This window comes from Chenopodium album, chromosome 26 (genome assembly GCF_948465745.1).
Source record: "Chenopodium album chromosome 26, dcCheAlbu1.1, whole genome shotgun sequence".
NCBI lineage: Eukaryota > Viridiplantae > Streptophyta > Magnoliopsida > Caryophyllales > Amaranthaceae > Chenopodium > Chenopodium album.
The window spans coordinates 30493404-30565492 of NC_137859.1; the positions used below are offsets into that span (position 1 = coordinate 30493404).

The 72089-nt window shown below is 36.3% G+C and overlaps 2 protein-coding genes across 7 annotated transcripts; both read left to right on the forward strand.

Annotated features, from left to right (window-relative positions):
- The first annotated feature begins 19544 nt into the window (after nucleotides 1–19544).
- Nucleotides 19545–27369, forward strand: LOC145617448 (disease resistance protein RGA2-like). 5 transcript variants are annotated; one of them, XR_014107731.1, is made up of 6 exons: nucleotides 19545–19889; nucleotides 21897–25020; nucleotides 25594–25664; nucleotides 25903–25988; nucleotides 26301–26370; nucleotides 26843–27369. XR_014107731.1 is itself a non-coding variant. In XM_081672154.1 (2 exons), exon 2 carries the CDS (start codon nucleotides 22104–22106, stop codon nucleotides 24981–24983), a length of 2880 nt encoding a protein of 959 aa, XP_081528280.1. In that variant the 5' UTR covers nucleotides 19545–19889; nucleotides 21897–22103; the 3' UTR covers nucleotides 24984–25333. The 5 variants fall into 5 exon arrangements, 1 of the variants encoding a protein (XP_081528280.1); XR_014107732.1 differs by having other exon boundaries at nucleotides 21918–25020; XR_014107733.1 differs by having other exon boundaries at nucleotides 21897–22169; nucleotides 26843–27366.
- Nucleotides 27370–28188: 819 nt separating this feature from the next.
- Nucleotides 28189–35007, forward strand: LOC145617863 (putative disease resistance protein RGA1). Of its 2 annotated transcripts, none has more exons than XM_081672616.1 (5): nucleotides 28189–28478; nucleotides 29991–33130; nucleotides 33735–33820; nucleotides 34050–34123; nucleotides 34610–35007. In XM_081672616.1, the coding sequence occupies exon 2, from the start codon at nucleotides 30198–30200 to the stop codon at nucleotides 33090–33092; it is 2895 nt and encodes a 964-aa protein (XP_081528742.1). In that variant the 5' UTR covers nucleotides 28189–28478; nucleotides 29991–30197; the 3' UTR covers nucleotides 33093–33130; nucleotides 33735–33820; nucleotides 34050–34123; nucleotides 34610–35007. The 2 variants fall into 2 exon arrangements, with proteins under 2 accessions (XP_081528742.1, XP_081528743.1); XM_081672617.1 differs by having other exon boundaries at nucleotides 30004–33130.
- The last annotated feature ends 37082 nt before the right edge of the window (nucleotides 35008–72089 follow it).

Sequence of the window (72089 nt, forward strand, 5' to 3'; positions counted from 1 at the left end):
ATTAATATATTTCTGCATATATGACAGTAGTCTTATTAGAGGCAATGAATTAAATTTACTTTTGAAGATGAATGGATAATTCAAGTGCAAAATGGTCATTTAATCGCCCAAAAATTTAAGTATGACACATAGATCATATGAAATAGATCAAGTCTTGAATCCTTATGAACAGCCTTATCGCATCTATTGTATATCCTCGTGAATTTAAGAGCCCTACAACACAAAAAGATCACTCAAATCACTAGATCACAATTGAATTCAAACCAAACAAATTCAATAATCAAACAATTAAATCAAACTTTGAGCGGATAAGGCTGGTTTTACGATTGACTTTGCTGGGTTTTACGGCATTCGAGTTGCTGTCGATACTCTCGTCTTCCTCCAAATCTTCGATCATCATCTTCTCTATTGTTCAATCTCTGTTGCCGCCATCATTTTTCGAAGAAGGGAAATTGGGGGATCTGGAGGTCGTATTGAAATAACCCACTCCAATTTTAACCTTCACCACAACATCTGATCCCCTGCTCCAACATACACCCTCTTCTGTCCATCGTTCATGTTTAGCGCTTTAAATTTCCTCTTTCTTACCACACATCCACCTAAACCAGAATTAAAAAGCCGTTTCTATGAACAAGATGAGCCAATCTTGACATGCCAGTTGTCATTCAAATAAAATCCAAACTTTCTACACAAATTGGGGGTTAATGTAAAAGAAAGCAGCGGAACTAATTCAATTGAAAAAAAAAATCAACAAACCCAGAACAAATCTTGCAACTTTAACAAAACCAAAATCCCAAAATTAACAAGTTGGACCGAAAAGAAACCCAAATTGATGAAAAGAAAACAAATGCATCTAGCACATTCGAATTGAAGAAAGAGAAAAGATCTTAGTACTTTCGACAAGCTCTAGAATTACAAGAAAATCTTACCTCAAAAATTGTTTCAATGGAAGATAGAAAGCCCGAAACCGCGATTAAAAGGAATAGAGTATGAGATTTTAGGGTAAGAGGATAATGAAAAATAAAAGCCGCTTAAATGGAGAATCGTGGCCATCAAAGACTATTAAGCCCCACGGAGAATCATACTGAGCAATTTCGTGCTTCATCAAGAGGAGAGAGAATTAGGTAAGCATGGAAGAAGACAGAATTGAAGTAGGAGGAGAGAGAGGAACACGTGTCGCTGCAAGGGAAAAGAGGACCACCCATTTGCACATGCAAATAAAATGAAGGGCAATATAGGAAGATCACTGTAGATAAGGAAACCAAAGGCAAAATACAGGGGTAAAATCGGCAGGACACTGTTCATAAGGATTCTAAGATTTCAGCAGTGTTTCTTATTTGTGATCCCCGGCTTTTATAGGGTAGGGATTTAAATATACAGTTGATCATCAACTAGATTTGAATAAGTATAAGATTAGTTTTGCCTCAGAATTAAACTAGCAGAACTAAAAAAACATAACTCGAGCCACACGTGTTGCATAAGTATATCATTTCCATTGCTCTAATTTGCTGCATCTATCAAACAAATTGTTTCCAAATAGCAATGGTTTTGACGCTAAAATTAGTAATTTTTATTATTTTTCAACCTTTGCAGGAACATTCTATGGCAATGGCTTTTTGATGCAATAGAGATTTCATGTGTAATGTAAAGTGACGCCTTTACGATGGGAGAAAAAATGACACTTAATTTGCTGCATGCTAAGAAGCTAAGTTGTTCCTGTGTTTGAACTTTTTTTTTCAAACAAGTTCTTCCTCCAGCTACTGCCTACTTGCAAGTTTATCATGTTGCAAACTTGAGACTTTACCGACAGCAATTCGATCTAGCAACGCATTCTTGACTTTGGACATGCTATATAGGCTCACTAGTTTCCATGTCAAGTGGATCATGGTTACTTATTGATTATATATAGCGCGATGCTACTGCACTTGGCGAAGAGATTACTTATTGATGCATAGTTACCTGAACATTCAATGATTACATTTAAGTGTTTTGTATCCTTGAGTACTCTAGTGTCTAATTGATCTTCTATGTATTTCTTCTAAACTCTAAACTAAAACACTTTCTTTAACTATTAAGGGGGCGTTTGGTTAGTGTATTTTGTGGATTGGAAACGGATTCGATTAAATCGATACCATTACCGTGTGTTTGGTTTGAATACATGGTAACAATTACCATTACTTAAGGGTAATGGTTACCCCTCATTTGTTACCTCTCAAAAACTTGGGCTAACAAATACCCTTGCCCTCCTCTTAATTAATACTCTTTCCATGGTTAAACCAAACAAATGAAAAGGTGATAGCTATATGATTATTTCCCCCTCTTATTTGTTTCCTTTCCACTTCATTTCCATTGCCGAACCAAACACCCCCTAAGCGTGATTTAAGAAATTACAGTGTACATGAATCAAGTACTAATTGATTAAAAATTTTAAACTCCATTTGTTGTTAATGATACAATTATGAGAAAGCTAAATTATATTGATGAGCATACAAAGTACATTACAAGAGTATTGAACATCACTAAACTATGACCAAGTACAATCATATCATATCATATAACTAATATATAAAGCTAAATTTTTAGCTGGGCCACGAGCCAGCGACACTTGGCGTCCCAACTTTTCACCAAGTGTCGCGCCATGTAGGCGACAATTAATAATTAATATGCCACATGGGATTTATTTGAATATATTTTTTGTAGAATATGATAGAAAAATATGCTAGAGTTTTATTTTCAATAAAATTTGAATAGGATAAAAAAGTTATTTTAGAGTTTTACTTTCGATATAACTTTGATTTAGAATTTTATTATTAATAAAATACCAATATTTTTATACAAAATGGCGGATCCAGAGAAGTACAAAAGGAAAAAAATTAAAAAATCAAAGAGACCTATTACTATATATAATCGTTCTATGAAGTCTTAACATACAACCAGCTTTTCCCTAGATGTTTAGAGAAATTGAAAAAAGATATATCATAGCTTTAGACATCCGCTCTTTTTAGTTGTACAATGTTACTTTTAATTATTTTAGATTGTCAAGTATGAGTCAATTGATTATTAATCCATGAGTAGATAATTCTAATAGTATATATAATTTTAATTGTATATATATTTTAGATAATCTAATATATATATATATATATATATATATATATATATATATATATATATATATATATATATATATATATATGTGGCTCTTTAAAAACTCGGGAAATATATATATATATATGTATATATATATATATATATATATATATATATATATATATATATATGTATATACATATGTATACATATATATACATATATAAACATATGTATACATATGTATACATATATAAACATATGTATACATATACATATACATATACATATATATATATATATATATATATTTCCCGAGTTTTTAAAGAGCCACCTAGGATTTAATTATCTTAGCGCACCATGTAGGATTATAAATTTTAGTTGTACCCAATCAAATAAATATTATCTTTTGATATTAGGAATTTTATTTAAATATGTAACAAATTTTAACATATAAATTAAAAAAAATGTTTTAAAAAATTCAAACAAACCGTGTGATGCACGGGCGTCATCTAATAAGTTTTATTTTCAAATTCAATAAACAACTCGGACATCGCACGAGACACAAAACTAGAAACTAATATATAAAGCTAAACTTTTAGCCGGACCAAGAGACAGTGAAACTTGGCGCTCCAACTTTTTATCAAGTGTCACGCCACGTTGGATAGATTTAGATAGATTTTATTGGATTAAAAAAATAGTTTAGAATTTTATTTTCAATCAAATTTGGATAGAATTTAGGATAAAATTGTTATTTTAGAGTTTTATTTTGGATAAAATACCAATATTTTAGATGTACAAATTGAATTATAATTTTATTAAAAAAAATTAGATTATAATTTTCAAAAGATACATAATTTTTTTTGAGAGAAAGAATTGGTTCAAATGCAAAACATCTATTTATAATATATATATTGATCTGTTAAAATAATATACTTCAGAATCTAATATAATTTTATTACCAAGTATACCTATCAATCAGGGTCGGGTCATGAGTTATCTCGGATTGGGTCACTTCAGTTTACAGGCAAAGATATTTAACTCTTGCCCAAAGTTTTGGGTTCGGGTCAACCCAACGGACTTTGAACTTTTTTTTTTATTTAATTTAATTTTTGCTGATTTTTAAATTTTTTATCTATTTAATCGAACATTTTCACCAATATTATTATTAGTCATTATATGTCTACTAGATAGCAAATCGTCACAAAATCACATCAATTGCTAACTAATTTTGTATCAATGATATATTTTAAAATTTGACATATAGTGATTTGGGTATTTTTACCCTGCCAAGTGGCCCAACCAGAGCCTGACACGTGTCAAGCTCTGGTTGGGCCACTTGGTAAGGTAAAAAAAACCCAAATCATTTGCCCCTCACAGGTGGTCACGCGCTTGCCACGTGCCGCCTATGACTGGTGTCGGCCTCTAACAGGCCGAATTTTCACTTTTACTATTGAGGGGAATCTAGGGTGTTACCCCCTGTCTTTCACCCCTTCTATAAATAGAAAGGCTAACCCTCCCCCCCTAGATTCACACCGTTGCGCAAATCTTTGGGAGAAACTTAGAAATTCTGACTTTCAAAGACTTTGACTTTCAAGCATCCGACACTCGGCCTTCCGTCCGCCTGTTCCAGTGAACCTGAGACCAAGCGCCTCCTAGTACCTTTTTCTAAGGTAACCGCCTGATCCTTTCTTTAATTTATTTTGCATTCTTTCTTTTTTCAAAAATGGTTTTCCAAACGTACAAGGCACGACATAGGATAGTGATCAGCCGGTCACCGGGGACAGCTGAATCTAGAACTAGCGGTGCCGATTGCTTGGCCAAGGATTCTGCTTTGCAAACTTCCCCAAATCCGACAGTTTCCGTGTCTGTGCAGGACACTATGGCCAGAAAAAAGAGAACATCAAGAAAGTATAATTCGGATGGTTCCTTCTACCATTCTGAGAGGTCGATTGTTTATTTAGACGGCTCCATTATGGCGCCTGCTGATGAGGTGTTTGATAACCCTCCAAGCCCTTCTTCTGACCCTCCTCCAACTCCAACCTATAACCTTTCCCCAACCTCTAGCGGCACTCCCAGTGATTCAATAATGTGGGAGGCTGAAAACCAGTCAGGACCCGGGCCTTCTGGACAGGCGTCGGAGGAGGGACTGAGGGAGGGCCCCACTAGCACCAACCGGCGTCCCTCAGCTCTAGCGAGAGATCTGATGAAGATTCTGCCTCGTCATCTTCTGAAGGTGCCTCCGTTGATTCGGAGGAGGCACGAGCTAAGATAAACACAACAAGGGAGTCCTTGTCAGTGGAAAAGGGTGAGGGCTGGGCCGAGCCACATGCTATTCACCGCCAGGAACGTGCTCCCTATTATCATCATGTTCCCAAGGGTAAGCGTGACTTAATGAAGGCTGAGCTCGCCAAGTTTCAACTTAAGCATGTCATGGGACATGGCTATACTCTCTCCGTGCCGGATAAAGACGAAGCCTTTGGTTGCTACGAGGCGACCATTCAGGCGGGTCTGCGCTTCCCTCTCCATCCGGCAGTGGAGAGAATTTTGGATGGATACCAACTTGGTATCTAGCAACTATTCCCAAACTCATGGATCAATATAATCGGGTACGTTGCCGCATGTGAAATGCTGCGGGTGGATCCCAGCTTTGAGGCATTCGCCACATGCACTACTTCAGCCGAGCGCCGAAAACAGGTGGCGAAGGCTGGTACACCTTGTCCACTTGCAAGGGGTACATGATGGCAGTCGGCAAAGAGAGCTTGTGGAAGGACTGGAGAATGAAGTTCTACATAGTTCATTCTTCTGAGAGCCGGCTGAACCAAAAATATAATCAATGGAATAAGGATCCACCCCTCCTGGCTGGAAAGAGTGCTTTACCGCCTCTCCCTAGGCGAGCCCAAGAGGAGATCTTTGATAAGGGCTTGTTCAAAGTGTCCGTTCGGACAAACGAGCACGAGGAGAAGGAAGTCACCCCCCCAAAGTTACACCCCAATATAAGTGGCTTTCAAATAGGGTGTACTTGGCCGCCTGTGGCCTGAGTACTGAAATGTCGAGAGGTAGTCGGTCGTCTGATATTGTTGATGTTTTTGTTGTTTTACCAATGTTTGTTTGTAGATCTCTAACTCTTTTTTCTTTGTGCAGACAAAGCTATAGAAAAGCTCTCGGCCTCAAAGAAGCCGGTTGCAGCTTCTGCAGCCATGTACCGCTCGAACGTCCTCAAACGAACGAATGACGAGTAGAAAACTGGCGGAACCCCCAAGGTAAATGCTAATCATACTTAGTCTTTTTGAGCAAGTTCTTTCCTCAGGCCGCATGTTTTCTGATGCCTCTTTGTCAATGAAGGGTGATTCCACCAAAACTTCTCCCTCCAAACCATCCGACCCTAAACTACAGAAGTTCAGGGCAGGGGATGTTAGTGCTTCTGGAAAGTCTAGAAAACGCATCGCTCACAAGCCAAAAAAGAAGTGTGACGAATCCCGTCTTGAAGCAGATAGGGAGATCAGCAAGTCGGATGCCTCAAAGGCGTCGAAGGGTGGATTAAAGCCACCCACCACTGCTGCCAGTTCAGCAGGAGGCAGGAAAAGGCACGTCAAGGAGGATGAGGGGCAGCCGGATAGTAAGGCTACTTCTCCTTCAATATTTTTACATAGATAGGGACCATTTGGCCTTTTCTTAATCCATGTTATCTTCATTTGTGCAGCTCCTGTTCAGAGGCTGACTCCTGTGCAGATGGCCAAGGAGATGCTACGGGCGCTTGACCTAGAAGACAAGGCGTCTGTTCAAGGGGTTGGCACCTTGAGCTTGGATGGTACTTAGGGAACCTTTGTGAGGTAAAAAGTTAGCATGAATTCTTATAATTCGAATGCCTATCCGCCTGATGCTATCCATTCGTCCCTTTGACCGAATGCAGGCTATGTTGCGCGATCATAGGCTTAGAAAGCCCATCCAGCAGAAATCCAAAGAGGTAATAGCTGCTAATGAACGGGCGGCCTCCGCTTTAGGCCGAGCCTAATTTGATATTGCTCAAAATGAGCTACTGACACTTGATATGATGTATTCCCATGCGGATGCCAACCTGCAGGTGAAGTAGGACCTAGAGTCGGCTCAAAACAAGATCACTGAACTTAAGGCTGAATTTAAGGGCCTTAAGGAGAAACTTGAGCCTTTGGACGTGGCCAAGTAGGAAGCCGAGAAAGCCAAGCAACAGGTTGGCCGCCTGGAGCAGCGCCTGGCCAATCAAGAGAAACTGCTAAAGGCTTAGTTCACGGCCCGAGCTGAGGAGAAGGAGGCCCTCGTCAAAAAAATGATGGAGGACAACGAAGCCATCATGCGGATGGCATGGGAGGCGGCTCAGCCGGGCGTTGATTATGTTACTTGGAAAGACAAATTTGATCAAGCCAACAATGACTTCAACGCCCATTTCCTTCAACGCCCATATCCTTCAGCAGGTTCAGGAGGAGGCGGCCAAGGCTGCTGCTAAGGAATCCGGCTCCTAAAGGGAGTCCTCCAAGGACGTGCAGGAGGAGGAAGATGAAGAGGAAGGAGAGCAGCCGGCAGATGACAAGGGTGCGGCTGCCACAAATGAAAACCTCTCTCCTGTACTTAAGCTTTTTATATGTTTCTTCTGCGGCCGAATGGCCAAGTATTTGATCTTTCGGCCTGTGTGCCGAGTATTTGTGTATTTTTACCGACCGAGGGGTCGGGTAATTTGACAATCACTGCCTATGCCAGCTAACATTCCCCAATCGTCTATTTTGGCGATTGGTTTTTAATCTAATGAAGCATCCAGCCGTTTGGCCGAGTCTGTTCATATTGGTGTTATGCTTTAAAACTTTTAAAGCTTTCAAATTTTTCTGCATATATTCATTTTGGCTAAGTATTTATTTTTAACCTGTATATCTGATCATGCGAATTTCCTTGCCCCTGGACGGATGTCGGTTGGTTTCAGTCGAGTAGATTGATTGACTTAGAAATTATTGATACTTAAGAGTATGTATGATTTCTAAGTCAATCAATCACTATAGTGATTGCCCCAAACCAAGCGACAGACGGCCATGAAGAGCAGATGGTCTTTTGAATGCATCCGGCCATAGGCCTCGTTTAATATAGATAAGCTGCTAAGTTTTTGACTTAGCTTATTTGTTAAAAAGAATATTCCGCCTGCCTTCCCCCAGAGCATGAACAGGCGCATCCAGCCAAAGGCCTCATTTAATAAAAATAAGCTGCTAAGTTTTTTTACTTAGCTTTTTGCTGAAAAGGAATTGTCCGCCTATCTTGCCCAGAGAAAGAACAGACGGTACGGTAAGGTAGCCTCTAATATGAAACAGTAGCCGTTTTCCGCCTGTGCTAGAACAAACGACTGCGAGCGCTGCCTTAGCGCATTCGGTAGGACTGCTTGTTGTATTCGTAGAGCAATGTGCCATTCAAATAGGAGATGCTTTTCCTCGACGAATTCGCCCGAATGGACGTCGCCGGTTATCTGACTCATGTTAGAGCAAACGGTCGTACTCATGTTAGAGCAGACTGTGGCCGTTGGCCTCTATTGATTGATAATATCCGGTCATAGGCCTCTTTTTAAATTATGGATAGTCGTTAAGTGTTCATAACTTAACTTAAAAATTTAATAAGTAGGGTCGACTGCTTTGGTGCAGTCGGCACCTTTAGATGGGGTAACGGTGTCTGCTGTTGGGGCAGACGCTCATTTAACAATAAAGTCGTCTACACTTTGCACAGGCAGTGTTTAGAGCTTGACCCGCCCGTTCATTGGACAGGCGGAGCCTTTACAATATATAAAAGGACAAAGTATGGAAATGAAGGCATATTCTCATTAACAAAATTGAAATGTTTAAAAAAATTCTTAGAAGTAGTACTTTTTTAAGTTGTCTACATTCCAAGTTCTAGGCATCTGCCTCCCGTCTGGTTCTTCCAGGTAGTAGGTGCTGTCTCTTACTTCCTCATAGATTAGGTAGGGGCCTTCCCAATTTGGGGTTAGCTTTCCTTGTTCATTTGCCCTACCGACTGCCTCCATTTTTCGTAACACAAAGTCCCCCACTTTTAGAGGGCGCTTGTGTACTCTTTTGTTGTAAGCCCGAGTCATTTTCATACGGTAGATCTCATGGCGCAAGGCGGCATTGCCCCTGCGCTCTGGGAGTGAGTCCAATGCCAGCCGCATGGCTTCCCAGTTTGCCTCTTCGTCATACAACATGATCCGAAGAGTCGGCTCATAGTGCTCAATGGGTAAGACAGCTTCTGCCCCATACACCATGAGGAATGGGGTTTCTCCAGTTTCCCCTTTGGCTGTTGTTCTGATGGCCCACGGGACATGTGATAATTTATCCGCCCATAGGCCACCAGCTCTTTCCACTTTCTTTTTAATCCCGTCTGAGATTAACTTGTTGAAGGCTTCGAGCTGGCCGTTTGCTTGGTGTCAGCCGACTGATGCGAAGTAGCTTGAGACCCCTTGGTGTACCAACCAAGTCTTAAGTTGAGGCGTCTGAAACTGAGGACCATTGTCAAAAACCATAGAAACTGAGCACCCCAAAATAGGTGATGATATTCTTCTAGATGAAGGAGATAAGATCCTTTGTCTTGATGTTTTTGACCGCCTCCGCCTCTACCCATTTAGTAAAGTAGTCCACAACCACTAAAATGTAGCGCTTGCCGCCTGGAGCAGCTGTGTAAGGCCCCAGGATATCCATGCCCCATTTAGCAAAGGGTATTGGGTTGTGAATGGCCGTCAGGTCTGTGGCTGGACGATGGATTAGCTTACCAAAATTTTTGGCACTTGTCGCATCTTTTAACCATTTCCATAGCATCCGACTCAAGAGTTGTCTAGAAGTAGAGCCGCCTAGCCTTGGCAGCTAAGGACTTGCCGCCTATATGAGAGCGCAGTACCCCGCATGCAATTCTTCGAGGACCTCTTTACCCTTTTCTGAGGTAACACACTTCAATATGGGCTTCAGAAAGCCAGTCTTGAAGAGTTCTCCTTATCTTATCTCGAAGCTTGCTGCTTGCTTTTTGAACACAGCCGCAACCTGAGATGAATCAGGGAGCGTGCCATTTGTAAGATATCTCCGGATGCTGTCCATCCAGGTTGAGCTTCGGTCTAGTACTCCAATGAGGTCTTCATCAGATATACTTCTTTTTTCCATGACTTCCCAGAAGACTGACTGAGGCGTTTCACAAGAGGCGGATGATGCCAGTTTGGACAGAGCATCCGCCTGATTGTTTGAAGACCTGAGCACCTGACTTAGATGAAATTCTTCAAGTGTCCCAGCTTCACTCTTGACCGCCTAAAAATACTTTATCATGGCCGGATGAGTGGCCTCGTTAGTTGGTCAATTTTCCATTTCCCGGCAATAGGTAGTAAGTTGCAACGTTTTTTTAAAAAATGGTGGCCTTTTGCAACATTTTTTTTATAAGGTGGTTAATTGCAAAATATTTAGGATTAAAAAGGTGGTTAAATGCAAAATTTCATAAGACTAAATAAAGAATACAGAGTACTCTTATACTCATATAGTCATACAAATAGTCACACACAACACTTGTTGCTATATTTGGCATTATTGTGGTTTTCTGTTTTTTGGGTTTTTGTGTTTTAAAACCAAATGATACATGGGGTAAATACAAGTTAATCTATGAGATACACAAAATTTGTTTATCACATGACATTTATGTAAATAAATTAACAAATTTTTCAATAAAAGCGGGTCCCGTAGTGATGATGACTGGATAAAGTTGTTGATTTATTTACCAAAATGTCATGTGATAAACAAATTTTGTTTATCCTAGAGATTAACTGGGGCTTCCTCATGATATATGTCATACAATGTATCAAAAATTAGTCAATCTTATTAAAATAATGATAATTTTGAAAACTGACAATAGAAAAAGGGAAACACCTTTTTCTTGTTTCCTATTTTTGGTTTTTTGTTTTTTAAAAAATTAGAAAATTTAAAACTAAAAACGATGTCAAACAAGCCTTAGTTATCTTGTGCAGACCTCATTATTAGGTAAGGTAACCCAATGATAGTAGTGTCAAAGTTAAGCTTAAAGGACCTTTAATGGACAATCATGAATATGGACATGACTCCGTGACTGCAAAGCAGCTCGTGAGGTTTGGAGACAAGTACGAGAGCCAGCTTTATCACCTCAATTTGTGACTGCCAATTTGCAGCAATGGATATCGAGGAACATTAAGGTGCAAACTCGATCTTGCCTTTCAACAGAAATATGGCCAACATACTTCGCTCTAACATTATGGTGGATATGGCGTTGGAGGAACAATGTGGTTTTTAATAAGGCACACGAAAATCCAATTGATATAAGGCAATTTCTCCTTGCTCGCTTTGAGGAAGTTTGAAGAGTGCTAGGGGAGGATCGAAGTGTTCAACAGCAGCATACTTCAGAAGGTTTACATCAAGTGGTTGGCACCAACTATGGGATGGGTGGCTCTAAATACTGATGGAGCACCCAGAGGGGCGCTTGTCCTAACTGGGGAGGAGGTTTGATTAGAGATAACACGGGCAGAATGCTATATGCATTCTCTTTGAAAATAGGAGTTTGTAACGCATATATGGCAGAACTTAAATTAGAGCTATTGAGTATGGTCTAGAGCTGGCGCAAAGGATGAGGGTAGCTAATTTAAGTTACAAGTCCAAATTGATAGCCAATTTGTGATTGCTGCTCTTAATGATCCAGTTACTCATAGGGGTCAAGGATACCATATTATCCAGAGGTTTAAGCAGCTAATTGAAGACGAGGCGTCGCAAGTGCAAATCCATCATGTGTATCGTGAAGCAAATAGGGCAGCAGACTGGCTAGCTAATCAAGGTGTCGTCCAGAACAACAATATTGAGTTGATTCAATTCCCCCCTATTGAGTTAGGACGAATCTTGCATGAGGATATCGTAGGTGTGTCTTTGCCACGTTTAATTTATGTTTAGTTTTTTATTTTCTGAGGCTTGGCCTCTCGTTTGCAGAAAAAAAAAAAACATAGAAAGTAGATACTAAAAAAAATTACGTAGATATTTTTGTATTCATATATACTTAATTATGAGCTTGTCTAATAGTTTGTTGGCACATCCATATCAACCTGCTATTGAACCATGACCCACGTTAGCCCGATTGGCTATCGACACTGTAGAATGTGATCCTTTTTAACCAGAGCTGCAATTAACTCGTATTAACCTTGACCCGACCCGCCCAATAACCAGGTTTATGCCAGACATGACTTCTTGAGTTGTAACATATAAATCGGGGAGAGTATCTTAGATGTCAAGAAAATTCATTGTTCAGAAACTAGAAAATTCATTTCAAGATGCAGTTTGGAGATTCATAAGACGACTGGGATTTTGCTAATTGCTATTGTATCGGACCCTATTCCCCCACACGTGAGGGTGTGTGTTGAGATGTTACATCAAACGATTTACTGATTTAGGCAACGTACGCTCTTTTGTTTGTTACTAAGTCTTGATCCCATTGACCTTCAACTCTTCAAGGACTTCAACTACACTACTACGCTTAACTTATTACAAATGTTAAATTTGCATGATTTGATTTGAATTTCTTTTTTATGTGATCTACCAAAATTTTTAAGTAAACAAGTATCAAAGTCAAAAATATTGTGAGATAATTATACAATTATTTTAATTATTATGAGATGCAAAATATTTAGTGGATGTGCAAATGCAAAAAAAAAAAAAAAAAAAAAAAAAAAAAATACCATTGATCATATTTGATCCAACTTAGTATGATAAGCATTTATTTCCTATTTGCTTAAATGTGTTGGAGATAAATTATTTACTCGACATGTCATATGGCATTAATTTGATTAATGAACAATGGTGATATGAAATTTATCTTAACAATCATATCATATTATATAACTAATATATAAAGCTAAACTTTTAGCCAGGCCACGAGACCGCGACACTTGGCATTCCAACTTTTTGCCAAGTGTCGTGCAATGTTTGATATATCTATATAGAATTCATAGGATAAAAAAATTAGTTTAAAGTTCTATTTTCAATCAAATTTGGATAAAACTTGAGGATAAAATTGTTAGTTTAGAGTTTTATTTTTGATAAAATACCATTATTTTATATGTGTACAAATTGAATTATAATTTTATTATAAAAAAATATTATATTATAACTCTCAATAAATAGTTTATTTTAATATTTTATATATCACAATATTGTTTGGAATGAAGGAAGTAGTTAATCTAATCTATTAAAATAATATACTTCACAATATAATACTTTGTATGATTTTATGATTGTATGTAGACCAATATTATTTCATGCTTACTTTGCTTTTATTTTTTTTAATTTTTTTTTTAATGTATTAATCAAAAATTGTTCACCAATATTATTAGTCATTTACATGCCTACTAGAAAGATTAAATCGTCTCAAAAGCACATCAATTTCTAGCTAAGTTTGCATCAATGATATATTTTAAAATTTAACTTATAGATTAAAAATTTATCTTTAAATTTAATAAATAACAAACCCGGGCATCGCACGGGCACAAAACTAGTATTATCTACTTGTTACTAATTTAAAACTAGGAAAATTTGCCAATTTCTACCGCGAAATAATGTCATTTTGAAAATTACTACCACGAATTAATTTTCTTGTGAATTACTATCGTAAAAAAAATTTAAAATTTTATTTTACTACCACACCCCATTTTAGACCCTGTATGACGTCATTTTAGAGCTTTAACTCACGTTTAACCTTGGTTTAAGCTTTAAAATGACAAAAAAAAAAGTTAAAAGGAAAAAAATTCCCCTAACCCATGGTTACTCACTCTATGTAACTTAACTAAACCCAACCCATGCATTTATGTCTCCCTCATCGATCTCCCTCTTCACCATTTGTGAAAAATCTTCAAGCTTGCTCCGCCTAATTCACACTAATTCTTCTTATGTATCCTCCAATTGCTCAATATAAATCTTTAATTTGTTTTTGGTTATAAGTGTTTTTTGAATTTTAGGGATTTCACATTTAGGGTTTATGGGTTACGATTTTACATCATTGAACTACCCTCTTGGCATTATAGAATCATTACATAATGCAATTAATCAATAAAAAAAATTAGGTTTACCAATCTAGATCCAATAATGCGTGGAATTGTAAATTCTTTCTTGTTCAGTCTTCCTCCATCGGTGGTCCCTCTCTTCTCCTTCTACATTGCTTGAGTTTTTGTTAAATTTAGCGAAAATGAATCGTTGCAGAATAATCATCATTGTGCAGAATCTTCAATTCAATGGAGTATGAAAATTGGAGTGTTGAAGAGAGAGAGATATGGGTTGGATTAGAGGAGGGTAATGTAACCATGGGTTAGGGGAATTTTTTTTTTTTTTGGTCGTTTAAAAGCTTAACCTAGAGTTAACGTGTATTAAAATTCTAAATATGACGTCATTAAGGATCTAAAATGGGGGTGTGGTAGTGTAGGCGTCGTTTGAAGCGCGCCTACGTTAAGCATGTTGTGAATATGCTTGGCACTCATAGAAAGTGGGAACTGACATATACGATTAGGGACAACGATTAGGAACAAAGCAAAGTAGGGAGCCGCCAACAAGTTTTTAAGGAACTTGTAAACCGTTCACGGATCATTATAAGGCAACCACGAAAAGGGACAACGAAGGCAACAACGATTGACCCGTGAAGGTTACACCCCATTCATAATCCATGAGATTACTAACTTCATATGGTTCGGAACCACGAAAGGAGGATCGGGGATGATAGTACGAAGTGAGTCATGGAGTCACGTTCGCCCGTATTGGCCTCTACTCGATTCTTATTGTGAAAAGTATTCCTGTGATCTCAAAGGCATGCAAACAAAGATTCAATTTGCTCCAAACTATTATTATGCTAAATTGGTTTAATATTAATGCAACATATAATTCTAAAATATTTGTGACCACTTAATTAAATAACAAGATTAAAGGAACCTAAACCGGTTGTCCAAATCATCTTATTAAACGTTATATTCAATTACATATTCCCTTTAACATGCAATATGGTGATCAATAAATAATAATAGAATAAACATTAATATTGGAAGCAATTCAACAATAATTACGTTAGTCAAATCAAAATATAACCCTAATCATGATAATAGAAACAAGAATAAAAATAAGAGTAATTAAGTGATTAATTACTCACTTTCCGCGTTTCCTTGAATTGCTACATCATGAATAAATTGTTAGTAACTTCAATAAAAATATAAAATCAAATTGAAATTAAATTGAATAAATTTAGAAATAATTTGGTCCAAACCCTCAGTTTATTATACCTTTCACGCCTTGGTTTAAGGACGGAACCTCGGGTCAAGTATGGACTCCTTGGAGTGCTTAGGGGAAGTATTATGATGTAAATAGAAATATAGGTTTAAGGCTTAGAATATAAGAGAAAGAGAAGTGAATGATTTTTGGTGGAAAAGAGAGGAAGAGAGAAGGATTTGATGATCAAGCTTGTTGATGATTGAAAAAGGGGAGACATGACCTCTATTTATAAGGAAAAAAGAGGGGTTGAATCAAGAAAAGATAAGAATTCGAATCGGATAAAACTCTTGCGATAGACATCAGTTTTTGCGGTTTTTGTTTTTATCATATCTTTTGATCCAGAAATCGGAATAAGATGAATAAGATATTGTTGGAAATATCTTGAAGTATACTTTCTAACCCAATTAAAATTAGATTAAAATATTTTGTAGAATAAAAGATATGGCCGAAATAGTGGGACGGTGTAAGTTTTGGATAGAGTTTCATATTTCGCTTATATCTTTTTCGTTATAACTCGGAATTAATATTATGCAGAAATCGGAATAAGATGAATAAGATATTTTTGGAAAACTCTTGAAGTCTACTTTCTAACCCAATTAAAATTAGATTAAAATATTTCGTAGAATAAAAGATATGGCCGAAATAGTGGGACGGTGTCAGTTTTAGATAGAGTTTCGTATTTCGCTCATATCTTTTTCGTTATAACTCGGAATTAATATTATAATATATAATTAGAAAGATAATTTCAAGGTCTATTTAACCATTTAAGAATTAGATAAAAACAGTGAGGCACGAAAATAATTTCTGACTATCTTTGAACGTCTTTCAATTTGAATAGAATTAGGACTTTCAAAAAGAAAAGTTTTATTCAATTTCAAATGCTTTAATCTTATCTTTTCAAAAAGGATAATTAAGATATTTTAGAAACTCATAGAAGCTTCTAATTAATCCTAATTGGATTAGGAATGAGATTAAATCCTTTGGACCCTCCACATGATCTTTGGGTCGTTGATAAGGTAGGCTTAGGTTCGATTTAGATTCAGTTTAGTAGTTTGGCCATAACTTATTCGTTATAACTCAGATTTGGGCTTATAATATATTGTTGGAAAGCTCTTTTAAAGACCCATCCAAGTATTTAATCATTGGACCCAGATTATGGACCACAATAAACTGGTCTAAATGTTTTTATAAAAAGGACACGAAATGAATAATTTTAAAGGACACGAAATGAATTATTTTAGGTTTAAAGGCACGAAAAGAGGAAAATAAGTTACGGTTTGGTGAAATGGGTGAGGAATTGGGTTGGTTTATGAAATGTATTGGGAATGAACATGGATTTAAGCATTCTAAAAATTACATACTCAGCCCGACCAATAATGGCGGTGAAAAGTTGTTCATCATCGGGTTTGGTTTTGGGGAGACATTTTTAGGTGTCTACAGGTAGTAAAATAAAAAATTTTAATTTTTTTACGATAGTAAATCACAAGAAATATAATTCGCGGTAGTAAGTTTCAAAAGGGTCCAAATCCTCTATCCAACTATTGTGTTTCATTCCATGTCCCATTCAATTTGATTGGTCCACATCATTTTAAATATCAGTATTCTTTATTTAATTTTCAATATCAAATTAAATAAAATAAATTTTACATAATTTATATTATTGTGTTTATCTAATTTTTTACCTCCTTTATACAATTACGTTTATTTTTTTTTCTTTATACTACCTCCATAACTGTACTCATCTTCTTCAAAGTTATTTTTAGAGTTATTGACCACATCGTCATTATCATTCAATTGCTCATGCTCGTCAAAAGAGTTTGCGACTAGTTTGTAATGACCCATTTTCTTTATCAAGATAATAATTCTGTACCACCAAAAAATCATATATAAAAATCAATAAAAATACGCTTTCAAAAAAAAAAAAAAAACAAAATCAATAAAAATACATGTATCCAAAACTTAAGCAACTATGTAGGATCATTTTGACAATTTTATAGATTATAATAAAAGTAATTATCAATATATACACTAATACCTTCCCTAATGACCAGAAACAAAACATATGCACATAATTTTTTTATTTTTTTTTTTTTGAATGATAGCACATATACTCATATAGTATAGTATTTCATAGATAGGTTCTGTGATTCAATAAGAATTAAACTCAACCCCAATAAAATTCATACCTCGTATGGTTTATTGTTGAAATTGCTCGTCAATACTTCTCGTGGAGTATCCATTAAAGTGAATTGAGGTAACTTACAAAACTTAAGGCTTATGGATGTAATTGGAGAAAGAATAAATTGAGGTAACTCAAAAAATTAGGGTTTTTCATACAGTTATAAAGGTAGTATAAAGAAAAAAAAATGAGATTGAATTAAACGAAATTGTATAAAAGAGAAAAAAAATTAGATAAGGGCTAGAATATAAATTATGAAAATTTTATTTTATTTAATTTGCTATGATTAAATAAAGAATATTGATATCTAAAATGATGCATGTGGATCAATCAAATTAAATGGGACATAAAATGGGACACAATAAAATGACATTAATACGCGATAAGTAATTGGCAAATTTTCCTTAAAACTAAATGACTTAAAGACATGTGTTTTGGATCTTGCTAAAAACAAAGAATTAAAAAATTAGTCGCACTATTTACAATTGTTGATAGTATTTGAGTCCGGGCGATGCCCCGATTCATTAAATTTTTTCTTGTAAATAATATGTTATATATATATATATATATATATATATATATATATATATATATATATATATATATATATATATATATATATATATATATATATATATATATATATATATATATATATATATATATATATATATATATATATATATGTAAGAATTCATACTTATATGAGAACTGATTTAAAATTTAGAACATATGAGTAAAATTTTAGAACATGTGAGTAAAAATTTAGAACATGCGAGTTAAAATTTAGAACATGTGACTCAAATTAAAATTCTGAACATATGAGTAATAAATTAGAACATTTGTGTGATTAATATGTTTTGAACATCTGATTTTAGAATTAGAACAAGTGATTAAAAATTTAAAAAATTTGCTTTATGAAATTTTAAACATATGAGTAAAATTTAGAACATCTGATTTAAAATTATGAACATGTGAATAAAAATTTAGAACAAACTGATATAGAATATAGAAAGTGTGAGTAAAGAATTTAGAACATACGTGTAAAAAAAAATAGAACATACGCTTTAAAATCTGGAACATATAATTAAAAATCTTAAAACACACGTTTTAAAATTTAGAACATATAAGTTAAAATTTTGGAACAAGTTATTTAAAATTTATGACATCAAACTTAACTAATTTATGGTTTAGAACATGTGAGTACTAAATTAGAACATTTGATTTAATTTAGAACACCTAAGGAAAAGTTTAGAACATCAGATTTAAATTTTAGAACATACGAGTAAAAATTTATAACATAAAGAGTGTTCTCACATATGAAAATTTTTTACAAGAGCCTTCCCCTATATATATATATATATATATATATATATATATATTTGTCTAAAAAGGTCACATGAAATATTCTATGGTTTGGTGGTAAGATGTTCAACTTTAGAATTAGAGATTGCATGTTCAAATCATGTGGAGAACATTTTTTTTTTTAATATAATTGCATGACATGCAATAAAAAAAATATGGAAGGTAGAGCCACGTGGCGTTGAGTGGATGACATGGCGTAATAAGAAGTTGAGTAGGGAGGTGTTCCAAACGGAGGGTTGTGATACAAATAAATTATGTCTCACAAGGGCAATATAGGCATTTCAGACGTCATTTTAGAGATGTCTCATTGAGCTCTTAAATCATACCACTGGAACTTCAGTGGTACAAAATACACTCCCAGTGGTATAAAATATAGTCTTAGTGGTACTAAAAAAGATTCAACTAGAGTTTCAGTTGAACAAAATATAGACTCAGTGGTAGTGGTCCTATCAAATTTTTATCCGTTTTGCACGTGAAGTGGAGCCCACACTACCTTTTTCGCTCTTCTTATCTCTCTCCACATTTCTCTCTCTTCATTGTACCTTTTTAATTTTTTAATAGTTGTGAGACATTTTGTTTTGTCTCACAACACTCCCTTTTTACTTCCTCGTTGAGTAGACGTTGAGTGGATGACATGGCGTAATAAGAAGTTGAGTAAATGATGTGGCGTAATAAAGGGGACTACGTGGCACATAGACTTTGTTAAAAAAGCCTTTTAATAGATTAGTGTAGATGTTCTTTGTAAATCGAAGAAAATGTTCATTTGCTCTTGTAAAAAAAAAAAAAAAAAAACCGTAAATCGAAGAAAATGGAAAAAACTAAGTCGAACGCCGACTCTAAATCGGTCACTTCAACGACGGCGCAGCACAGCTTGCCGCCAATTTGTCGCAGCCAAACTTCCGGCCACCGTACCAACTACCATACGCATTTCCTTGACCTGCAATTTCGTTTGAATTAAGGTATTATACCCTAATTTCTTTTTTTTTTTTTCTAAATTGATGTATGCTGAAAATAATTAACTTATACAAGTATTTGCTTAAATTAAGAAGATTATTTTAATTATATAAATGAGAAGATGAATTAAACTATGGAAATCATTTCAATTTGTTGGGTTATACTACAATTTTATTTTTAATTTTTTTAACGGAAAGCTGCTATTTACTCCGAATTTATTTTAATTTGTTTTTTAAAATTGAATAATTGTATGGTCCCTGAACTCTCATTCAGTTCACTCAACCAAATACAAGTACAAGTATTAATAAGTGAGTAAATTGCACATCTTTACAGATAAAAACTAGCATAATGCTCAAATTATTAAAGGGCTTGCCTTAAAAAAAAAAAAAGGAAAAAGTAATAAAGTGCTTATTTACTAATGATAGATACAAAACTAAGGAATGTAATTTAAATAGTACTGCAAGTTATTAGTATTTTTTATAATTTCAATTTATTAATTGAAAAATAAATGAATATTGCTCCACATAATTACATTTTTTTTTTGAGGAAACTCCACATAATTACATAAGAGAAGTAAATTCCTTCATTTCTATCTCTAGTAGAAAAAAAAATAAAAATTTTCTTATCATACCTTCTGCTTCAGAAGCTACAATCTTATACGAAGTATATATTTTACCCACGTATTCACCAAAATCTTTAATTATTATTATTCTTATATATTTAACATAATTTTTTTTTTTTTTTTTTTTTTAACTTTTATATGTATATATTTTTAATCTTTGTATGTTAAACATTTGGAAACTCTATATTTGTTTATAATTACATTAGATAATAGTCTAAAATTACATAGCTAGATTGGAAAATATTAATTACAGAAATGGAAAGTATATAAATCAAAATAATCACAATTATATGATATGATATGGTGAATATTTTGTGTATAACTTACTACCTCCGTTTCTTATTAGTTGCAATTTTGGGTATTATTTGTGAGATATAAAATATTCCAAAGTTGCAACTAATACAAAACGGAGGTAGTATAATAGGTAATTAATGACATTAGCTAAAAAAAAAAGGGAAAAAAATAAGAAAAAAAGGGGAACGGGATTTTGGAGGGAAAAAACAGCACCAAGAAATGACATGTATCATTCCTAGTGTCTGTTTTATTATTATGTTATTGATTGATTTGGATACTTATGTTGAACATGGGCGATTGATTTTCTTTTGATACGGGTACCATGTAATGAGTCTATACCTAACATTTTAATAATATTACTTGATCCATATGTAAATAAAAGCGGAGGGATTATTAAATTGAATATAGATTACTAAGTAAATGATGTATGTAAGTATATTTGGATGCTAAGATTGGGAAAAGCTTGACAATATTTTTGCTTATGCCAATTTTTTTATATTGAATCAACCTTAGCCACTACCTGTAAATAAAAACAACCAAGTTATATTAAGACTAAAAATTAAACAGAAAAAAAAAAAAAAAATCGAGCCAGCTAGTGTTAATCCCGTCCATATTTCAGTCATTTTACCCACCTTAATTTTTTTTTTTTTGTTTTTTACAAAGACTGGCCCATGTTTGTTGATACCCATCCAAATGCATGTGAGGTTTTCTAGAATTTGTTGATCTACCCGTTGCGTTGGAATATTATTTTACAGTGTGATACAATTGAAAATTACCAATTGCTGTATAGTCAAACATGTAGTATTGATTCTTTATATACACTTCTGCTGTCAGTATTTTTTATAATAGAACTAATCATATTTTAAGGTTCTTTCCATTTATTTTAGAGAAGATTGTTAAGCATCCTTTGTAGTGCCAACAGCTAAGGTTCATTGGTTATATAATCACAGTTGTAGAGCTCACATACATTTGCCAACTGCCAAAAACAAATTAAAGCACACGATTATTCTTAGCTTCATCTTTTAATTTCTCTGCTCTTTCTTCTTCAAAACTCTACTGTAAAATGGACATTGCTAATGCACTTGCTGTTGCTCAGACGTTGTTTGCGACATTACAGTGTGCAGAAGTGCGAAACCTATGCTCCACCTGTAAGTATGAATCTGAGCTTCAGAAATTGCTCGAAACTGTCAAAACCATCAAGAAATTCCTCCTGGATGCCGACTCTAATCGCCAGGAGCTCACAAATGAAGGCCAGAACTGGGTCGAGAACCTCAAGGACGCCGTCTATGATGCTGATGATCTGATGGATGAATTCAATACCATTGCTCAACGCCTGAAAAGAATGCCTGGTGGCAAGATTTCCAAGAAGGTACGCCGTTTCTTCTCCTCTGATAACCAACTGATATTTACTGCTAAGATATCAAGTGAGATTAAGAGACTTAGAGTAAAGTTGGATAGTGCGGCTAAAAACCATAATGATTTTGGGTTTAGTAAGTTGTATAAGCCTGTCAAGAATAGAGAGAAAACATGTTCTTATGTGTTTGAACAAGATATTATTGGGAGAGATACTGATAAGGAGATCATTGTGGATTTGTTGTTAAAAGATGACTTGGAGAGAAAAATTTCATTTGTGACTATTGTGGGGATTGGGGGTCTGGGAAAAACTTCTCTTGCACAACTCGTGTATAATGATTGTAGGATCAAAGAGGCATTTCAAGGAAATATGTACTGGATTTGTGTTTCTGAGAATTTTAGCATGAAAGATATCCTAGGTAAGATGATTAGTAGGGAGGGGCATGAATTCGAGGATCTGTATTTGGAAATTCGAAATATGATAGAAGAGAAAAGGTACTTGCTTGTTTTAGATGACGTATGGTCTGAGAACAGTAGAAAGTGGGCTGAGTTGAAGAACTTCTTGATCTTAGGGGGAAGGGGAAGTAGGATCTTGGTAACTAGCCGCTCCAAAAAGGTAGCAGGATGTATTGGAAATTATCCGATTCATGCGTTACAAGGTCTTGCAAAAGAGGACTCTTGGAAATTGTTTAAGAAAATATCACTTGGAGAAAGGGAAGACAAAGCAGTCACTAGTCTAGTCGAGATAGGCAATGAAATAGTGGAAAAATGTGCCAATGTGCCACTCTCCATAAGGGTGATAGCAAGTTTGTTGTATAATCAAGATGTAGCAACTTGGTGGTCATTCAAAAATATCAATTTGGCTAAATTACGTGATGATGATGATGACATAATGCCGACATTGATGTTTAGCTATTATCATCTTGATCCCGAGTTAAAAAATTGCTTTAGCTTTTGCTCACTCTTCCCTCAGGACTATGTCATTATGAAACATGAGTTAATTCAGCTATGGATGGCACAAGGATATCTTGTTCCTAGTACTAAAAATGAGAGCATGGAAGATGTCGGTGAAAAGTATGTATCAATTCTATTGCATAGATGTTTTTTCCAAGACTTTAGTAGTGTGGAAAATGAAGTTAATTCATTTAAAATGCATGATCTCATACATGACCTTGCTAGAAAGGTAACAAAAGAGTCTGCAGAATTCACAGATTGTAGAGATGATTTAGAAGGGAAAGTTCGCCATCTATCTATTGATAGTAGTAAAGGTTTGTCTACCTGGTTTGGCTCAAGTAATTATCCAGGTAAAAGTTTGCGTACCAGTTTGAGTTATTATGATTTGACAAATAGTGAAGTGGATGCTATTATTTCTAACTGTAATCACTTAAGGGTATTTGGCTTCAGTAGTTCTATCACTCAAACACTACCAGATAAATTTGGTATCTTATTACACTTGAGGTACCTTGATATCTCGTTTAATGTTAATTTGGAGATTCTCCCAAAATCGATCACTAAGCTTCACAATCTACAAACTTTAAAATTGGTTGATTGTTGGAGATTGAAGCAGTTGCCTAAGGACACGAGCGAACTAGTAAATCTTAGAGTGTTGGATATAAATGGATGTGTTAGCTTGACTCATATGCCAGCCGGGATGGATAAATTAAGACATCTTCACACACTAACGAGATTTATATTGTATAAGGATGATGAACTCAAGCAACATAAAAAGGGCAAGATCACAGACTTGATAGCTCTTTTTAATACCCTCAGAGGTTCTGTCAACGTTGAAGATTTTGCATCCAGATTTGGTCTGTTACACTATATGCGGCTCGAACTAGTCTCTTTAAAATATAAGTGTTATTGTAGAGGAGGTCAAGTGTCATTGCTGGAGAGCCTGTTATTTAATCACCAATTTCACAAGATAAGGGTGAGCTATTACGATGGTACCAAATTGCCAAGTTGGGCGCCAGGGCTTGTGAGCATCGATTTGAAACGATGTGATAAGTTGCTTTACCTCCCATCATCATTGAGTCAACTTCGTCATCTCAAATATCTTAGACTCGAGTGTTTGAAGAATGTAGAGTACATAGAGAGTGATGCACCATTTTCATCAGCTATATTCTTCCCCTCTCTTGAAGAGTTAGAGCTACATGAGATGCAAAAATTACAGGGATTGTGGATGGAGGAAGCTGTTTTCATTCCGTCTTTTTCTCAACTCCGCGTTTTGGTCATTTCCGATTGCAAGGAATTGACATACTTTCCTCCATTTCTACACTTAAAAGAACTAAAACTTAACAATGTCAGTGAAGCACTGACATTTTGTATGGGAAGACGCGGTGTTCAAAACATTCCTATTCCAATCTCTTTGAAGATGTTGAAAACAAACAACTCATGCGTTTTCAATTCCTTGTTTAGGGAGTTTGTGGGAAGTGTTGATCACATCGAATTGAGTCATATAGACAATTTGGGAACAATTAGAGAGGGATTTCAAAGTTGCGGCTCATCTGTTCGAGACCTCATGATCTGGAATTGCAGGGGATTGGAGAATCTGGGAATAGCATGGAAATCTCTTAACTCTCTTACTTCCTTGAATATTTATGATTGCAAAGAGGTAAGTCTACCAAAGGAAATTCAGTACTTGACCTCACTTCAATCCCTCTATTTTCGTAGCTGTGTATTCGAATCGCTTCCAGAGGAAATGCGCCACCTCACCTCCCTCTCTTCCCTTAAAATGAGATATCCCACCCCTGAGCTCAGGGAAAGATGCCAGAAACCAGATGGGAAAGACTGGCCTAAAATAAGCCACATCCTGAATCTGGATATACCTTGACGTCTACCATCATCAATATATTACTTAAAGGAGTCAGGTAACTTGACGTATTTTATTTTGTTAATTTATTTGATACTGTCTTTCCGGAATAACCATCTTTAATACTTCGTAACTAGGTTATTGATGTAATTTCATTTATAAAAGAATGACCTTTTTTTATTGTTTATTTAGTTTGTATAATTATAATTAAAATGAAAATTTTCCCATTACTCATTCCATAATTGAACAAAATTAGTCACCTTTGGAAACAGCTAAGTGACTATCCAAAGTACACTTTTTTAAAGAACTGTTTTGTATTTCTTTAATGACAGTATTTCACAAATGATTTTCTCAGTGTGATGTTTGGTTATCGTTGTTTTTTTTTTTTTTTTTTTTTTTTTTTTTTTTTTCATATTGGTAACTTGGTTAGTGTAGTGATTCCGATTCAATAGCATTCATATTTTTTTTTTTTTTTTCCATTCTTAAATAATTTAGTGTGATGCTCATTGTTGACAGCCATGACAGGGTCATGCAATGTATTACTCCTGAATCTGAAACTGAGCTTCTTTATGGACATCATAACATCTAGTCAAATTGTTGTCAATCATAACACCTAAATTTCTCTGTATAGTTTTCAACAAAGGAATCAACTCTGTAAGCTTTTACTGTTTCGTGATTGGGGCTTGTAACAGCTGACATGAGGTAAAGTCAGTCAGTCCTAATATAGTAAACATTCTAGATTGTAGTCTGATTAATGTACAATAGTTCAATAGCTTACTATCTCAATTCTTAAGCAGTGTTTTCTCTTTAATGCCCTTATGATTTTTACAAGTAAAACTAAATGTATACATAAACAGAATGTTAAGTTGTTAGTCTTTCTTGGATAAATTATATGTTATTGATATTGAATATTGCACTACTATTTTTTTCCATGAGTTAGGTGAGGGGTGCTCTCCATATCCGACTGACTGTCTGGTAGTAATGGCTGCATTTCATGCTCAAAAAGAGATCTTCCGATGTTTAGAGGTATTTTAATATACAGTTCATCATCCGCTAAATTTGAATGAGTATAAGATTAGTTTTTGCCTCAGAATTAAACTAACAGAACTAAAAAAATAACACGAGCCACATGTTTTGAATAAGTATAACATTTCCATGTGCTCTAATTTGGTGCATTTTTCAAACTAATTGTTTCCAATTAGCAATGGTTTTGGCATTAAAATTTGAGCAGCGAAGAGATGAAAAACTCTTGCCTTTTCTTACATGCATGTAAGCTTCTGCATTAAATTTATCACAGCAACTGAAGATTTTAATACATGCATTTCCTTTTTCTTGCAGCTCTCACAAAGGAGATGTACTTAGATGATTGCAGATTTTATTACTTGAAGAAAAACCTGGGCTTATCTTGGTATGTAACCAGAGTTACTAGAACTATGGAGTGCTTCCATACTAGTGCTTGGTAATTTGTTGCCTTGTAATCGGGGGCTGGCTGGTTTATTGAGTTGAAAATCTGTCCTCTTTTCAGTCTTTTATATAAAAAAAATGATAACTCTTTGCTTGTAATTTTTCAGAGAGAATCCCTAGCCTAGGTGGTGTTGAATGTTACACACAAAGGTCACAAAACACATAAACTGAACGAGTTTATAAAGTTGATAAAATTGTATACATAATTTTATCAACAATCAAAAGACCTATAAATCTGGAAAGATTCCTCTCTGTCAGAATAACATAAAGACGCATAGACTGAATGAGTTTAAAGATTTCTTATCTTACTAGATAACAAAAACACACATAAATTAAACGCGTCTTAAAAAAGTTCTTTTTGTTCTCTGTTATGCATCAGACTATAAGTACTAGTTTTTTTGTTTTTTTTTTTTCAGTCTTTGCAGGAACATTCTATGGCAATGGCTTTTTGATGCAATAGAGATTTCATGTGTAATGTGAAGTGAGGCCTTTACGATGGGAGAAAAAATGGAACTTAATTTGCTACAATACATGCTAAGCTGTTCAAGTTGATTGTGTTGCAAACTTGAGACTTTACCAACAGCAATTCGATCTAGCAACGCATTCTTGACTTTGGTCATGCTGTATAGGCTCACTCGTTTGCATGTCAAGTGGCGGATCATGGTTGAGTTGTTGCTGTGCGATGCTACTGTACTTGGCTAAAAGATTACTTGCTGATGCATAGTTACCTGAACATTCAGTGGTTACATGCAAATTTAAGTGTTTATGTATTCTTGAGTAATCTAGTGTCTAATTGATCTTCTATGTATTTCTTCTAAACTCTAAATTAAAACGCTTTGTTTGTACTATGTATTTCTTCTATTGTCAAAAAAAAAAAAAAAAAAAAAGCGTTATTAAAGAAAGTACACAGTGTAAATGAATCGAGTACTAACTGAACAAAAAAATTTATACTCCGGTTGTTAATGATAGAGTTACGAGAAAGCTTAATTATATTGACGAGTATACAAGAGTATTGAATATCATCAAACTATGACCAAATACAATATATGATTAGGTACATTAACTAATAATAAGGGATATCTTTAATTTGACTATCGCTCTAAAGAGCTTGTCCTAATGGAGATTCGTTATGCATAGAGAAATGCAGACAAGGGGCAAGGGTGTAACTACACATAAATGCATATTTTAAATTTAACTAGTACCATTGGGTGGTTAATGCTACCATTGGATGATCAAAGAGTACCATTGAACATTCAGTGGTACAATATATGTTTGAAGTGGTACTATATATGCATTAAGTGTACTAACTATAGGTAGAAATAATATCACTAAATAGACAATGATATTATATAAGTTTTCAGTGGTACAAATAAAAATGGTCTCACTTACCTATTTATCTCCTCTTTCTCTCTCTTCCATGTACATTTTAATATTTTTATACTAGTATTTGTTATGCATTTGCAAATGCATAACAAAATTACATTAGTACTTCCTTCGCTCCAAATGAGTAAATCATTCAAAATGTAAACTAATGACTCAAAGACGTGTTTTGGAACCTTGCTAAAAAAAAAATTCAAAAGTTAGTCGCACTAATTACAATTGTTTGCCGAACGCCGAAGGAAAAAACTAAGTCACGTGATGTTGTTCGAAAACATTACCGAGTCGAACATGATGTTGTTCAAGCTTTGTTCATTTATTTGACGAGCTTAAAATTTTTATTCAAACTTGTTTATTAGCTTAACATATGAGTTTTGACCAAGCTTGGACCGCGCTTGTTCTCGAGTAGTTCACAAATACCGGCTCATTTACAACCTTAGTTTTGGGATCTTGCTAAAAACAAAGAATTCAAAAATTAGTCGCACTATTTACAATTGTTAATGTTCTTTGTAAATCGAAGAAAATGGAAAAAACTAAATCGAACGCCGACTCTAAATCGGTCACTTCAACGCCGGCGCAGCACTGCTTGCCGCCAATTTGTCGCAGCCAAACTTCCGGCCACCGTACCAACTACCATACATGCCTTCCTTGACCTGCAATTTCGTTTGAATTAAGGTATTGTACCCTAATTTTTTATTTTATTTTATTTTATTGGTAAATTATAAAAATGTATGCTGAAAATAATTAACTTATACAAGTATTTGCTAGAGAGAAAATTATTTTAGTTATATAAATGAGAAGATGAATTAAACTATGGAAATCATTTCAATTTGTTGGGTTATACTACAATTTTATTTTTAATTTTTTTAAGGGAATGATGCTATTTTCTCTGAATTTATTTTAATTTATTTTTTAAAATTGAATAATTGTATCCACTCCTACGATGTTTTGTAATTATGTTTCATTCCAACGAAAACTGCGAATAAGTTTTAATTTAACATTAGTTTTGTAAATCGCTCTTCATATGGTCCCTGAACTCTCATTCAGTTCACTCAACCAAATACAAGTATTAAAAACTGAGTAAATTGTGTGTGGTGCATACTTTTTAGAACGGAGGGATAATAATTTAGTGAATTACATTATGATATGATTGAATATTGCCAGAGTTGACATATTAAGGATTGATTAGCAGTTTAGTAGTAGGTTATAGATACACGGAGTATCATATATTACTTGGTCCATATGTAAATAAAAACGGAGGGATTATTAAATTGAATAGGCATGGTGCGTACTCTTTATCTTCATTTTTCAATGCCATAATTGAGTAAGAGCCTGTTCACTTCAGCTTAATTTCGGTTCAGTTCAGCTTCAATCAGTTCAGTTCAGTTTGGCTCCTAATTTCGTTCTATGATAAAATATTCATTTCAGCTTTATTCAATTCAGTTCAGTTTAGCTCCAATCAATTCATTTCAATAAATGTGGACAAACCCTTAAGTATGTGAGGAAATTTGGATGCTATGATTGGAAAAAAAAAAAGTTTGACTATCTTTTTGCTTATGCGAATGTTAATATTGAAACAACCTTATGTGGTGCATACTTTTAACTTTTTAAGTACGGAAGGAAAATAATTAAGTGAATTATAGCACGATATTTGGTGCAATATCACACTTATGCTAAGACAATATCATTATATAAAGGAAATTTTGTGTTTTACAACCTATAAATAACACACATTTTAATATTACCACCCAAAAAAAAATTAATTTGATATACCCGTTGTGATTTGCAATATCACTCTTCTATGAAACTATCATTATAATAATTACTATGTGATATAATAATTGATAATACCAAATAATTTATAGATACAAATTTGGACACTTGAGTCAAACATGGAGTATTGCTTTTTTTGATACGCGTCTGCTTTCGGTCTTTTTTAAATTAGAAATATCATATTTTAAGGTTGTTCCCATTTTTTTTTAAAAAAGAAGATCGTTAAGCATCCTATGCAGTCCAAAAAGCTAAAGTTCATTGGTTATTTAAACACAGTCGCAGAGCAAATGCACTCACTGTTAAAAAAATTAAAGAATACCATATTTCATAGCTTCATCTTTTAATTTCTCTGCTCTTTCTTCTTCAAAACTCTGCTGTAAAATGGATGTTGCTACTGCACTCACTGTTGCTCAGACGTTGTTTGCAGCTTTACAGTGTGCAGAAGTGCGAAACCTATGCTCCTCCTGTAAGTATGAATCTGAGCTTCAAAAGTTGCTCGGAACTGTCAAAACCATCAAGAAAGTCCTCTTGGATGTCGACTCTCAGTGTCGGGAGCTCACAAATGAAGGCCAAAACTGGGTCGAAAACCTCAAAGATGCCGTCTATGATGCTGATGATCTGATGGATGAATTCAATACCATTGCTCAACGCTTGAAAAGAATGCCTGGTGGTAAGATTTCAAAGAAGGTACGCCGTTTCTTCTCCTCTGAAAACCAACTGATATTTACTGCTAAAATATCAAGTGAGATTAAGGAACTTAGAGAAAAGTTGGATAGTGTGACTAAAAACCATAAAGATTTTGGGTTTAGTGAGTTGTATAAGCCTATCAAGAGTAGAGAGAAAACATGTTCTTATGTGTTTGAACATGATATTATTGGGAGAGATGCTGACAAGGAGATCATTGTGGATTTGTTGTTAAAAGATGACGTGGAGAAACATGTTTCTTATGTGACTATTGTGGGGATTGGAGGGCTGGGAAAAACTGCTCTTGCACAACTGGTGTATAATGATCATAGGATCAAAGAGGCATTTAAAGGAAATATGTACTGGGTTTGTGTTTCTGAGAATTTTAGCATGGAAGATATCCTAGGTAAGATGATTAGTAGGGAGGGGCTTGAATTTGAGGATCTATATTTGGAATTTCGAAATAAGATAGAAGGGAAAAGGTACTTGCTTGTTTTAGATGACGTATGGTCTGAGAACTGTATGAAGTGGGCTGAGTTGAAAAAATTCTTGATCGTAGGGGGAAAGGGAAGTAGGATCTTGGTGACTAGCCGCTCCAAGAAGGTAGCAGGATGTATTGGAAACTATCCAATTCATGTGTTGCCTGGTCTTTCGGAAGAGGACTCTTGGAAATTGTTCAAAAAAATATCGCTTGGAGAAAGGGAAGACGAAGCAGTCACTGGTCTAGTTGAGATAGGTAAAGAAATAGTGAGAAAATGTGTCAATGTGCCGCTCTCAATAAAGGTGGTAGCAAGTTTGTTGTGTGATCAAGATGTAGCAGCTTGGCGGTCATTCAAAAGTATTGATTTGGCTAAATTATGTAATGATGATGATGATATAATGCCAACATTGATGTTTAGCTACTATAATCTTGCTCCTGAGTTAAAAAGCTGCTTTAGCTTTTGCTCAATCTTCCCTGAGGACTACGTCATTAAAAAGACGGAGTTAATTTGTCTCTGGATGGCACAAGGATATCTTGTTCCAAGTTCTAAGGATGAGAGCATGGAAGAAGTCGGTGAAAAATATGTATATATTCTATTGCATAGATGTTTTTTCCAAGACATTAGTGGGAATGGATTTGATGACGTTTATTCATTTAAAATGCATGATCTCATACATGAACTTGCTAGAAAAGTTGCAAAAGAGTCTGCAAAATTTACAGATTGTACAAATGATTTAGAAGGGAAAGTTCGCCATCTAATAATTGATAGTAATGAAGGTCTGGCTACCTGGTTTCGCTCAAGTAATTATCCAGGTAAAAGTTTGCGTACTAGTTTGAGTTATTGCGATTTGACAAATAGCGATGTGGATGCTATTATTTCAAATTGTAATCACTTAAGGGCATTTGACTTGAGTTTTTCTATCACTCAAACATTACCAGATAAATTTGATAAATTATTACATTTGAGGTACCTTGATCTGTCAAATAATGATGAATTGAAGATGCTCCCTAAATCGATCACCAAGCTTCACAATCTACAAACTTTAAAACTATTTAAATGCAGACAACTAAAGGAGTTGCCTCATGACACAAACAAACTAGTAAATCTTAGAGTGTTGGATATAGATGAGTGTGATAGCTTGCTTCATATGCCAGCAGGGATGGATAAATTAATATATCTTCACACACTAACGTCGTTTTTAGAGTATGATTTTGATGAACTAAGGCATATTAAAAAAGGCAAGCTCGTAGACTTGATGACTCTTTTTAATAGCCTCAGAGGTTTTATCAAAGTTCATCATAATTCAGGCAACCTCGATTTTTCAAAATCAGATTGTATGTGTGCTACACTAGAGTCTTTAAAATTAACATGTTTATTAGCTTCTGGTCACAAAGAAGGTCACGAGTCAGTGCTGGAGAGCCTGTTATTTAGTAACCAATTCCACAAGATGAGGGTGGAGAATTATGGTGGTACTACGTTGCCAAGTTTGGCGCCAGGGCTTGTGAGCATCGAATTGGAAGAATGTGATGAATTGCAATACCTCCCATCATCACTGAGTCAACTTTGTCATCTCAAATATCTTAAACTTAAGATGTTGAAGAATGTAGAGTACATAAAGTGTGACGCACCATCTTCATCAGCTATATTCTTCCCCTCTCTTGTGAAGTTAGAGATACGTGAGATGCAAAAATTAAAGGGATTGTGGATGGAGGACGCTGTTTTTGTTCCATTATTTTCTCAACTCCGCGTTTTGCACATTACATATTGCAAGGGATTGACATACTTTCCTCCATGTCCACACGTAAAAGAACTAATACTACTAAATGTCAGTGAAGCACTGACATTTTGTATGGGAGGAGGCGGTGTTCAAGGCATTCCAATCTCATTGAAGAGGTTGAGAATAAATAACTCTTGCGTTTTCAATTCCTTATTTAGGGAGTTTGTGGGAAGCGTTGATCTCATCGAGTTGAGTGAAGTACAAAATTTGGGAACAATTAGAGAGGGATTTCAAAGATGTGGATCTTCAGTTCGAAACCTCGTAGTTGGGTATTGCAGGGGATTGGAGAATCTGGGAATAGCATGGAAATCTCTTCACTCTCTTACTTCCTTGGACTTAAGATATTGCGAAGAGGTGCTCCTACCAAAGGAGATTAAGTACTTGACCTCACTTCAATCCCTCATCCTTGATCGCTGTGAATTCAAATCGCTGCCAGAGGAAATGTGCCACCTTACCTCCCTCACGACCCTCACAGTTATAGGTTCCAGGCCTGAGCTCAAGGATAGATGCCAGAGACCACACGGGGAAGACTGGCCCAACATACGCCACATCCCGAATCTGCATATATATTGACGTCTACCATCATCAACATACAACTTTAAGGAGTCGAGGTAGAATAACTTATTGTATCTTTTTAATTTATTTAATACTGTCTTTCTGGAATAGTTTAATTTATAAATTAAAATTTTCCCATAACTAATTTGATAATTGAACAAAATTTGTCATCAAAGGAAACAGCTAAATTAAAATACAAAGTACACTTTTTTAATGAAGATTTTTTTTCCTTTAATAAAAATATTACACAAATGATTTTCTATAATAATTCAATGTAATTGATAACTTGGTTAGTGTAGTATTTCCTATTCAATAGCATTCAGATTTTTTTTCCTTATGTAAATCACAACACCTATATCTGCTCTGTATAGTCTTAAACAAAGCAATCAGCTCTGTAAGCTTTTACAGTTTCGTGATCGGGGCTTGTAACAGCTGACATGAGGTCAGTCAGTCCTAATATAGTGAACATTCTGGATTGTAGTCTGATTAATGTACAATAGGTCAATAGCTTACTATCTCAATTCTTAAGCAGTATTTTCTATATAATGCCCTTAGGATCTTTTTAAACAGAATGTTGTGCTGTTAGCTTTGCTTGTCTTTCTCGCTTAAGCTCTATGTTGTTGATATTGAATATTGCTCTATTGTTTTTGCATGAGTTAGGCGAGGGGTGCTCTCTATTCCTGACTGATTTGCTGGGGGTATTGGTTGCATTTCATGCTTAAAAAGAGATCTTCTGATGTTTAGAGGTAATTAAATATACAGTTGGTCTACATTTTTATTTAAATATACATGTTTTGCTTAAGTATGACATTTATGCATCTGTTAAACTAATTGTACCAACTAGCAATGGTTTTGGCATTAAAAATTTGAGAAGCAAAGAGCTGAGAAGATCTTGATTTCTTACATGTAAGCTGCTTCATTAAATTTGTTTCCGCAACTGAAGATTATAATACATCCATTTCCTTTTTCTTGTAGCTCTCAAAAAGAAGATGTGCTTAGATGATCACAGATTTTATTACTTGAAGAAAAACCTTCTTGGGCCTATCTCGGTATGTAACCAGAGTTTCTAGAATTATGTAGCTTCCATACTAGTGCTTGGTAATTTGTTGCCTTGTAATCATCAAGAAAGGAAAGAAAAAAACAAGCCGGGGCTGGCCGGTGTATTGAGTTGAAAAATATGTTCTCTTGTCTTTCATAAAAAGGAACTTATAAAAAAATGGATAACTCTTTGCTTGTAATTTTTAAGAGAGAATCCCTAGCCTAGGTGGTGTTGAATGTTACACACCAACATGCATAAACTGAACGAGTTAATAATTGTTGACAAAAATGTATGCATAATTTTATCAACAATCAAGAGACCTATAAAACTGAAAAGATATCTATCTGTCAGAATAACATAGAGACACATTAACTGAATGAGTTTAAAGATTTCTAATCTTACTAAATAACACACACATAAACAAAATGAGTCTAAAGAGAGTTCTGTTTGATCTCTGTTATGCATCAGACTATTAGTAATTTTTATTAATTTTCAGCCTTTGCAGGAACATTCTATGGCAATGGCTTTTGGATGTAATAGAGAGTTCATGTGTTATGTGAAGTGAAGCTTTTACGATCGGAGAAAAAGTTACACTTAATTTGCTGCATGCTAAGCTGTTCATGTGTTTAAAATTTCTTTAAACAAGCTCTTTCTCCAGTTACTTGCAAGTTGACCCTGTTTCCAACTTGAGACTTACCAACAGCAATTCGATCTAGTAACGCATTCTTGACTTTGGTCATGCCATATAGGCTCACTCGTTTCCATGTCAAGTGGATCATGGTTGAGTTGTAGCTGCGCAATGCTACAGTACTTGGGCGAAGAGATGACTTACTGATGCATAGTTACCTGAACATTCATTGTACATGCAAATTTAAGTGTTTTGTATCTTTGAGTACTCTAGTGTCTAATTGATCTTCTATGTATTTCTTCTAAACTCTAAACTTAAACACTTTGTTTGTACTATATTAAGTGTGATTTAAGAAATTACAATGTACATGAATCAAGTACTAATTGAACAAAAAAAATATTATACTCTTTTTTTTTTTTAAATGCAAATGAGGTACAACCAAGAAGAAAAGAAAACAGCAAAAACATATAAATAAACGACCAAATAAACTCTCAAGGAGGCATTAGGCGAGGGAAAGCCACACCTTGAGTGTCCACATTGAGGATCCTACGAAGCTCCAAAGGAGCACTACCGAGAATAAGAAGTCTATCCTGTTGAGCCACACCATGATTAGCAAGCCAGTCAGCAGCACGATTTCCTTCACGAAAAACAAGAGCCACCTTAACCTCCCAATCATCCTTATTTAACAACTCGTGGCAATAGTTGATCAAGTGAGCACACTCACCACTTCCATGGGCATTCGAAATAAGAGCTTGAACACACGCTAGATTATCAAGTTGGATTTGAAGTTTGTTTATGTGTAAATTTCGAGCAAGTTCCAGACCTCTTGCCGTTACTTCAGCTCTATAAGCATTACAGTGGCCATAGTTAGCAGAGAAGGCTGATATGAACTGACCATCATGGTTTCTGATAATTGCACCCCCACCTGCAGGGCTAGGGGAACCCTTTGCTGCACCGTCTTTGTTCAGAGCAAACCACCCCTGGTCAGGTCTGGTCCAAGCCACATGTTGCTCAATTTTGCCTCTACTAGCACTGCTGCTAGCACTCTCGCCATCTGCATTGATGCTGCGCCAGGTTTCTTCAAATCGTACCTTGAGAAAGGCTCCTACATCAACTGGGTTATCGTTACTTCGCCCAAAGATGTTGTTCCTGCATCTCCAAAGCCACCAAAGAGTAATAGCAAAAAACGTGGGCCACTCATCTGCTTACCCCTTTTCATCATAATCCAAATTCAAAGCTAGCCAACTCTTCAAATCACCTTGAAAGAAGTCAGGAGAGTTGCTACGACCTCCAATTCTTCTCTATACAATTTTTGCAGCAGAGCAATTTCGTAAAATATGGAGTGTAGATTCATCTGCTCCACCACATACAAAACAGGTCGGGCTTGCACAAAGATTGCGCTTGAACCTATTTAAATTCCCCAAAAGACGATCATGACAAGCAAGCCATAAAAACGCCCTTATACGCTGTTGTACAGGGGTATGCCAACTAACATACTCTGTTTGTTGTTAATGATACAGTTATGAGAAAGTTTAATTATATTGATAGAGTATACGAGAGTATGTATGGTGAACATCACCAAACTGGAGGAGAGCATTATTTTTATACTCCATCTGTCCCATTATACTTGGGACGTTGGGGTGGACACGAAGTTAAGAAAAGTACAAGTGGGTCCATCTAAAACATTTATTTATTATACTAAGTATAAAAGATTTTTTTTTTATTGAAATAAAACAATAAGTTGGGGTGGGGTGGGGGTAGTGAGGAGAGTGAAAATGTGACAAAAATATTATATCATTAGTAGTTCCATTCCATATTTAGTATCATGTCAAATATTGTGGAATGGACGAAAATGGAAATTGTGTCAAGTATTATTAGACAGAGGGAGTACTAGATTATAAAAAACAAAAGTAGTTGAGAGAATTGGAGGAGAAAGAATATGAAATTAATAAAGTATGATTTATGTTAGGTCCCCTAATTGAGAGAAATGAATTAAATATTATAAACTTTCCAAATAAGGAAATGAAGCAAGTATTTAAAAATGGTCGGAAAAATGGATAATGAAGCAAGTATTTTAAAAACGGGGGGGTATATAACTAGGTACATTAACTAAGGCCTTGTTTAGTTTGATTTATTTTTAAGAAAAATTAAGTTCATATCAAATTAGAAAAAATAAGTTCAAATCAAACCATCATTTTATGTGCATTTTTTATTGCTAAATATCTTTATTTTCGTAATGAACAAAATTTGAAAATTACATATTAATAAAATACACATTATGAATGTAACCAGATGTCACTTGATACATTTTTTCCTTATACTACCTCCGTTTCATAAAATGTGCAACAAACTTGTAGCACGTTTCCCAAAACAAAATTTGATAATGCTTGATTAACAAAGTGAAGGGTATGTGATTAAGGGTTGAGAGAGAAAGAAGAAATAATTAATTAATCAAGGCCACCACTACTCCACCACCAATTGCCATCTTCTCCTCAAACCACCCACCAGCAGCACCACTAATGCCGCACCAGCCAACCCGCATCACCCACCAGTAGCACCACTTACACCATCCCAGCCAACTCGCACCACCACTAAATCCCGAAACCCCGCCATGAACAAAATCCCAAAACACCACCACCCTCTCACTACCAAGATCCGAAACCCCTACGCACCATAACCTCCAAAAACCCCAACCCCACCTAACTTGCAGCCACCAAAACTTACCCACAAGGAGGAGCTACGACCGACTTTGACACAGGAAGATAGGAGATGCTGGCTTTGACAAGGGGAGGAGAAAGCGTTGGCGACAAAGTGGGGAGTAAGAGGAAGGGCGCAGCAAACTCAACGGCGACTGGATCAGAGTGGTGGTGGTGGAGTGGTGGTGGTGAGAGGAGAGAGAAGAGAAATAAAAGCGTTGTTGTTGGTGGTTGAGAGGGAGGAGAAAGAAAAGTTGGTGGTGATGGTGGTTGACAAGCTAAAGTCGTATCACCTAATCAAAAATAATTACCTAAGTCCACTAGCTTATGCAGATAGGGAAGTAGGGTCGAATCCACAGGGAAACTAGTCTTTCTACTCCTAATTAATTAATATAGTCTAAATTATTAAAGTAACCAATATTTGTTGTGATTATAAATTATACTACGAAGATTATGAGTAAAGAGAATAATTAAGGAAGAAATCAATAATAATAAAGCCTAGGGCATAGGTTCACTAATAAACAATATTCCAGGGTAAAACACAATAATCAATCATCAATGCATTAATTAATCAGATCATAAAGGGCTTTCGCTACGTATTACAATCACAGAATTAATTTACCGGTATTAAATCTCATCTCTCGAATCTCGACCTAACCATTTATAAATTAATCTGCTTATTGAAACTAAGCCTAAACATCAATTCTCATCTCTCGAATCTCGAATCAATGTTGCTAAACTCATACAATTAAACCTGGCCAAATCTAATTGCATAGCATTAAAACAATCAATAGGAAATCAATTAAGCATTAATAATCAACAATCATAGAATTACCCCCTTCATATTATTTATTAGATCCCCATAAACCCTAGAAGGAAGACTACTCAGACATAATTAAAACTAAGCAAAACGTAATAATTAAACAAGACATGAAAGAAAATAGAATGAATAAAATACTGAGATTAATTAAGAGAGAAATCGTACCAAGACGGCGGAATTACAATAGAGTTGAGGAACAAGAAAGAAAATAAAAGTCTAGAGAGAGAAAGTTGAGTAGAGAGAAGGAAGAGAATAAAAACTAGAGTAAGAGAATTATGAAGAAGTCCTAATCTTGCCTAATAAAATTACATTAATACTAAGCAAGAATTATTCGCTAAAACAAAACTGAACGGAAAACACTAAACACCTAAAACTACACGCGCCCGGTCGGGCAAGGGGCCGCCCGACCGGGCCCGCCTTTTTTTCTTCCTCAAATGCCTTCTCGCGCCCGGTCGGGCAGTGGCTCGCCCGACCGGGCCCGCCTCCTTTGCCTCAGATGTCTTCTCGCGCCCGGTCGGGCGCGTGCTCCGGGCGCGGGACCCTTCAAGATGTTGCTCCGCCCCGCCCGGCCGGGCGCGCCTTTGGGAGGAGAACCTGGTCCGGGCCGCTTCTCTTGGGCCACCAAAACCTCGATTGGGCCTCTTTTCCTCGGCCCAATCCGAGTTTCCTCCTTGGATCTTCATACTCGAGCCCTTAATCACCGATTTGATCCCTCCAATCGGTCTTGGGCTATCGAACTGGGTCGCGGTCTTCCAATACTTGTAGATGCTCCTCGGAAAACCCGGGAAAATGCTCCAAGTACGCAAATTCCTACAAAACTCAAGCAAGACTACCAAAGCACTAGAAAACACAAATTAGTAATAAAAGTGGCTCGTAGGAGCCAAAAACACTACTAATTACGACCAAGGGACGGGGATAAATATATATATAAAATGAACACATCAAACTCCCCCAAGCCAAACCTTTGCTTGTCCCTAAGCAAAGAGCTCCTCAATGAACGATAAAAACATGCCTCACCCCAATATAAAAATCAAGCACAAACGATTCAAGGCAAATCAAGTGAACATGCTTCAAAATCAACCAATCCTATCCATCTAATCACCTTTCCTCCCCCACAATTGTCAAGTAGAGCAAACCACAAGAGCATATAGAATTCAAGACTAGTGCTCACACACTCAACTCTCATTCATGTGGCGAGTAAAAGATGTACTCGATCGCTCTCCATCCCAACCCCTTTAATGTGAACAATGCCCTCCCAAACTCACAACACTCGTGTGTTTAAAAAGACATACACTCAACCTATTAGTCGACTCGGAATATGTCAAGTCATAACTTGCATTGATAAACAACACTTTCACATTTACACAACTCTATGCACAAGGTCGGAAGGTCTTTAAAGCTTGTAATGTAAGGCTAGGGTAAAGGGTAAGATAAATTTGGGAATATGTGAGAGAAAAGCCTTGCTAAAAGGGAGCCATATCCTAATAAACCCATGATCAAATATAATGATCATAAACATCTCCAACAAAACTAACTCCAACACAAATCCACCAAATATACTCCAATCAATATAAACAATCCCAACACTTACAAAATTACTCATAAAAATATGATAATATGGAACAAGAGTGAATAACAAGCTTTGAACTCATAACTTGAAATATTTACGTTGAAACTCAACTTTTTTTCTTTCTTTTCTTTTGATAAACCTTCACTTAGATATTTTGAACATGAAACATTTTTTTTCTTTTTGCTCTTTTTTTTTTCATTTTTTTTTAGAAGTTCACTTTCTTTTTTTTTATTTTCTCACTTTTTTTTTTCTTGAACTTCTTTTTTTTTTTCTTTTTTTTCCTATCACACTTTTATTTTTTCAAATATATACACAATAAAACTCATTAAAACAAAAATATGATCAAGAACAAATAACTTCTCAAACCCACCCAAATTGTGCAAATAAAGTGCACACTACAAACTCCCTCACCTCACTCACTAATAGCTCCCCCAAGCCAAGCTTGGGACTAGTAACCAATGGGGCAAATATGGCTTGTAATGTGGCTAAAAACAATAAAAGGGCACAAGCAACAACATGGGTAGCAAGAAGGGAACAAATGTATCTAAATAAATCTGAAGGCTACCTAAAAGAACAAATGCCTTCGTCCTCCACATGTGCATAATAGTGAGTCATGAAACACTACTCATAGTTGCAAATCAATACTCAAATTCATTGACATACCAGGAACTAATCACACATTCCTAACCAAATCAACTAGTCAAGCACTATATTCACAAGTAGTTGGACAAAATTGACGCATGTTTAGGAATCCAAGTAACTAAACTTCAAATCATGATCAACTAATCCACAATGCTCAAAATCAATTACCAAGAATCAAAACAATTTTTCTCAAGTATGGGGCACAGGGAAGCATGATTTACAATTCATTGGTTCGTATTTTTTGTATTTTTTGTTTTTTCAATTTTTTTTGTACTTTTCATATAAGGAAAGCAATAAACTAATCTAAAAAGCAATAAATCTAAACTAACAAAACACACCAAAAATAAACAAAAATAAAGAAAAAGGAAGAAGAAAAATATATACCAAATCCAAAAATCTCCCCCAAGCCAAGATCGGACAATGTCCTCATTGGCTCGAAAGTAGCCCAGCTGGCTACTCTTCCTCATCCTGGTCCATCCGAGAGGACCCACCTGCTCCACCACTGGAACCTGCACCATCTGCACCAAAGGAGCTACCACCAAAATAGTTAGCATGAAAAGTCCCCCCCGGCGGTCCCCCAAAAGGAATGTCCTGACCGTACCCATGGAACGAAGAATAGTCTGTGTAAATACCATGGGCAGTGGGATCCCTATCGTATCCCTGAGGTGGGGGCTGGAACCAGTCTGGGTAAACAGCATCGTCGGGAATGTTGCCCCGACGAGCGTAATCATCATAAATAGGGTAGAGCCCCCTACCCTGGTTCCTCTCTAGGTAGCCTAGCCTATGGTCGACAGAGCCAATCATCTTTCTGAACTCGGTCTGGGTCTGCTCTATGCGACCTATAGCCTGGCCAATACTCTGCAAGTCCCAAACTGGGTCAGAGTCACCGTAAGGGACGGAATAGGACTGTCGGGGTGGTGATGGTGGCTGTGGAATGGGTTGAACTACAAGCTGTGGTTGGGCCTGGGCCTGCTATGGATCCTCACCCCTAGCATGGGCAACTAACAGGGCATAAGTGTAGGACTCTTGCCCTGGGGGAAAGGCGGTCAGGTCTGGGTTGGGCAAAGGAAAAATGGGCAAGGGTTGTTCAGTCCCTGTCCTAATGCACCAATGGGTGACCTGGTTCTCGTCTACCCGCAACCACCCAAGCTCCTCAAGGTACCTAGAGGTCATGTAGGTGTCGGGTCCCATGTTAGTCATCCGGTGGGGTCCACTCTCTACAAAACCGGCCTTCTTGATGGCTATCCTAGTGATAAGGCCACCAAGACGGATGGGGGTAGTGTGGTGGTTGCTGGCCGTAGCATGCCTACCTAGGTGGTGGATGATATACCGGGCTATGTTCAATTTCTCATACCCAAACATGTAATGGCCAATTACAGCTAGTTCATTGGTCTGACAGTTATGGGGTTCATTCCTACCTAGGAAACATACACCGGCAAATCTTTGCCACATTTTAGGGACGGGGTGGTGGATAGGCCTAGCACTAGCATGTTGTGCAGAAACATGAGGAATACCAGTCAAAGCTAAATACACATCCTCCATTTTAAACTCGGCATTCCATTGTCTATTTAATTCCGGTTCCAGTTCAAACAATTTACAAAATTCCACAAAAGAGAGAGTGATGTTTTTATTATTAAGCCTAAAAATTAGTTTTGGACCACTTTTATGGTTTTGAATAACAAGAGAAGATAAGAATTCACAAGTTAATTCACGGTAAGTCGAATAATGCATATCTACAAATTTACGCATACCAATATCGTTCAAAAATCTCTTAACAAAGCCATAAATACCTAAAGCTTCTAAAGTGGGACGGTGTAACCACCGTGAGGGGATTACCTCGCGTCCGTAGAGCACCTCGAGCTTTTCCCGTTGCTCCGACGTCGCGATCTTGATCGTCGGCCACTGAGCAAGTTGAAGAGCCGAGTCATATTGTTGGGATGACCCGCTTGAACTCCCCCCGAGAAAGTTTCTGGCCCTCTTTGCCGCCATTGGAAGTGGTGGTCGAAAATTTATTTTTGTGGAAAATGTAAAATTTTGATATAGGAATGTAGAGGATGAAGAGAGGAGTAAGAATATGTAAAAAGTTTTGGATTTGGGTGAAAAATGAAGGAGAAATCTTAGAGAGAAGTTAGAGGAAATTTGAGTTTTAGAGAGATAAAATGAAGGAGAGTGAAAAAGGAATGAAGAAAGAAAGAAAGAAAGAAGGAAAGGAGAAGAAGAAAGAAGACGGGTGAGGGGGGGAGTGATGTCGCGCCCGGCCGGGCGGAATGGGGCCCGGTCGGGCGACCTTGACTTTCTGATGCGTCGTTTGCTCGTGCCCGGTCGGGCGCCATTTCGCCCGATCGGGCGATCTCCACAAAAAATCTACCCCTTTCTCGCGCCTGGTCGGGCCAATTTCTTCAAGTTTTGATCTCCTTCTCGCGCCCGGTCGGGCACCATTCCGCCCGGTCGGGCCAATTTAAAGTCCGTATACGTCAACTCTCGCGCCCGGCTGGGCGTTCTCTTGCCTGGTCGGGCCAATTTCAAGCTTTTCCAACCCTTACTCTCGCGCCCGGTTGGGCGACGCTCCGCCCTACCGGGCCCGAGAGCAAAGTTAGTCGACCTAACTTTCTTCGAATTTTCACTAACCCTTTTCCTGTAATCTGTACCAAAAACTCATAAAACTCATTAAATTCCCTCCTCTCTCCTCTCATAAGAAAAAGAAGAAAAACAAAAATGAAAACAAGTAAAATACGGGTTGCCTCCCGCAAAGCGCTGGTTTATCTAGGTCCCGCACGACCTTCTTACCATAGTATTCTCAAGGCGAGCTGGAGCTAGTCAGGTGTAGTAGTTCAACTGCACCAATCGTAGCCCCGTCATGATAAATCTTAAGCCTCTGACCATTTACCTTGAACTCATTACCATGCTCATCAAACAGCTCTACAGAACCGAACTTGTTGGCCCTTTTTACAGTGAAAGGACCCGACCACCTTGACTTCAACTTTCCTGGGAACAGTTTAAGCCTAGAGTTAAATAACAACACCTTATCACCCTCTTTGAATTCTCTCGGAAGGATCATTTTGTCGTGCCATCTCCTAGTCTTCTCCTTGTAGACTCGCGCACTATCATAGGCCATCAACCTAAACTCGTCAAGTTGGTTAAGTTGTAGAAGCCTCTTTTCTCCCGCTAGCTTAAATTAGCATCCAAATTGAGCTCCTTAATAGCCCAATATGCCTTGTACTCTAACTCCACCGGAAGATGACATGCTTTACCATACACAAGTCTATAGGGAGTGGTACCTATAGGGGTCTTAAATGCGGTTCTATATGCCCAAAGGGTGTCATCCAACTTATCGCTCCAATCTTTCCTAGATTTTGCTACCACCTTCTCTAAGATGACCTTAATCTCGCGATTAGACACTTCGACTTGGCCACTAGTTTGGGGATGGTAGGCTAGCCCTGTCCTATGGTAAACACCATACTTCTTTAGGAGGGTATCTAACTTCCGCTCATGAAAGTGGGATCCTCCGTCACTGATTATGGCTCTAGGCACTCCAAATCTAGGAAAAATAGTTTTCTTGAAAAGCCTATGGACCACCTTGGCATCATTGGTAGGAGTGGCAATGGCTTCTACCCACTTGGATACATAATCTACGGCGACTAGTATATAACGGTTCCCTCTAGAAGAAGGGAACGGTCCCATGTAATTAACACCCCAAACGTCAAAAATTTCAACTTCCAAAATCCCAGTTTGAGGCATCTCATGCCGCCGCGAGATGTTGTCAGTCCTCTGGCAAGAGTCACAAGCCTGCACAAAAATGTTAGCATCTTTGAACATGGTGGGCCAATAGAATCCTGACTCGTTTATCTTGGCCACTGTTTTAGAGGGACCATGATGTCCTCCATAAGGTGAAGTGTGGCAGCTAGTGAGAATACCATGTACCTCCCATTCGGGGACACACCTGCGAAATAGTCCATCTGCACACTCACGAAACAAAAAAGGATCATCCCAAAAATAATGTTTAACATCATACAGGAATTTCTTTTTTTGTTGGTAGGACAAGTCAAGAGGTAGAGTACCACACACTAAATAATTTGCAAAATCGGCGTACCAGGGGTGTTGCTCTACAACTGCATACAGGTTGTCATCGGGGAATGAATCATCTATAGGGAGAAAATCCTTACCCTCATCATACCTGATTCGCGACAAGTGATCTGCCACAACGTTCTCTGCTCCCTTTTTGTCCCTTATTTCAATGTTGAAGTCCTGGAGTAAGAGAACTCACCGGAGTAGCCTAGGCTTTGATTCAGCTTTGGCTATCAAGTACTTTAAAGCTGCATGGTCAGTAAAAACAATAACTTTAGAACCAACTAGATATGATCTAAATTTTTCTAAAGCATAAATGACAGCTAAAAACTCCTTCTCCGTGGTGGCATAATTGACTTGAGCCTCATCCAAAGTTTTACTAGCATAGTAGATAGCATGTAAAACTTTGTCCTTCCTCTGTCCAAGCACGGCTCCTAGAGCAAAATCGCTTGCATCACACATGATCTCGAAAGGAAGATTCCAATCGGGAGAACATATGATGGGTGCCGAAATCAAAGCCTGCTTAATCCTGTTGAAAGACTCAAGACACTCGTCAGTAAAAACAAAAGGGGCATCCTTAAGCAAAAGCTGAGTCAGTGGTTTAGCAATTTTAGAAAAATCTTTGATAAAACGGCGATAAAACCCCGCATAACCCAAGAAACTCCTAACTCCCTTAACATTAACTGCGGGGGGGGGGGGGGGGGGGTAATTGCTCAATCACTGAAATTTTAGCTTTGTCTACCTGTATGCCCTTATCAGATACAATGTGACCTAGGACTACTCCCTCTGTCACCATAAAGTGACATTTCTCCCAATTTAAGACCAAGTTGCATTCTTCACATCTGTTAAGGATTTTAGCTAAATTAATTAGACATGAATCAAATGAAGAACCATAGACACTAAAATCATCCATAAAGACTTCCATGATAGACTCTATGAAATCAGAAAAAATGCTCATCATGCAACGTTGAAAAGTAGCAGGTGCATTACATAAACCAAAAGGCATTCTACGATATGCAAAAGTGCCATAAGGGCATGTAAATGTAGTCTTTTCCTGATCTTCAGGGTGGATCGGAATTTGGAAAAATCCTGAATACCCATCCAGATAGCAAAAGAACTTATGGTTAGCTAACCTCTCAAGCATTTGATCAATAAAGGGGAGAGGGAAATGGTCCTTTTTAGTGGCGACATTTAATCTACGATAATCAATGCACATACGCCACCCTGTAACAGTTCTAGTGGGAATTAATTCGTTTTTATCATTTTTAACCACGGTCATCCCACCCTTCTTAGGAACCACCTGAACAGGACTTACCCATTTGGAGTCAGAAATAGGATAGATAATACCTGCATCAAGTAATTTCATAACCTCTTTCTTGACCACCTCTTGCATATTGGGATTCAACCTCCTCTGGGGTTGAATGCAGGGCTTGTAGTTGTCCTCTAGGTGTATCCTGTGCATACAAAAATCTGGGCTTATACCCTTGAGATCATCAATACTGTACCCTATTGCCCTTTTATGGGTTCGGAGAACCTCTAGAAGTTGGGAAGTTTGTGGGTCATCAAGTGCAGTACTAATGATCACAGGGTGCATTTCCTGCTCATCAAGAAAAACATACTTTAAATGAGAAGGGAGAGGTTTTAGTTCAGGTTTCTTTACCTCTACAAGTTTCGATTCCTGAACTAATTTTACTACCTTCTTATTTTCTTTGTCATCAAGTTCTTCTATGGCAAGAGCTTTCTCAATAATGTCCACCTCCTTGCTCCAGACACTCGCATCACCTGCAGACAAATTACCACAAAGTATTTCTTCCAAGGGATCCCTTGCAAGAATCTGTGTCAAGCTATTCTCACAAATATCATCCATTATATCAATAACATCAATCAAACAACAGTTTTCCTCTAGCATAGGACCTTTTAAAACCTTCCCTAAATTAAAAGTAATATTATCATCACCGACAGATAGGGTTAGTTTACCATTTTTAACATCTATAATGGCTCCTGCAGTATGGAGAAAAGGCCTACCTAATATAATGGGTATTTGTGTATCCTCAGCCATGTCTAAAACAACAAAATCAACAGGGATGAAAAATTTACCAACTCTAACAGGGACGTCCTCTAAAATACCTAGGGGATATTTAACAGAACGGTCTGCCATTTGCAAAGTAATATTAGTAATTTTTAATTCACCCATATTCAATTTAGAACAAATAGACGATGGCATTACACTAACAGAAGCACCCAAATCACATAATGCTTTATCTATGAAGACATTACCAATATGATAAGGGATAGAAAAACTACCAGGATCCTTTAATTTAGGAGGAGATTTATTTTGTAACAATGCACTACACTCCTCAGTAAAAGCTACAGTTTCTACCTCATTAAAGGCCCTCTTCCTAGTCAAAATATCTTTCATAAATTTAGCATATGCAGGAACCTGTGTAATAAGTTCAGTAAAAGGAACCGTTACCTGCAAATTTTTAACAACCTCCAGAAACTTACCAAACTGCTTGTCCAACTTAGTCTTTAGTTGGCGATTAGGGAATGGTAATTTGATAACTGGTGGTGTTTCCCTACTCTCCTCCTGGGGTGCATCCTTCCCTGAGGTTGTACCCTGGAATGAATCATAAAAAATATTAGCATCAGGAATTTTACCCTGCAGCCCTGCAGGGGAAATTGGTACAACGGAATCAGGATTAGCAATATTAGTTAATTCAGGTTCATCCTCTTTGGGGATCAGGGGCCCATCGTAGTGTGAACCACTCCTTAGGGTGATTGCATTAGCATGATCCGTAGGTTGAATTCCCTGCGCTGGTAAAGCTCCCTGCTGACGAGATTGAAGGGTAGAGGACAATTGGGAAATTTGGGTGTCCATGACTTTATTATGGGCTATAATAGAGTCAATCTGTTGGTCTTTGCTCTCCATATGTTTTTGCATACTGGTCAGCATTGCCCTAATTTCTGATAAAGCAGGGTCAGAAGATGTAGTAGGGGGCTGTGATGGGGGTTTCTGGTTAGCATGAGGGTGGTAATATTTCTGCTGCGGAGGGGGTGCTTGTTGTGGTTGTTGTGGAGGTGGAGGATTTTGAACATTGGTGCTACGGTAAGATAGGTAGGGATGGTTCCGGTAGCCAGGATTGTAGGAATTGGAGTATGGGTTATTTTGCTTGTAGGTTTGAAAAGCATTAACTTGCTCCATTGAACTCCTGTAATCTTGTTCATAATGACCTACACTTCCACAATTTTCACAGAAAGCATCATTAGCATTATTAGAAACAGCGAAAACATTAGCAACAGAATTAGGATTGTTAGTAGTAAGATTATCTAGTTTCTGACAAATAGAAGTAAGCTGGGCTTGCAATAAAGTGACTGAATCAACATGATGTTTGCCCTTGTTAGCAAAACCTCTAGCATTCCCATATTGGGAATTATGGATTGTCATATCTTCAATAACCTGACCTGCATCATCAACATTTAAATTCATAAATCTACCGCTAGCTGCGGAATCTAAAATTGTCCTAGATGCATTTCCTAAACCATTGTAAAAAGCTTGAATCAACTGCCACTTCGCCAAATTGTGGTGGGGACACTCCCTCTGCAGATCCTTGAATCTTTCCCAAGCTTCATACAATGCTTCATCTGTCTCTTGGGCAAAATTCTGGATAGCGCTTCTCAATAAAGCTGTTTTCTCTGCAGGGTAATATTTATTATAAAAATTCAACGCAAGAGTCTCCCAGTTAGTAATACCAAGTGCAGCTCTATTCAAACCATTAAACCATAATTTAGCTTTTCCACATAAAGAAAAGGGAAAAAGAATCTCCCTGATTTGATCCTGCATTACCCCATTCTGCCTAATAGTATTGACAGAAATCTGCAATGTGAAGATTAGGATCTTCACCCTTTGCTCCACTGAATTGCTTTCTTTCTATCATCGTTATGAACTGGGCTTGATCTCGAACTGGACTCCCTCGAGATCGGGTGTAGGAGAAAGATGTGGGAAATCCGTCAGCGATGGTTGCGAATAATCGCTAAGCTTGCGAGGTAGAGGTGGTGGTGGTGTACCCATCTCTAGTTCTGAATCAGTAGAATGCTCCGAATCACTAGAAGTAGGTAATGGATTTCTAGGAATATTATTACTCCCAGAACCTGCTAGGATCTGTCTGTAAAAATTCTTCTGTCTATGAAACGAGCGTTCGATCTCAGGATCGAATGGGAATGTAACCTGATCTGGAACACCTGAGCATAAACAAAGAATTAAAAGACAGATATTAGAACTACCTCAAAGAACTAATGTCCTTTGAGGCAAAAGGGAAAAATAATCTAAACTACAAAAACAATTAGAAATAAAAATAAAACCGTTTCCCCGGCAACGGCGCCAAATTTTGACAAGCTAAAGTCGTATCACCTAATCAAAAATAATTACCTAAGTCCACTAGCTTATGCAGATAGGGAAGTAGGGTCGAATCCACAGGGAAACTAGTCTTTCTACTCCTAATTAATTAATATAGTCTAAATTATTAAAGTAACCAATATTTGTTGTGATTATAAATTATACTACGAAGATTATGAGTAAAGAGAATAATTAAGGAAGAAATCAATAATAATAAAGCCTAGGGCATAGGTTCACTAATAAACAATATTCCAGGGTAAAACACAATAATCAATCATCAATGCATTGATTAATCAGATCATAAAGGGCTTTCGCTACGTATTACAATCACAGAATTAATTTACCGGTATTAAATCTCATCTCTCGAATCTCGACCTAACCATTTATAAATTAATCTGCTTATTGAAACTAAGCCTAAAAATCAATTCTCATCTCTCGAATCTCGAATCAATGTTGCTAAACTCATAAAATTAAACCTGGCCAAATCTAATTGCATAGTATTAAAACAATCAATAGGAAATCAATTAAGCATTAATAATCAACAATCATAGAATTACCCCCTTCATATTATTTATTAGATCCCCATAAACCCTAGAAGGAAGACTACTCAAACATAATTAAAACTAAGCAAAACGTAATAATTAAACAAGACATGAAAGAAAAATAGAATGAATAAAATACTGAGATTAATTAAGAGAGAAATCGTACCAAGACGGCGGAATTACAATAGAGTTGAGGAACAAGAAAGAAAATAAAAGTCTAGAGAGAGAAAGTTGAGTAGAGAGAAGGAAGAGAATAAAAACTAGAGTAAGAGAATTATGAAGAAGTCCTAATCTTGCCTAATAAAATTACATTAATACTAAGCAAGAATTATTCGCTAAAACAAAACTGAACGGAAAACACTAAACACCTAAAACTACACGCGCCCGGTCGGGCAAGGGGCCGCCCGACCGGGCCCGCCTTTTTTTCTTCCTCAAATGCCTTCTCACGCCCGGTCGGGCAGTGGCTCGCCCGACCGGGCCCGCCTCCTTTGCCTCAGATGTCTTCTCGCGCCCGGTCGGGCGCGTGCTCCGGGCGCGGGACCCTTCAAGATGTTGCTCCGCCCCGCCCGGCCGGGCGCGCCTTTGGGAGGAGAACCTAGTCCGGGCCGCTTCTCTTGGGCCACCAAAACCTCGATTGGGCCTCTTTTCCTCGGCCCAATCCGAGTTTCCTCCTTGGATCTTCATACTCGAGCCCTTAATCACAGATTTGATCCCTCCAATCGGTCTTGGGCTATCGAACTGGGTCGCGGTCTTCCAGTACTTGTAGATGCTCCTCGGAAAACCCGGGAAAATGCTCCAAGTACGCAAATTCCTACAAAACTCAAGCAAGACTACCAAAGCACTGGAAAACACAAATTAGTAATAAAAGTGGCTCGTAGGAGCCAAAAACACTACTAATTACGACCAAGGGACGGGGATAAATATATATATAAAATGAGCACATCAGTGGTGGATGTGGGCTGTGAGGGAGGAGAGAGAATATGGGTTTGGGTTTTAATTATGGATTGATTAATTTGGTTAATAAGTTAGTAAGTGGTTTATTTAAGTTAAGTAAGGATATGTCGGTAAATTCACACAAAAAATATTACTATATTAGGAAAGTATTTTTTTTTTTTTTTTGCACATAATGTGTAGCTTTCGTTTTAGGAAATTGTTGCAGATTTATGAAACAGAGGTAGTATATTACTGTGCAATCAAAGTTTGGTTAAATTAGACAATTAGATAAGATAAGATCAGGTTACATAAGCAAAAATACGGTGAACTAAATAAGCCATAGGGAGATCTTTAATTTAACTATCATTCTAAATGAGTACTACTGTACTACGTAAATCAATGGATTAGACAAACTGTAAACTAATGACTCAAAGACGTGTTTTGGGACCTTGTTACTCCCTTTGTGTTTTAAAAAGTGTTACACTTTTTTTTTTTGCAAAAAAAATACATTTAAATGTTACTTATATCGATTTCTCTCTACTCATGGTCCCACCCAAACCTACTACTATTTTTTTTAATTGCATCTTTCCACTCACATTCATTACTTTTCAATAAAATTTAACCCTACGAATTTTCTATTACAATTTTATAATATTCCAACTATCCCACTTACCTCTTATTTTATTTAAGTCAATTAAATTGTCCTTTTACTAAAATAAATAAATAAATAAATAAATTGCCGAAAACTATGTGCCGGCCGGTTAAGTATTGGCGCCTATATGTTTTAGAAATGTATATGATGACAAAATGTATCACTACAGCCTAATAGGTGACAGGTGGTACTTATTTTGGGAGAAAAAAATCGACATATGATGATAGAAAGTACCACTGCTTACATAATAGTACACAAAAAATACTATTAAGATAATTTATACTTTAATGGTATACTATAGTAGACAAAAATGTACCACTATAGAAAAAAGTCAAATAAAATAAATAAATAAAAACACCATAATGCCCTCCTATATGCATGCTTAAATAGGTGTAATACGCCTATATGCATTCGTCCCGGTCAAACTATAACACCTATTAAAACCACATGTAGTAAAAAAAAAAGGAGAATTATTTTTTCATTTGCCAATGCAAACTCAATCATTACATAAAAAAACACAATTAATAAATGGCTAAATTTTTTTTTGGTGTTTAGAGAGCCACAAGGGCGGGTGATGAGAATCGATCCCAAGATCTCTTGGAATCGGGAGGGGAGCTTTAACCACTTGAGCTATCCCTCACTCTCTAATAAATGGCTAAGTTACAAGACTTGTTATAAGCATTTTTAGATGCAAACCTAATACATGTTGTGAAGGTGACATGTCAGGTTTATAGTGAAATATAACATATATTGTTGACATATCGATTTTAAAAAAAGGTAACATGTAGAACATACTACCTCCGATCCAAATTAGTTGCAACTTTGGAATATTTTATATCTCACAAATAATACCCCAAAGTTGCGAGTAATTTGGACCGGAGGTAGTATTTTATTTTAGAAATACTTTTAAATATATAATAATAATAATAATAATAATAATAATAATAATAATAATAAAGTACCGATGTTTTTTGTAAATCCCTCAAAAAGCAAAAGGAAAAAACTGAGTGAGTGACGTAATACCGAACACCGACTCTAAATCGATCACTTCAACCCGGCGCAGCACTGCTTGTCGCCAATTTAGTACGCGTCTGCTTTGGTCTTCAACAACCAGCCATGTAATGAGTGTAATGACTAACATTTTAGTTATGGATAATACAGAGGATCATATTACTTGATCAATATCTAAATAAAAACGGAGAGATTATTAAATTGAATATGCATTGTGCATACGTATTAACTTCTATATTTTCTCTGCCATAATTAAGTAAGGGTGTTGTTAAACGTCGCTCCCCTTTTACTAGGCAACGCTCGCATTTTTCTTAAGATTTTCCATTTTTACCCCTATCAAATAAATACCCATGACTCACTCCACGACACTCACAACTCTCATACTTCACTCGCATACTCTCATGTTATCTCTCTAAATTTTTTTTTTTAAAAAAAATGTAAAATCAGGGAAAAAAAAGCCACAACATTGATCACAACAACAATAAAAGTACTAATACTAATTATTCAATTAATCACAAAATGAATAATAATGATAATAATAATAATGATGATAATAATAATAATACAAAGATTACAAAAAAAAAAAAAAAAAAAAAAAAAAAAAAAAAAAAAAAAAAAAAACAACAACAACAACAACTAAACCACCATACATCCGCCCAAAAATTTAGGATCTACCTAGGTGGATCCTAATTTTTTAAGTGGATCTACCTAGGTGGATCCACTTAAAATTTCTGGATCCACCAAGGAAGATCTGGAAATTTTAGGTGGATCTCCCACATCCGCCTAAAATTTCCGGATTTTTATTGGTGGATCCAGAAATTTTAAGTGGATCCTAATTTTTTAGGCGGATGTTTTATTTCAATTTTTTTTTTTAAAAAAAAGTATAACAACTTACATAATCCTCCGACGAAGCTTTCGGTGTCGGATGTGGTAGTGTCGGGATTTTTTTACCACGTGGTAGTAAATGGAGGGGTCGGGAATGATATTATGCCATTATACAATACAATTTACCCAAAGGGCAATATTGTCCTTCCATGTCAAAAAGGGAGCGTTAGTATGTAAAATGGGAGCGACGTTTAGCAGTTCACTTAAGTAATAAATATGTCAATGTTTTTATACTAAAGCAACCTTAGCCTACACATGTAAATAAAAATGACCAATTAAACAAAAAAGAAAAGAAAAAAAAAATTGAGCCAACTATTGTCAAGAGGCACTGGATTATTTTCATCATTCGCATTCTACCAATCAAGCTCGTGCGCATCTTTCTACTCCTCTATGGTCAGGTTGTATTCAGGGTTCCCCCTTTGATGAGCTGGACTGTTGTCTTCTTTAGAATGGAGCTTGGGATGGCCGTGATAATACTGCAGGCATTGGTTGGATATTCAGGAATCTTGATTCAGCTCAGGTTTTGGGGGGTGGACTCCGGGCTCTTAGAACTGCCTCAGCGCTTCAAGCTGAACTTTATGCTTGTTTGTGGGCTATTCGTTCGGCCAAAAATCGAGGATTTCTTGGTTTGCTAATATTTACTGACTGCGCTCAAGTGGTCTCTCTTATTACTCAGGCTACTTCAGAAGATATCTCCTGTATTTGGTTATTAAAGTCCATTCGTGATGAAATTCAGGATCTTAAAGCCTGCAGGATCAGGAAAGTCCCTCGACTTTGGGTTTCGCCGGCCCACTGGCTCGCCAAGCAAGCTTGCCATCGTACTTTAATTACTTGGTCTTTTTAGTTGTTGTTTTTTGTTAGGCTCCTTTGTCAAAAAAAAAAAAAAACTTTATTATAGATACAAATTTGGACACTTGAGTCAAACATTTTAGAGAAGATTGTTAAGCATCCTTTGTAGTCCCAAAAGCTAAGGTTCATTGGTTATTTAAACACAATCGTAGAGCTCACATACATTTACCAACAGCCAAAAATATAAGAACACCATAATTCTTACATTTATGTTATAATTTCGCTGCTCTTTCTTCTTCGAAACTCAACTATAAAATGGACATTGCTACTGCACTCACTGTTGCTCAGATATTGTCTGCGACATTGCAGTGTGCGGAAGTGCGAAACATATGCTCCACCGGTAAGTATGAATCTCTCGAAACTGTCAAAACCATCAAGAAAGTCCACGTGGATGCTGACTTTAAGTGCCAGGAGCTAACAAGTGAAGGCTAAAACTGGGTTGAGAACCTCAAGGATGACGTCTATGATGCTGATGATCTGATGGATAAATTCAATACCATTGCTCAATGCCTAAAAAGAACGCCTGGTGGTAAGATCTCCAAGAAGGTACGTTGTTTCTTCTCCTCTGACAACCAACTGATATTTACTACTAAAATATCAAGTGAGATTAAGAAACTTAGAGAAAAGATGGATAGTGCGGCTAAAAACCATAATGATTTTCGGTTTAGTGAGATGTGTAAGCCTGTCAAGAGTAGAGACAAAACATGTTCTTATCTGTTTGAACATGATATTGTTGGGAGAGATGCTGACAAGGAGATAATTGTGGATTTGTTGTTGAAAGATGACTCAGAGAAAAATATTTCTTTTGTGACTATTGTGGGGATTGGGGGGTTAGGAAAAACTGCTCTTGCGCAACTTGTGTATAATGGTTATAGGATCAAGGAGGCATTTCAAGGAGATATGTATTGGGTTTTTGTATTTGTGAATTTTGGTGTGAAAAGTATCCTAGGTAAGATGATTAGTAGAGAGGGGCTTGAATTCGAGGATTTATATTTGGAATTTCGAAATAAGATAGAAGGGGAAAGGTACTTGCTTGTTCTAGATGACGTATAGTCTGAGAATAGTATGAAGTGAGCTGAGTTGAAGAACTTCTTGATCCTAGAGGGAAGGGGAAGTAGGATCTTGGTGACTAGCCGCTCCAAAAAGGTAGCAGGATGTATTGGAAACTATCCAGTTCATGCGTTACCAGGTCTTGCAAAAGAGAACTCTTGGGAATTGTTCAAGAAAGTATCACTTGGAGAAATGAAAGACGAAGAAGTCACTAGTCTAGTTGAGATAGGAAAAGAAATAGTGGAAAAATGTGCTAATGTGCCACTCTCCATAAGGGTGGTTGCAAGTTTGTTGTATACATATAGGAACTTGGCAGTCATTCAAAAGTATTGATTTGGCTAAGTTATGTGATGATGGTGACGACGTAATGCCAACATTGATGTTTAGCTATTATCGTCTTGCTCCTGAGTTAAAAAGCTTTTGCTCAATCTTCCCTGAGGACTACGTCTTTAGGAAACAGGAGTTAATTCATCTTTGGATGGCACAAGGTTATCTTGTTCCAAATTCTAAAAATGAGAGCATGGAAGGTGTCGGTGAAAAATATGTATCAATTCTATTGCATAGATGTTTTTTTCTAAGACATTAGTGGGAAAAATGATGAAGTTTATTCGTTTCAAATGCATGATCTCATACATGAACTTGCTAGAAAAGTAGCAAAAGAGTGCCGAATTCACAGATTGTAGAAATGATTTAGAAGGGAAAGTTCGCCATCTAGTAATTGATAGTGATGAAGGTTTGGCTAACCTGGTTTCGCTCAAGTGATTATCCAGGAAAAAGTTTGCGTAGCAGTTTGAGTGATTGTGATCTGACAAATAGTGATTGTAGGGATACCAGAGAAAAAAAAATAAACCTCGTCTAAAATATTGCTCTATTCTTTTTTTGCAAGAGTTAGACGAGGGCTGCTCTCCACCTGATTGGCTGGTGGTATTGGTTGCATTTCATGATCAGAAAGAGAGCTTCTGATGTTAAGAGGTATTTAAATATACAATTCATCATCAACTAAATTTGAATGAGTATAAGATTAGTTTTGCCTTAGAATTAAACTAACAGAACTAAATAAAAAATAACGCTGGCCACACTTATTTGCATAGGTAAAACATTTCCATTTGCTATAATTTGATGCATTTGTCAAACTAATTAGCAATGGTCATCGGCATTATAATTTAAGCAGCAAAAAGACATGTAAGCTGCTGCATTAGATTTGTCACTGCAACTGAAGCTTATAATGCATGCATTTCCTTTTTCTTGCAGCTCTCTAAATGGAGATGTGCTTAGATGATAGCAGATTTTATTACTTGAAGAGAAACCTTGGCCTTAACTTTGTATGTAACCAGAGTTACAAGAATTTTGTAGTTTTATCATACTATTTGTTGCCTTGTAAAGATCATCACGAAAGGAAAAGAAAAAAACAAGCGGGGGCTGGCTGGTATCAAATGTCCTCTTTATATAAAAAATGATAACTCCCTGCTTGTAATTTTTCGAGAGAATCCCTAGCCTAGATGGTGTTGAATGTTACACACAAACACGCATAAACTGAACGAGTTTATAAAGTTGATGAAATTGTATGCATAATTTTATTAACAATCAAAAGACCTATAAAACTGAAAAGATTTCTGTCAGATAACATAAAGACACATTAACTGAATGAGTTTAAAGATTTCTAATCTTACTAAATAACACACACACACACACACACACACACACACATTCTAGTCTTAAAAGAGTTATGTTTGATCTCTGTTATGCATCAATATTTTTATTTATTATTTTTCAGCCTTTGCAGGATCATTTTATGGCAATATACAGATTTCATGTGTAATGTGAAGTGAAGCCTTTACACTGGGAGAAAAAAAATACAAGTTGCTGCTTGCTAAGTTGTTCCTATGGTTAACATTTTTTCAAACAAGTTCTTCCTCCAGTTAAATAACTTGCAAGTTGATCATGTTGCGAACTTGAGACTTAATCACAACAACAATTCTAGCCAGGGGTGAAGCCGGGAATAAAAATCTAAAGGGGCCAGGAAACGATAAAGTTAACAAAAAAAAAAAAAAAAGCTCATAGGGGGAGTCGAACTTGAGACCTCCCTTATCAACTCCAACAACCAACTGGGCTAGCACTAACAACATAATATATGGTGTAAATACTTGATATTTATTAGTTACTTAATGGGGGGCCAGAACAAATATATATACATTACCAGTTGGGCCACGGGGGGCCGGGCCTCCACCAGCCCCCCCCCCCCGGTGGCTCCGCCCCTGATTCTAGCAGCACATCCTTGACTTTGAATGGTCATGCTATATGGGCTCTCTCGTTTTCATTTCAAGTGGATCATATTTGAGTTCTTTTGTACTGTATTAAGCCTAAATTAAGAGATTATGCAGTGTACATGAATCGAGTACTAACTGAAGAAAATTTATTTATACTGTGTATGTTATTCAGGATTAAAAAGTGCACCACTTGGTTGTAAAAAAATGGTGAACCACTGAACCATGTAATATTTGATGCTATCTCGTAATAAAAAAAAATTATATATTGATGTTGAATATATGTTAACCCAAGACATATATATATATACATACATATATATAACTGATATTCCCTAGTGTTTCTTATGGAGTACTCCTTTTTTAAATAGCACATTACAAATTTTGTAGGACATATGTAATTATGCGTGATCTTACTAAATTCATCTTTGCGTACAATTTTTTACATATCAATTTCTTCAAACTTATATGCATCTAAATTGAATAATATCCCATTCAAGAAATTTTTTTTTTGAAAAATAGAATAATATAAAGGATTCAAGGAGCATAAAATTGATTATCATGCACTATGCTCGTACTATTCTAAGCCCAAGCCTATTGCAATTATTTACTACACCCTGTGTTGAGGGTTACATTTGCTTTGTGTAAAAAAAAAGGGTTACTGTAGGGAATATTTCAAGCACTATGATCCCAAGCTTGAACCCCACTGTGATCATACACTAAAGTATGGTGGCGTTCCAAAGGGAAGAAAGCTAGAGCAAAAGAGTCGCCAACAAGTTTTAGGAACTTGTAAACCCAAAACGATCTAGGAGATCGTCAACTCCATAAGGTCAGGAACCAAATAGGGTTCGGGGATGAGGGTACGAATCCAATCTACAAAAGAAAGGACCCGCCCTATAAAATAGGCCTCTACTTTGTTCTGCTCGTATTTATGTGTGCTTTCTGTCTAACATGCAAACATTATATTAACCCTAAACCTGTTTATCTATGTTGGTTGAATATTAATGCACAAACAAATCTATTATTGGCGATCACTTGAATTAAAATCACATTAGCCTAAACAAAATTATTAATTATCTTATTAAGCGTGATTTCAAGTACAAATTCCCTTTAACCAGCATAAAAGGCGTGATCAAGCAATAACAATAAAATAAAAATAATATCAAGCAACATAATAATAATCATAATAATAATAATAATATAATGATAATCGTGATAAGGTATAATAAGGCTTAAAAATAATAGCAAGATCCTAGGCATGATACTAACAAGATTAATAACAAATCCTAGCATGTCACTAAGCAATAAAGATCAAAGCTTTAAACCTAACATGGTACTAACATGCTCACATGATATTAGAAAGAATAATAAAAGGCAACCCTAAACATGATACTATAAAGCAATAACATCCTAACATGATACTAGGAATTAATCAAATATAAGCATGCTTTCTACATTGAAATTAAAAAGAGAGTAATAAGATTACATACTTTGAAGCCTCGTACCTCTTTCTAATAAAAAAATACACGCGTTAGTAAACTTCAATGAAAATAATTAAATTAAACAATTAAATTAAAATAATTGAAAGAAAGAGTTAAAAAGTTTAGAATGGATTTGGGACCAAACCCTCAGAAAAGTATAAACCTTTCACGTCTAGGGCGAAGGCAACTTCAAACTTGGCTAGGTGTTTCAAGATCTTGTGAATGCGGTATTGTGTTTGTAAAAAGCTAGTTTAGAAAGAGAGAGAGAGAATCAAGCTATATTGCTTAAAGAGAGAATAGAGAGAATCAAGTAATTCTTGATGAGAGTTGATGAATAAATACAGAGGTCAAGGACCCTATTTATAGGAAAATAGTCCGGAAAATCATAGAATTTGATAAGGAATAAAACTCCACTCTGTTTCTAACAAACCGACCTTGTCGCCAGAAATTCATCTTGTCGCCAGGCGACAGGGTCTGTCGCGAGGCGACAAAGACAGTTTTGCGGATTTTGTTTTTATCATATCTTTTGATTCAAAAGTCCAAATAAGTCATATAATATGTCGTTGGAAAGCTCTTGAAGTCTACTTTCAAATGAAATTAGAATCAGACTAAAATATTTTGTAGATAAAAAGATATGGCCGAAATAGTGGAAGGGTGTCAGTTTTGGATAGAGTTTCGTATTCCTTTCATATCTTTTTCGTTATAGGTCGGAATTAATATTATAATATATCATTTGGATAAAAAATATGAGGCACGAAAATAATATCTGACTGTCTTTGAACATGTTTAAATTCGAATAGAATTAGGACTTTAAAAAAGGAAAGTTTTATTCAAAGGAAAGTTTTTATTTAATTTAAATCAAATTCCTTCATGTTATCTTTTCAAAAAAAAGATAATTAAGATATTTTAGAAACTTATAAAAGATTCTAATCAAGCCTAACTAGTTTAGGAATAGGATTAAACCTTTGGACCCTCCTCATGATCATTGGGTCGTAGGTAAAATCCGGTTTGAGCCCAGTTTAGTATTTTGGCCATAACTTCCTCATTATTCATCGGAATTGGACTTATAATATATCTTTGGAAAGGTCTTTTCAAGCCCCATCCAACTAAACCATTATTGGACCCTTATCATGGACCAAAATAAACTGGATTGGACGTTTTCATAAAATAGAGTAGGTTTTCGAAAACATAAAGAAGGAATTTTTAATAAAAACTAATCGCAACACTTGACTTTTCACACTTTCACCTCATTTGATTATGGTTCGACGCAAAAGGCATTCATCACTGGGTTTGGTTTTGGGGAGACACAAATGGGTGTCTACAGTTACGTTTGCCTTTTTTTGGTGATTTCTTTTCATGGTAACTAGATTAAATCCCGTGTCACACAGGGTTTTTACAAAATTTTACAACGAATTATAATGTTAAATCAAATTCTGCCAAAAAATCATCCTCATGTTTTCAAATGAAATTGAAAAGTTTGAATCTTAATTTACATCCAGAATTGAGATCCGAATCAAAAGGTAAAAAATATAAAATAATATTTTATAAAATAAAAGATATAAAAAGTATGTGAATATTTTTTTAGGAAGTGATTATTTTAATTTATGATTTGGTGAATATTTTTATAAGGAAGTGAATCACAAATATATAAAAAGTGAATTTTTTTAAGGAAGTGAATAAAAAAAATAAAGGGAAAAAAATTTTGGAGGGAAAAAACAGAATTAATAAGTGATACATGTTATTCTTGGTGTCTGTTTTAGTATTATGTTATTATTATTATTATTTTTTATTTTTTTTGGTGCACACGAGGGGAAAGGCCCCATAAAACAAACTTAAAAAATTAAGGGGGAACAAAACTTGGCAAAGCCACACCTACTACATCGTTATGTAAAATACACCCTAGAGTTAGGGGTGGGACTTGAATCAACTCAAATTTGTTGTTCTGATTGACACCTTGATTAGCTAGCCAATCCCCCGCTTGATTTGCTTCTCTATATATATGTTGCACCTCTACTTCCCAATCTGCTTTTGCAATTTGGCTTCGGCAGTGACATATATCGTGGTAGCATTCTCCACTGTATTCTTCAAGACTATTCAAGATTTGCACTACTGCTTTGTTATCAAGCTGAATTTGTAGCTATTGTACACCCATTTTCCTTACAAGTTCAATCCCATACTCCACAGCTAATACCTCTGCTTTGAAGGCAAAACAATTACCCAAAATTAAGGAGTAAGCATATCGAAGCTTACCAGTAGGGTCTCTGATCAAACCTCCTCCCCCAGCTGGGCCTGGAGTACCCTTTGCAGCCTTATCCGAGTTCAAAGAAAACCATCCAAGAGGTAGAGCTTTCCATTTAATGTAAGCTTCTCTACGAACAGCAGGTAAATGAGAGGAGCTTGTGATGCCATCACCCATCAGCCTCCACACTTCTTCAAAACGGTCCAGCAGAAATTGCTTCACATCGAAAGGAATGTCATCTGTTCGATTATACACCACAACATTGCGCCATCTCTAAATCCACCATATCACTATGGCAAAGTATGTAGGCCAAATCTCCGATGACATATCATTATATGGTGCTGAACTTTAATGTTCCTCACTATCCATTGCTTTAAGGTTCCATTTTGAAATCCCAAAGCATTTGCGGGACCCCCTACTTGACGCTAAATTTCCCTAGCAGACTTACAATCACGTAGCACATGAAGTGTATTCTCTTTAACTTCTGGGCATAATTTGCAGCAGGGGTCCTATGTTAAAGACCTTTTGAAGCGGTTTGCATTCCACATTATTCTATAATGAAGAACAGTCCAAAGGAAGACCCTAACTCGTTTCCGAACTCGCAGCCTCCAAACCAGATTCCACAATCCATCATCATGATCATCTTCACCTTGCCTTATAATCTGTAGAGCAGACTTGATAGAGAATTTTCCTTTCGAGCCAACACTCCAATAGATAAGGTCACTATGCTCAGGATTCTTAATTAGATAGTGTGCTTCAATTTCTCTAATTATGCCAGGAGGTAGCAAATCCAAAAATATTGCCCACTTCCAACCTTCTATTTCATCCCACATTTCAGCCACTGTTGCCCCCTCAATATCTAGAGGTATATGAGTGATAGTGTAGACACCTAACAATGTCTCCCCAAAACCAAACCCGATGATGAACAACCTTTCACCACCGTTATTGGTCGAGTTGAGTATTTAATCTTTGGAGTGCTTAAATCCATGTTCTATCCAATACATTTCATAAACCAATCCATTTCCTAGCTCTTCTCCCTATACCGTAACCTGTTTTCCACTTTTCGTATCCACATCACAAAACCGGACTCAACTGATTTTATGGCTATATAACTTTGATCCAATTATATATTATTTGGTTGAATAGGCCTTTCAATAATCTTTCTAAAAATGTATCATAAGTCCAATTTCGATTTAAAACGGAGAAGATATGAGCCAAACACTAAACTCGGTCCAAAACCGACACCCTTCTACTAAAATGGTCATATCATAAAATCTACAAATTATCTTGATCTGATTCTAATTCGGTTGGAAATTAGACTTGACAAGCTTTCCAATGATATATTATATTCCTTATTTTGAGTTACGGATCAAAAGTTATGATGATTTTAAAAACGGGTAAAAAAACTGGAATTACTGCGCACATGATAAAACCACCGTGTCACGGCGCCTAAGTGACGTGGCACGGGGGCCTGGTGCCGTGACACGGTAGGTTGCGGTGGTATTTTCAAATCTTTTTCGCGTGAAAATCCACTGTGGCACGGTACCAATTGTCGTGACACGGTACATGCTGCCGTGACACGGTATTTCCCACTGTGTCACGGTGCTTTCCGCGTAATTTCCGCGTTTCCTTATACCGTGACACGGTGTATTGTATCGTGCCACGATGGAAAATGCCGTGTCACGGTAGGTGTGCTGTATCACGGAATATTCTTGTCTCTTTTCCGCGTAAACCCTTCATGCGTTTTCACTTCCCGTAGGTCAAATATGTCCCGCGTCACACTAATTTCCTGCGTGACACAGTAGAATCTACCGTATTCTACCGTGTCGCGGTAGCATTTTTTAGGGTTTTTATCCGTTTTTAGGATTCCGTATTTCCCGTGTTATTTTTCACGCGCAACCACCCCCCCCCCCCCCCCGCGTCATACAACAGTTCCCTACGTCACACAAGTTTCCCCCGTGTCACGGTAGGGTTTTTATCCATTTTTTTAGGGTTCCGTGTGTTCCCCTATTGATTTTCCCTATAAATACCCCCTCCTTTCTGCAGTTTGGGGCACCAAATCATTCCCCCTTCCTCTCCTTTACACCAAAAATCACTCTCTCTCATATTTTAAGTCTTAAACCTATGTTCTTAAACACTATTTTTCCCTTAAACACTCCAAGGAGTCCATACAACACCCGAGGTTCCGTCCTTAAACCAAGGCGTGGAAGGTACAAATAACTGAGAGTTTGGACCAAATCAACTCTACTTTTATTTAATTTAATTTTTATTTGATTTATTTTTTATTAAAGTTAGTAACAATATAATTTATTCATGATGTAGCAATTTAAAGGAACGCGCGGAATGTGAGTAATTAATTAATTTAATTACTTATTTTATTTTACATTCCTAGTATCATGGTTATTATTATTATTTGATTTGACTAACGTTATTATTGTTATATTTCTTCCAATATTAATGCTTATTTTATTATTATTTATGATCACCGTATTGCATGTTTAAAGAGAATATGTAATTGAAAATCACTACTAATAAGATAATTTGGACAACCAGTTTAGAACCCTTTTTAATCTTGTTGTTAATTAAAGTGATCACAATATTGTAGAATTATATGTTGCACTAATATTTAACCAATTTAGCATAATAATAGTTTAGAGCGAATTGAATATTTTATTTGCATGTCTTTGAGATCACATGAATACTTTTCACAATAAGAATCGACTAGAGGCCCATACGGGCGAATGTGACTCCATGACTCACTTCATACCATCATCCCTGATCCTCCATTCGTGGTTCCGAACCATATGGAGTTAGTAATCTCATGGATTATGAATGGGGTGTAACCTTTACGGGTCAATCGTCGTTGCCTTCGTTGTCCCTTAATTGTGGTTGCCTTTTATGATCCGTGAACGGTTTACAAGTTCCTTAAAAAACATGTTGGCGGCTCCCTACTTTCCTTGTCCCTAATCATAATGTCAATTCCCACTTCATATGAGTGCCAAGCATATTCACAACATGCTTTAACATAGGCGCACTTCAAACGACGCCTACAATTTGGCGACTCCACTGGGGAGGATTCTTGGTTATTTATCGATTTGAGTGATCGGTATTTAATTAAGATGAGTGGATGAGACTTGAAAGATTCTTGAAAAATATTCCTGTGATTAATTTGGCATTTTTGCATAAGCATAGACGTTCTAACGTCGTATTTAGGTCTGTCTCGTAGGAAAAATTGGATAACTTGATTACGAACGAAGAAAAAAGAGGCACCAGTCAGATTTCCTGACTGCCGCGTCATGGCGCAAGCCACCATCACACGGTGGTCAGCACCGTGACACGGTACATTCTGCCGTGTCGCGGCAGTTCTGAAATCTTTCCAATGGCTTTATGTTACTTTTTCACGATTGGCTTCCTTCGATTTTTCTAAAAAAAACGTATGTGTTCTACATACGTCTTAGCCCCGGGGGATTAAAGCTCTATCAACCCAGCTCATGGCAATAAGGGTTCATCCGAGTTATTAAATCCACCCAAACCATGGAGTCGAGTTCGATTTCATCATGAACTCGCGGAGCCTCCCGTTGGCATACCCCCTCTATGGAGGTTGTCTTGCTAACGCATCCAAACTCTTAACCATGGTACCCTTTGACACCAAAAAGCTTGACCATAGTCGAACATAGAACTTGACCTTAGGTTGAGAACTTTTTGCATCACCGTGACTAAATGCTACGTGGTTTATTTGGTGCTAACTAGAGCTGTTCATGGGCGGGACGGCCCGCTAAGCCCGCCCAACCCGGCCCGCAAAAAAGGCGAGCTTGGACAACCTTTTTAAAAAAAAATTGGATTTTTGGGCGGGCAAGGCCTAGCCCGTTAATATAAATGGGCGGGTATGGACAAGAAAATATGTGTCGTGGGCTAGCCCGTCCGGCCCGTTTATAATAATAATAATAATAATAATAATAATAATAATAATAATATTTTGATGATTTTATTTAGTTAGTGTTATATTTAATAATAAAAATAATACTTTGTGTATTTAAGAAATTAAAATAATAAATACAAAGAGACTATAATGAACTATAAGCTTTTATTTGTTACAATTATTTATTTTAATTGTATATTATGACATACTTTGTGTGTTTTTAATTTATGTTATCATTATTTGTGGATAAAATAATTTAAGACAACTCTACCAAAATAGTTTTAGCACATGTAAATAATAAATAGATTATTTAGTGTTATAAAATAAAATAAAAATTTAAGGCCCGTTAGCCCGCGGACAAGCCCGGCCCGTTTAGTAAGCGAACATGGACAAAGTATCAAGCCCGCATAAAAGGGCTCGGGCTTGATACATGAAGCCCGTCGGACAAAAAAATAAGCATAAGCCCGGCCCGCTACCCGCCCAAGCCCGCAAATGATCACCTCTAGTGCTAACCCACATGTGTTCGTTCATTTTGTTTTTGGACTAACCTATGACCGTGGGTTTTTATTTCCACATAGTAATTAGTACGGACCTAAAATCGATTAAAATCTGAAAAAAGTCACAAAACGAGCCTGGAACTGTGCACCATGTCACGGCATGTCTACCGCGCCACGGCGTGCAATACCTTGACACGGCGCTTTCTACCGTATGACGGTAGACTGCACCGTGTCACGACAGTCAGCACCGTGACACGGTGCCCGAGAAAAATGTATGTTTGTCTAATTTTGGCTTTTGTGCGTACTTATGTGGTTCATATGTCCAGTTTGGTGTTATGTCTAGCCGTAAGGTCATAACACGCGTCCATAACCTCACTTAATCACTCACGAGACTAGTTCTAGTCCACACACTTTCTTTATTTCTTTCGACTCGAGTCATACACCATGTCGTTTATGATCGTATACTAGGTTCATGCACCCCCCATTTCCGTCATAATAAAAGATGAGTGGAGGTTTTTCTCACCTGTTTTCAAATGACTATTGTTTTCCCCTTTCTTTCCTATCTTGAGCAATGAGTCAAACAATTAAGTGAATTTATTTCATTTCACAGTACTTGTCAAGGAGCAGGGGTAGATTGGTACGGTTCGAGTCATTACCGCAGCAACCTCTTAGGTCTAAGAGCGTCCAAAGAAAACTTCGCCATCTCTACATCACTTATCATATTCAAACTACTTTCAGTTTGTTCCAATGGCCACCAAGGAAGATATTCAGAATATCAACAAGTCCATCGAGGCAATGTTTGCCATGATGCAAACGCTCACTACCAGAGTCAACACAGTAGAGCAAAACAATGTTACTGCGGCTGCAATGGACAAGATCAAAGAGCAAATGAGCTAGGTTTCTGAGAATTTCACCTACGTGGATCGGCCTACCACTCCTTTGAATATGAAGGACAGACTTCCTGAGAAGTTCTCCACTGCTGATATCCCCAAGTTCAAGCTAACTGACAACCCAATGTTCCATTTGAAGGCATTCTCTGCAACCATGGCTCTTAAGGGACTGGGCGTAACACTCTTCCCTACGGTGTTCCCTCTCTCCTTAGAGCATGCTTGCCAACAATGGTTTTATTCTCTAGATGCCAAACACATTGCAACTTGGGAAGATGTCACCGAAAGTGTCATGAATCGTTACAAGTGTAACATTCAAGCTAGAACTTCTGAACGTGAACTCTCCATTCTCAAACAGAAAGAGAATGAAGGCTTCACCGCTTATCTGAACAGGTGGAGGGAAACAGCTGCACTCTTGGTAGATCCTCCCAAAGAAAAAGAGATGATCCGCCTCTTTATCCAAAATTTGAATCACAAGTACAAGCAACATCTCAAATTTCTTCCATTGAACACTTTCAAAGCTATATATGACATCTCAAATTTCTTCAATTGAACACTTTCGAAGCTATATATGACATTGGCATCAATATCGAGGACAAGCTAATAAAGACTGTTGGTAGTAACAATAAAAACACTTGGAAAAACAAGAAGAACGGCCTTCCTTCTTCTTCATCTTCTAAGCCCGAAAATACTACCAACAATATAAGCCAAGTTGATCTCAATGAAGTATTAGCTCTTGATGCTCCATTGCCTAAGAAAAGGAGAACCTACATTCCTTTAGGAAAGACTTATGATGCAGCCTTTGATTGCCTTTATGGTCAAGGCTTGATCACACCTATTGGGTCATTTCCAGAGCCTAAACTTGAAGAAAGGAGCGCCAAGTGGAACCCAAACACCCATTGCAAGTTCCATCAAGGAAGGGGTCACTCTACCGAACAATGCTGGAATTTGAAGGACGCTATTCAAAATCTTGTTGATGCCAACAAACTTCCAGTCCCTCCAGGCGGCAAGAAATGATAAGCAACAATGAAGACAAGTGTGTGGCGAGCCCTTCGTGCAGGATTTCATGATTTTTTTTTTGGAATTTTATTTTATTTTTTCCTTTCAAGTCTAGCATAGCTTTCCCATTCTGAGTTTTATGTTTTGTTCACCTTTATAAGTAAAATGAGCATATTTCCTTTACATCTCGATCATAGCAATTTTCATTCGCCACAAAAAAAAAATAAACAAAAATAAACATAAAAAAAAAAAAATCAATCGCCGAACTAAACAGAGGCACCTTTGCAACCCATCATTCCCATAAACCATTCAATCACATATCCATTTCTTCATCAACCGCTTTGAGTCTCGTCTAACGTTTGGCCTCATTTATTCAACCCATATTCACCTAACCCTGGATGGAAAGATGTGCAATTTGTGTAACCTTCAGAAAGCAAGTTTAAATATTAAAAGCAGCGAATCAACAATAAAACAATGTCTAAAGGCAAGTTTTCCAATGTCTTTGACATGAACATGTCTCGAATTGCGTCTCTCATCGAGTGCTTGGTACTGTGCCTGAGAAACATGAATGCTAAGTGAGGGATGGACCGTATGATCCGGGATTGCCTACATTGATTTTAAAAAATAAATAAATAAATATAAATATAAATAAAAAATAAATAAAGAAAAAATAAAAAAGAAAGTGAAAATTAAAACTTGCGAATTCAAAATTTTCAAATACACAATTGTAGATCTTGGGGGCTTCTCTCGGGTCTTGAGCCTTTTACCCTTTTTTTCCTTAAACCATTAGCTTAACCACATTACGACCCTTGAAAGACCTCTTTGAGGTGTACATACACTTGTGCAAAGTTCGGTTAGAGCTACGTTCGGCCCGATTCCTTACGGATACGTAAGCAACCTCACATCGAGGTGAGGCCACATTCATATTCATATCCATGCATGATTGAGTCAAAGAACATCCAATGCTTACCCCTACCCATTTAGAGTTAGACTTGGGGGCTTGAACCCACATCACATTAGCTTACCCAGCATAAAGAGTCATCATCTTTGATTCTTCTCACATTTCTTTCCATCACCATAACCCTTGCAACCAGCCTTAGTATCACATTCACACACTTCACTCTCACTTCTATATCCATATCATCCTTCCCATTAAGAACCCTTTATCATGAAATCTTGTTTCACCAATGTGCATGTCATCATCTTTCAAGACAACATTCATTAAAAGAAACATTATATACTTACTTGCTTAGCTTCCTAACCTGAGCAATGTTCATTGTTTCACGCATCACATAATGTGATGAGCAATATTTATATGTCAATGATTTTTAATCATACAAAGAATATCGTGCTTAGCTCCTTAACCTAAGCAACGTTCATTATGCAATAATCACTTCATCTATATACGTGCTTAGCTTCCAGACCTAAGTGACGTTCAAGATCGCTTCTTTACACCATATATGATGCTTCTTTACACCATATATGACTTAAAAGTCTTTTAACCTGATCCATTTGATTTATTTTATAATCCGAATTGTTACAAATTTTTGCCTACACTCAAGGGTAGGCAGAGCTGCCCGCACCCCCACCGTACTCCTTCCTAATGACGTCATCTTGGTTGTTTCTTAAGTTCTGAATTACCTATGAAATGTTCATTTTCATCATTGTAAATGTTCACTTTTGTATTATTAAATGTTCAATTCTATAGAATAATTATTAAATGTTTAGTTAAGCTAGTACAACATGAAATATTCAAATTATTATAATTTTGTAATCGTGTTTCTAGATGACTATTTATAATAGTACTCAAGGGGGGAAAAAATTCATTTCCTTCTAAAAAAATCAAATGAAGTTTTATACCACCAAAAAGTTGAACTATTTCGATATTAAATTAATGTACAATAGAATTCCACATATAATATTAAACACAATAAACTTCTTGATCCAAATCGAAAAATTCAAGCTAGTGATATTGGTTCATGTTGCATGGCGACTCCATGCCTTCTTGGCTTCCTTCTTTTTGCCATCTACCTTTTTTCCTTGCTATTGTGCGGTCTAACTCACTTTATGCACGATTATCTTATAACTAATAAAAACATATTGTATTGGATTTGAGCAAAAATAAATGTTGAAAATGAACGATATGAATATAAACATGGATAAATATAAAACATGGTCGATATGAAAATTAACATCTATTAGAATATAGATGAACATATATTAATTGATATATAAATGAACAAATAGCAGTGTGGAAACGATCATCTATTAATATAAAAATGAACAACTATTAATGCAAAATAAATATGTTTACGTAATTCAACATGGATATGAACATCTATTGATATATACATGAACATATATTAGTTTGAAAATGACCATGAAAGATCATAATCGATGAACATATGCATAAAATATATATGTAAATAACTTGAAGCTATGAATATGTGCTTGACCATATGTCCACATGAGAAAAGGCATATATTGAAATTCAAAATTGAAATGAACATGGAATATTTGAAGAAGATGACAAAATCATGAACATACATTTATTAAAATTTAATAATTATTTGCTAGTATGTGAAATTGTGAATGGCCATATACTATTATGTAATTGAACATCTAGTAAAATAAAAATAAACATTTATCAAATAATTTCCCACTCCAAACTATGATAAAGAATGAATGTAATTACGTGAATGACTATGTACTAATATATGAGTAAACATATAAACATATAAATATACATATATATATATACATACATATATATGTATATGTATATATATATATATATATATATATATATATATATATATATATATATATATATATACATATGAATATTTATATAAATTATTTATCTATTTAATATGTTAATGACTATATACAAATATATAAATGTACATTTATCAAAATTAAAATGAACATTCAAAAAAAAAAAATCACTACAATTAAAATTTATTAATACTTGCATTTCTCCAGAATCTTTGTTTTTCTTCTTAAAAATTGTTTCCTTTGTTTTGCAAAAAAATAAATAAATAATGTATTGGTTTAATTTAATTGTTTTTTACTAGAACTATTTTATTATACTTACCTTGATACATTTTCCATGGTTGATTTTTCAATTATATTCTTGAATTACAATCGCAACAAAAAATTATTGAAACCTAGGGTTTATACTCTTTTTCGTTCCAAACTTGAACAAATAACTTACTCTTTTTAAATTTCGCCTTTGTTTTGATGAATTTCGAAGTGAGTGAACAAATTCTTGTGATAATTTTGTAACAATTTTGCTATTAAAGCTTTTGATGAGAGAGAATATGACTGAAAAATGGGTGAGGAGAGAGAAAATGGAAAATGGGTGAGGAGAGAGAAAATGCAAAAGGAGGTTTTGATTTTTTTTTTCTTTGTATATATAGGGGTAAAATCACTTTGTGTGTAGTGGGTATGGAGGTAGGATGATTAAGCCTAACGTTTTAATAGAGGGTGTAGGTAGAGCTCCCTACTCTAAGGGGTAGAGATAGATAATTACGCGAATTGTATTTGATTAATTCGAATTATTTATTTGGGTGGGCCAAAAATAGTTAAAATAGATCATTCATATGATTTTAACCCAAATTAATTTATTTAATTTAATGTATAACACTGATAAAATGTCTGTGTCTACAGTATCTACTAAACTACTAAACATTCAACTATTATTGTTGTTGACATTAATGAAACTAGTCAAAACTTTACTATAACAATTAACACCTACACAAGGTATTCCCTTAGCAAATATGACAATGGGATTATAAGTAAGTTTTAACATTATTAGAGACATATCCCAAGATCCCATAATAAATATCTTTCCACTTAAATTTATTATTATTATTATTATTATTATTATTATTATTATTATTATTATATCTCAAAAACAAAAGTCATACAACCTACAATAAATTAGTGGGAAGCCGAGATACAATCTGGGCCCCCACTCCTCTAACTATTGCAAATCTTACCCTAGTGAAGATATGAGCTGCAGCACAAGCCCCAATGTCTTGTGTCTTCGAGAACCTCTGAATCCGCTTCAGTAATGCAACAGCCTCTTTCTCTAATTCCCCAAGCAAAGAAAAGGAGAAGGGAATGAAACCATATCCAATCGCCTGACATCGAGCTTCATACTTAACCCGCTTCCGGTGAGCTGCATCAGCCACAACCCGCCCAGGAATGAAGTCAGATAGCCCTGACTGTGTCAAAGGAGAAGACCCTGTCAAATCAACACAGACATCGCGACCACGATCCCATGAATAAAGTAACACACCCGCAGGTCTGAGGGCCTCGTCGTTCCCTCCAGCCAACCCAATGTCAACCTCTTTTCTCGCTGAAATCTCAGAACGATAGAAAACATCAACAAGGGTATCCCAAACAACATTATGCCAATGTTTAATACCCACAATACCAGCACAAGACACCGCATGATCACCGAAAATATCTCCAGCAAAAACCCTCGAATAAGCAAAGCACAACGTCGAGATAGAGAACAATGGAACACCCAACCGATAGGACAACACACAGCGATAAGTCTTGGCGTTCATCGTCTGACCCAACCCTGAAATAGGAACCGCCCAAAGCCAAGCAGAGGTGTGATCACCCTGCTGTGATTTCCATAATGCTGATTGACGAGGAGTTAAAGAATAAGCAGATTCTGCGAAAGCGGTAACCTTTGTGAAATACATATCTGCCAATTTCTTCATGAGTTTAGGGGCAGCGACCTCACTAGGATTACTCAAAATGTCAGACTCCACTGTTCCATTAAACAGACTCAACGCATCCTCAAAGGCTCGTCCAAGACCAACAATGCCAGCATGCCGAAGAAGTTGTATATGCAACCCAGCAGACTGTAACCGAGAAGCAAGAAAAGCATAGTGACGAACATCACCAGCAGAATAAACACCAAGCCTTCCAAACG

Bases quoted from the DNA above. Each gene is read 5' to 3' on its own strand.
- LOC145617448 (XM_081672154.1), top strand. From the start codon at position 22,104: ATGGATGAATTCAATACCATTGCTCAACGCCTGAAAAGAATGCCTGGT.
- LOC145617863 (XM_081672616.1), top strand. From the start codon at position 30,198: ATGGATGAATTCAATACCATTGCTCAACGCTTGAAAAGAATGCCTGGT.